At 35.5% G+C, this 72,089-nt stretch overlaps 3 protein-coding genes across 4 annotated transcripts in view; 2 read left to right on the top strand and 1 right to left on the bottom strand.

Annotated features, from left to right (window-relative positions):
* Positions 1–5,740, top strand: part of LOC127175466 (hyaluronan-binding protein 2) — an 8,220-nt gene extending 2,480 nt beyond the window's left edge. For both annotated transcript variants that reach the window (XM_051126545.1, XM_051126544.1), the window contains exons 7-15: positions 45–213; positions 486–580; positions 798–914; positions 1,233–1,298; positions 3,062–3,350; positions 3,518–3,660; positions 4,641–4,775; positions 4,860–5,005; positions 5,085–5,740. In XM_051126545.1, the coding sequence (XP_050982502.1) occupies positions 45–213; positions 486–580; positions 798–914; positions 1,233–1,298; positions 3,062–3,350; positions 3,518–3,660; positions 4,641–4,775; positions 4,860–5,005; positions 5,085–5,249 (1,325 nt within the window). In that variant the 3' untranslated portion in view covers positions 5,250–5,740. The remainder of the gene's footprint in view (positions 1–44; positions 214–485; positions 581–797; positions 915–1,232; positions 1,299–3,061; positions 3,351–3,517; positions 3,661–4,640; positions 4,776–4,859; positions 5,006–5,084) is intronic.
* LOC127175467 (E3 ubiquitin-protein ligase TRIM39) lies at positions 5,510–12,203 on the bottom strand. The gene is made up of 6 exons (XM_051126546.1): positions 12,087–12,203; positions 11,906–12,000; positions 11,238–11,462; positions 10,992–11,011; positions 7,229–7,371; positions 5,510–6,603 (listed from the first exon to the last, which is right to left on the bottom strand). Exons 2-6 carry the CDS (start codon positions 11,996–11,998, stop codon positions 6,044–6,046), a joined length of 1,041 nt encoding a protein of 346 aa, XP_050982503.1. The 5' UTR covers positions 11,999–12,000; positions 12,087–12,203; the 3' UTR covers positions 5,510–6,043.
* Positions 12,204–42,163: 29,960 nt separating this feature from the next.
* fam204a (family with sequence similarity 204 member A) lies at positions 42,164–61,874 on the top strand. Its single transcript, XM_051125162.1, has 7 exons — positions 42,164–42,599; positions 42,800–42,890; positions 43,171–43,213; positions 44,189–44,291; positions 47,668–47,757; positions 61,159–61,268; positions 61,644–61,874. Exons 1-7 carry the CDS (start codon positions 42,363–42,365, stop codon positions 61,693–61,695), a joined length of 726 nt encoding a protein of 241 aa, XP_050981119.1. The 5' UTR covers positions 42,164–42,362; the 3' UTR covers positions 61,696–61,874.
* Positions 61,875–72,089: the final 10,215 nt, after the last annotated feature.

The following is a 72,089-nucleotide window of genomic DNA, read 5'->3' as shown; positions in this document are numbered from 1 at the left end:
ACAACATGAATATGAATCATACTGTGCTGTGACTGTATCTTTAGACCCTAATGACTGCTATGAGGGAGATGAGGGACAGTCGTACAGAGGGAAGGTGTCTGAGACAGATGATGGGGATGAGTGTCTCGACTGGAACTCTGAGATTGTTCTGGATAAACGAATTTTTCCGTCAGGGGCATCTACTGAAGGCCTGGGACCGCATAACTTCTGCAGGTTAAAAACATGTGGGGACTAAAAGCCTGAGACCTACATATTTATTTACTGACCTGGATTCATGTGAAAACATCTTAAAATCCTGCAATTTTAATTTACAAGTTTACGTTTTATTTTGACAGATTTTTATTCCCAGATTATCTGGTCTCAGACTTTCGGACTGCACTGTATTTGCACACATGCACAAAAACACACTTACACAGCTGGACTTGAGCAGCAGTGAACTTGTAATCACAGTAACCCTCAACTCAACTGCAAATCTTTCTTTACAGAAATCCTGATGGAGATAAGAAGCCATGGTGCTTTATAAAGAAAAACAAGAGACTTCGATGGGATTATTGTAATGTCAGAAAATGTCCCACACCTGGTAAGGCTGATGATAAAGACACAGTGTGGTTTATAATCTGATACTTTTCCATCATTACCTCTCTAACTCAACAACACAAACACAGCAGCCTTTAGATTTGAATTAATGAATCGAGAAACATCTATAAACCCTGTCTGACCCAGTAAATGTATTAAATTACATGATCCTAACATTGCTAAACCGGCCAGTTTACTCACATGCTGCACTTTTTCCACAGCAACAACTACCATAAAAATAGTGCCCTCTGCTGCAGTTTTTCCCACCACAACTGTAGTTACACAATATTTTATACCAAAAGTAACTACTCTTCAACCAACTGTACCATCTAAGACAAGTAAGACTTTCTTATCATTACCCACATGCCATGTTTGGTAAAACTGATGGCATTGCAGAAGCATACTTTATAATCCAGCTGTATTCAGCTGTAACGGTCACTGATATTAATGACCATTCTATACGCAGTTCTTTTGAATTTAATTTACTGAGAGATATTCCACGACTACTCACACAGTTTAACAACATTAGGATTTTGTCACTGTTTGTATCACTTCATTTGTCTATGTACGAGAACTATGTTTCCAGTTTTGCCACATATTCAGCTCTTACTCGCTTGCTGCGCTTTTTTCCACTGCAACAACTATCAACTGCACAGCTGCAGATACAGACAGTATTCCACCAGGTGCAACTACTCTACAATCAACCGTACCAGTTACGACAGGTAAGACTTCCACATCATTATGCCATGTCTGGTAAAACTGATGACAACACACCAGCATAGTTTATAATCCAGTTGTGTTCTACTGAAAGTTTAAACCAAAAGCTGTAACTTTAACAACAGTCACTGATATTAATGTTGAACTTTCGACTCACCATCACAGGATGCCAAAACGTTTGGGGTGGAGTTGCTTTTACTAAAACGACTATAACTCTTAAATGTAAAGAAATATTTTCACCAAACTCAGAAAACGTGCTGTATGTAAGACCCTCTTTCTGAGGTCACCATAAAAAGCGTGGAGTTTGGCACAACCACAGGGGGAAAAAATTGAAAAACGGCTATAACTATGCACCCGTTAGTCCGACTGACTAAAGGGCATTCATGTATCTCAAAAAACATGGTTGCCATTGGCCAATGAATTTTGAGCACCTATTGCACAAAGTTAACAGAGGCAGATCATAACTAAACTCAGGGGTATGTTTGACTCATGGCCCTATAGGTCTGTAAAAATTTTGAATGAAATTAGCCACTAGATGGCGATAAAGAGTTTTACGTCTCTGTAATCGCGTGGCGTTTCACACATCCACAAAATATTCATATCATTTGTGACCCTGGACCACAAAACCAGTCTTAAGTCGCTGGGGTATATTTGTAGCAATAGCCAAAAATACATGGTATGGGTCAAAATTATTGATTTTTGTTTTAATGCCAAAAATCATTAAGACATTAAGTAAAGATCATGTTCCATGAAGATATTTGGTAAAATTCCTACTTTAAATATATCAAAACTTAATTTTCGACTAGTAATATGCATTGCTAAGAACTTCTTTTGACAACTTTAAAGGTGATCTTCTCAATATTTTGATTTTTTTGCACCCTCAAATTCCAGATTTTCAAATTGCTGTATCTCGGCCAAATATTGGTCTATTATAGCAAACCATACATCAGTGGAAAGCTTATTTATTCAGCTTTCAGATGATTTATAAATCTCAATTTGGACAAATTGACCCTTACGACTGGTTTTGTGGTCCAGGGTCACATTTGATAGATCAACTTTGTCTCAAGAACCACTGCTGTCAATCAGATTGTTTATTAACTATTCTGGATTATGAAAAAGAAAACTCCTAAAACCTATTCCTAGGTTTTTCAACCTCAATAAAACTACTGCAGTACAGTTCTCTGGATTCTCTTGGTAATGTGTTACCCTCAACACTGGTGACAAGTGACTCTCTTTATGAGTGAATCATTGAATCATTCATTCAGCCAATTCGTTCAAAACACTAATATAAGGTGCAGTTGCTTTAGAGACATTTTGGTGAAATGTGGCCCACAAAGCCGCTGCTGTGTGTTGCTCAGAGACTTGTGAATGTTGGTTCTTGGTAGTGAAGCAAAAATAGACAAAGTAAAGGTTGGAATACACAACTTTTACAATATGAACACATTTTAAAACACAAGTAATTATACACTTGATGACTTTGTGATAAGTTACAGAGAAAATTGAACATTATATACTAAATCACAGTGGATTCCACACTGATAGATCTCAAGTTTTATCTGAACACAACAGACTGAAAACTGCAAGACAAGTGAAAACATGTGCTCTAAAATCAGCTCAAAAAACTCAGGCATGTTTGATATCTTCTGACTGGACAGATTCATATTCTGCAAATCAGAGCAAAAGTCATGTAGTGTATTCCAGCCTTCATTGCCAATATCTTGTCTATAATTTAAGTTACATAAGTTCTTGTTTATTGGACACCTACCAGATGGCAAGGTAACCCCGGAGAGCACCAGTTCAGCCAAATTAACCACTACTCCTGTCCCACCAACCACATTACCAAAGGACACTACTTCATCAAGTTTTCTTACCTGTGGTAAACCTGAGCCAAAAAAACAACTAAACCGGATTTACGGGGGTCTTAAAGCAATTCCTGGAGCCCATCCATGGCAAGTATCAGTACAGGTTAGGCCAAAAGGATCCATACAAGACTACAGACACATCTGTGGAGGCACGCTTATCAAGCCTTGCTGGGTGCTAACTGCCGGCCACTGTATGTAAGTAAAAACTCAATCCATGATCATTGTTAACCACTTCACTGCATTTAACTTAATGAATTTAAGAGCTTTTGATATTAAATATGACTTCTATCTATCTGCATTATTTCACACTTAAACTAAAATTAACCATAGCTCGTTTTTATTTTCTTTTGTTGTGTGTACAGTGGTAAAAATCAGGATTACAGAGTTATTTTGGGAGGACTAAATCTGATACATAAGGAAAAAACAGACCAGACTGTGTTGGTGGAGAATATCATCCTCCATGAGAAGTTCAACGAAACCCCTGACGTCGTCTACAATGATATTGGTGAGTAATGTAGACATTCATTCACAAACATGTTTTTAGTAATATTTTTTTTTTTATAGATTTTAATAAATGTTATAGATTTTAGTTTAACATTTTTTGTTTGTTTGGATTTTCTAGTTCTTTCTGTTCTGTAACTCATCAGGCTTTTATTTTGAAGGTTGTGTTACCTTTTCTTAGCTGTGGCCAAAATTGCCACCATCACCTTATAGTATTGTGCACTATTTTGAGTGTCAGCCATTTTTAGTGGAAATTAGAGTCAAACCAAAAATTATTCAGACACCAGATATAATTTTTTATTTTAGTTCATTTGAGTGAGGATAGCAAAATAAAGTAAATTGTGACATATTATATCCAAAAATTCTTCATACAGTGGACTACCAGTAAAATTAATAAAAATGTTGCCTAAAATTTGATTTAACACTTTGACCTGACCATGTTATGTTACATACCTTTCTATCAAAGCTATCTCATATTATCAAGATGAATTTGTTCTGACGCAGTTTAACTCTTAAGCTCTTGTCATATTTTATGACCTTTTTCTAAACTATAGCGAAAAAAAAAAAACTGTGATAATGTGAGAAATGTTGAAGGTGTCTGAATAAATTTTGGTTTGACTGTATGTAGTATACTCATTCAATCCCATAATACACTGCAATAGTGTACAACTGGATATTACAGAATACCCATAATATATTGTGGGAGTCTCATACAAAGGAAACAATTTATATAAGAGCTCTGCTGTAAGAGTCTTTATTTAGGCAAAATTTTCAGTAAAACACAAGACAGGCATAACCTCTGGATAAAATCAGAAAAAGATCAAAAAGCACATGTGACAAGGACAAGGGAACAAGAAGTTTAAAATAAAAGCCTGACAAGAATAAGAATATCAAAAGAAAAATGTTAATATGGTTCACATTATTGTTGAGATTCATGAGATTCCATTCAAGTCTTTCTATTTTTTATTTTTTCTTGTGGTGCAGCTCTATTAAAACTGAAAGCTACTAATGGCGAATGTGCTAAGGAATCTCAGTTTGTGAAGGCTGCCTGCTTGCCCAAAGAACCTTTTGCAGATGGAACAGAATGCAGCATTTCTGGATGGGGAGTCACTGAGACGTGTATGTTTCCATATGTCTATTTCTGAGTTTGTGTTGAGGGTTCATCAAGCACTGAATCTGTTCTCGTTTCCTTCCTGTCTGTAGCAGAGTATGGCTCTGTGCATTTGCTTGATGCACAAGTTTTGCTGATTTCTCAGGAGGCATGTTCCAGCAATAAAGTATATGCGGCTTTGGTGGATGACAACATGTTCTGTGCTGGCTATCTCAAAGGAGGAGTGGACTCCTGTCAGGTGGGTCATTGTTTTAACAGTGTAATCCCTATACTGCTGTAACAATAATGATATTAAGATTGAATTCTCTTTCTGACAGGGTGACTCTGGTGGGCCTTTAACCTGTGAGAGAGATCAAAAACACTATATCTATGGTATAGTGAGCTGGGGAGACAGCTGTGGCGAGAAGAACAAGCCTGGTGTCTATACCAGAGTCCTTAAATATTTGGACTGGATCAATGAAAAAACTGGTGGGCCACAGTAGCATATCCATGAAAGATTAGCCACCAGCCATGCTTTGTACTCATTCGCTTTGTAGAGTCTGAGATAATTCTTCTGATGAATTAATCATATCTTGTGTTCATTGGGATAAATATTTCATTTTATTTTAATTTTAAAATACACAAATATCTTCTGGTTTCATTTTTAGTTCAAAATAAATGCTGTTAATTTGAATTCTGAAAAGAAATGCATCTCAGTTTCCACAGAATATTAAGCAGCACAATTGTTTTTAACACTGACATTAATAAGAAATGTCAACTGAGCACCAAAGCATCATATTAGAATGATTTCTATAGGATCATGTGACCCTGAAGACTGTAGTATTGATGCTGAAAAATCGCAGGAATAAAATACACTAAATAAATGTAACACATTTAAAATAATAAAATAGAAAACTGTTCATTTGAATTGTAATAACATTTCACAATATTTTTGTTTTACTGTATTTTTGTCAAATAAATGCACCCTTGGTGAGCATAAGAGTGTTCTTTCAAAAAATTCTAGCTGACCCCAAACTCTGAAATCTATTATTTCACCATTTTCAAGTGCTGATTCTTCTACCTGATGATGAATGAAATCACATTTGTTGAAGGTTTGTGGTGCAGTTCAACTGTTGCTCTGCAAAAAGTTAAATATTGTTCTTAATATTTCATTTGTACTATTGGAAATACAAACTAACAAGTCTAATTGACACAAAGTCAGAGTGAAATTAAACAAACCTGTGTTAGGGAGGTCTACTTTATCTTCTAATATGCATTTTGGTATGAGGTATGTGTTTTAAAGATGATAGGATCGACAGATTTTAACAGGCTTTGAGTTTGTTCCCTGAAGATCATGACCTGGACAAAGAGCCAGGTGTAGAGAGTCGGTAAATGTCCCAGCACAGAATGAGTACAGTGGTGTCATGCTATCCACCCCTAAAAATGTTACCAGACCTCCAGGAAAGCTGCAGAAGATTCCTATCCGTTGGAAGCAGCTGGAAATTGGCAAAGAATGAGCAGTACCTCCATGCCAGGCATTGTAGTCTCCATCAAAGTACTCCAGACACCAAGACTCAGCATGCCGGCCCAACCAACAATCCTCCTTTTGGCCTCTTCTTGAGATGGATGGGTAGGTAAGACCCAGTTCCCAGTAGATCTTCCCACTAACATCTACCTCCCAGTAATGGTGACCAGAATCCCAGCACTGGACGCTTAAGACATTAAGGGTGGTGTCAAAGCGTCCCTCATGCTCAGGAACATCCTGCCATTCATCTGTGAAAGTGGCACAGTCCCCTTCAGATGAAATAATCAGCTTGGGATGGGCAGTGGAAGCGTCCAGGACCACTTCTGAGGAATCTGTGAATCGAAGACGGGTTCAAAACTAGAAATATCTAAATTAGACAACCTGGTCTCATGACGAAAACATACCTGTGGGAACTTTTTCTCTAGACGTGAAATACATAGTGTACATTTTGTGACATATTCAATGTGAAATGTCCACTGAGTGGCGTAAAAGAGTGTTATGGTACATAAGGTATGTTTCTGCACTACACCTAAACTTACCCGATAGTATGACCAAAAACGAATCTGACCTAAAAACGTAATTGCAAGCATGCTGTTTTAGCTTGTTTTTCGATCTTTTTAGCTCTTTCATCATGAGTCATGTTTTTCACGGGATTCATACCCAAGCATTCCTCATCCTAAGTCCAATTCCATGCTGGCAAAGTGTTTTCATTATGAGATCAGGTAGCACTAAGAACTAATTTTTCCATTCCTCTGTGCTACTTTTCTATTGTTTTTCTTCCTTGTGTTATTTTACTGCAAGCGTGTTGCGTTTTTTCAAATGCCTTCTGTGTGAATGTCCCTTTAAGGATTAATCTGTAGATCTGTAATCTGTAGTGAGCTAAAACGTAACATTCATTTGGTGCAAATTGTTCATGCAAAAGATCACCAATTTAATGTGCTATTGAAAGTTACTCACAGCTCTTCAGCAGCCTCTTAGCAATGGGGATCTGGGAGCGGATAAACAGTAGTAAATTGTTGGTGAGGCCCAGTAGCTGATCTGATTTGGCTTCATCAAGTTTTATGAGACCTGGGTCTGTCGCTGTTAGCAGTTCCAGCACCCTGCCAACAAAGGGCATATCAGCACCACAGATAACACCTGTCCTCTACTCTATATAAAAGCTTGAGAGTTATATTGAGTTGGGTTAGCAAATAGAGAATTATCGTTATCATGGACTTTTAGTTTGTTTTTACTAGTTTCCTGTCTTTCTTTGTTCAGTTTTCCACTCTTTAGTTGTCATTGGGTGCATCTCAATCAGCTCCCTAGTTCAGTAGTCAGGGTACTGATCAGGAAGTCAGACATTTTAAGGGCTCTTTCAATCATGAATTCCTTCCAGTGCACTGGAACGTTCGCTCTCTGAAAAATCCCACAATGCACCATAAAAACTTAAGTGCACAATATGCTCTCTTAGCAGAAGTTATGTCACATTTCTGAAGTGCAAAACATTAACTACACAAGCCAGCATATTTAAATAAAATGACACAACAATGAGAAGTGCCTGTGTTCATGTTTTAGCATTGCAGAGACCTGGGCTGTGTTTTCCAAAAGCATCGTAAGCCTAAGTTGATCGTCGCTTCATTGGTGACAATGGGTCTATAATGTACTTAGGCTTACGATGCTTTTGGGAAGGAGGAGGAGGAGGAGTTCCTTGACATCTTCCACTTTGCCACCTGTGATGATGTCTGTTGAATGGAGGGATTTCGGTGTGAGTTGGATGAAGACCTCCGCTTCGTTCATTGTGCAAAAGAAACTTGGAGCTGTGAATGAACGGATCCTTGTTCACTGTGGGCGAAGCGGAGGAGTACAGTAGCCTCGTCCAGCCACACCTCACAGACATCGCACAGCCAGACCCAGAGTGCAGCCCGCTAACACCCCTCACCATTGAGACGACAACACCACAGCCCCCCAGAGATGTAGGGCTTCTGCCCACTGCAAGTACAGAGCCTGTGGCGACAGTGCCCACAAATGCTCCAGCGCTGAAGCCCCAATCTGAGTCTAACCAGGAGTGTAAGCTGACAACAGCCATCCCAGAAGGAATTTTGGTAGAGATTGATTCTGGTGAGGACTGGCTTATTGATTAGGACACGGAAATCCTGCCTCACACCCTGAACTATGTGCACTTACTTCATTATCGATGGTTTTAGCCCAGCACATACACTGAATCTTCGCCCTGTAGGAATGTGAATTGTTATCAACCTCCCTCTCCCACCTCCACTATTAATCTCAGCCAGTCCTACAGCCCTGCCTCAGCTGGATGCCTGCTGTCTTTTGTCTTCTCCTGTGACGCCTTGCAGCGTCATGAAGCCTCAGGTTATGCAGCTACTAGCCTTGCCTGAGTAAGAGGATCTTTCGGCTCCTCCTCCAGCCTTTAACCCGCCTCGGCTCCTCCCAAACTTGGCTCCACCAGAGACCCTCGGCGTTTTGGCTCCACGGGGTTCTTTCATCCTACCAGGTCGCTTATCCCATTGACTCGTCACCCTGCCTGCACCATGGACCTGCGAGCCTTCCTGCGAAGTTTCAGCGGGCTCCGCCTTGGTCCTTGGTCACATTGGCTCTGCCTCAGTCCTCGGGTGCTCTAGTTCAACCTTGGACAATCTTCTCCAGTGCCAGCAGTGTCCATCAACTCCACTGTTGGCTGTTGTCCTAACTGCACTCTGGGTCTGTACCAAGTGGCCACTCATCATCCCATGAATATTTTCCCCATTTGTTCTCTGCCTGTCTGCTTGCCTGCCACCACCAGCCCTTCACCTACTCCTCAACCCCCTCCAAAGCTCCCACAAGATGCAAGATCATAACCAAATGCTTAGTTTTGTTTTCATGAACTTTTAGTTTGTTTATATTTCATATTTAGACACTGCAATATAGGCAGTAATCTACTGACTAAATTCTGAGTGGTATCAAAACATTCCTGTGCATGTAAACTCACTATAAAATGAAAACAATCTTTAATTTGAAGGGAACACTGGTATACACTTGTATGGCTTATTATAACAAATGATGTCTCCTACAGAAATGTGTAGTAGAAAACCCATAAAAGATTTACGTTATTTTAAAAATCCACATTGTTTTATACATATTTTGGACTATGGGGGGGGGCACCATTATTTTGATGAGGTAAAATGGTTGCACTAAGCTACTGGCGCTACCTTCTGCTATTTTTACCACAGCACAACTCAGAAAACACAACTCAGAAAATAAAACAGTGATACAATAACCACAGCTACTGAAAGAGTTTACAGGTGGCAATGGATATAAGTGTAGGCACTGAGAATCTGCACTGAGAAACTCCTTCAGTGGTTGCAGCGATATGACAAGTGTCAGCATGTTTAACTCCTGCCAGGATGGCATCTAGCATTTCTTGTTTCTGCCATATGTACTAAAAGCTTCAAAGGCATTAGGGCTAAAGTGTAGAGAACAAAGACGTGGCTCTTTAGGAATTTAATTAGTTTAATTTGTCCACAGGCATCTTCCCATTCTTTTCTTCTCTTTTTATCACTAGGAAAGCAGTGAAGACTTACATTGCTTCTTTTGTTGCCTTTTAGATGAAAATTACACACAATGCTGCACAATGTGCCATCGTATCAGTATTTTATTTTCCGAATTGTGTTGCACTGAAAATAGCAACAGGTAGCACCAGTAGCTCACATGCTCATTTTCCACCAGCAAGCACCGGGTGCAAGTTCAGAGCTGACGAGCCTTCTAAGAACCAGTTTGCTTTTCCACGGGCTAGAGAGCCACCACAGAGCCAGTTCTTACGTCACTGAATACGTCTCATCTTTTCCGGCAACGGCAACCAAAGACAAACACACCACACTTTCCTGAGATGCATCAGCGCTGTGCAGACCGATCGGTGCACGACACCAAAGCACCGTGAGAGTGGCTGGAAAGCAGACAATTCTTTAAAGGAGAAGTCCACTTCCAAAGCAAAGATTCACATATAATGTACTCACCCCCTTGTCATCCAAGATGTTCATGTCTTTCTTTCTTCAGTCGTAAAGAAATTATGTTTTTTGAGGAAAACATTTCTGCATTTTTCTCCATATAATGGACTGGTATGGTGCCCCGATTTTGAACTTCCAAAATGCAGTTTAAATGCAGCTTCAAACGATCCCAAATGCGCTTGTAAACGATCCCAGCCAAGAAAGAAGGGTGTTATCTAGCGAAACGATCAGTTACGTTCATTAAAAAAATACAATTTAAATACTTTTAAATCTCAAATGCTTTTAAATCTCAGAAGAACCGATTTGAAACTAGGCTCTGGCTCTGAACCAGCACTCGAACTGCCTTGGTGGAAAAGGGGTAACAGAGTGCAACTAAACATCATCAAAATAATGGCGCCGCCCATAGTCCAAAACATGTAAAACAATGAATTATTTAAATAACATAAGTCTTTCATGGGTTTTCTACTACACATTTCAGTAAGAGACATCATTTATGTCATATTAAGCTACCCAGAGTTCCCTTTTTAAATGTTTGTTCCAGTAAGCTAAACAGTGTTCATAGCAGAACAGTAAATAAACCTAAACATGTTTGACTGAGATGGATGCTAACAAACATGATCTTTACAACAATAATGCCTTTGCAGTTGAGTCATTCAGATTTCATTGTGTCAGTAAAAGCATAGCATGCCTGTCATGGTGACAAAACAATATCTCCTAAATGCGGTTCTAAATATACATACCTGTCCTCACACATCGTGACCTATAAGAGAGAGGCAGAAATACATAGGCTAGTGAGAATGTATTATGTTGCAGGGATGGTATGGCTTCACTATGCATTGTTGGTCATTTGAATAGCTGTTAGGGATATATTTTCATATAATGATAGTGCATACACTCCATGGTAGATATTTAAAGTAAATATTTAAGTAAAACCAATGGAAACAATGGAAACCAATGGAAACCAACTGTTCTGATAAAAAGCTCACCCTGTCACCAGGCTGTATTTCACTGTCCGTCATCCCTTCATTCAGCTGAACTTCAATGTCTCTGAGGAGGACGCAGTTTGACTCAATGAGGTTGTCCAGTGCTTGAACCGCAGCCATCTCCTCCATCTCCAGTAGGGACAGAGTGATCCTACAGTCCTCCTCCAGAACTCTCCGCATCTCCTCATACTTCTTCACTATACTTTCTCTCATTGAAGAAGACTTTGACTGAGGAAGATAAGGAAATGATTAAACTCAATTGGGTAATCCATTAACATATAGATTATTTGCATTTCATTTTTCTAAACTCAAATAACGCAAACTTTCTTAAGTCAGTTTTTATTGCTTTGAAAAGTCTCTTATGGACTCTAAGGCTTATTTAATTAAAAATACAGTAGAAATATTGCAAAAAGGTTTATGTTTTCAAATATTTTAAATGACATAGTTACTTTAAATTGTTAAGCCGTTTGCACTCAGAAAGTGCTAATAAATTTTACAAATAATTACACAAAAAACAATAGACACAATTAAATTTAAAATTCTGAAGTAGAAAAACTACTTCAGCAGTTTTTTCGTATAAAACATACTCCAATAATCTTAAATATATTTTATAGCATACATAATATTGTAAAGTGTTTTTGTGGTATATTTAATTTACGTGCTAGACTCACCTTGATTTCATTTTGCTTGCCATTCAGTTTCTTAATTCTGCATTTGATCACTTCTCTTTGTCTCATGAGACGATCCTGGTTATTTTTTTGCATGTCTTGAGAAAACGACAAAAAACATGCATGAGAATTCATGCAAATTTTGACATTTTCAGGCTTAAAAATAAGAGAGAACAAAACTTACCTGACACTGAGCTTTCATGTCACCCTGCTGGACTGAGCTGTTAGACTGAGAGACGGCCCTTATGTTGCTTTCACAAATCCTTAGGGGGTAATTTGCAACTCTGTAGATAGATGTTCCAGCAAGCGAGATTTTAAGGAGCTCATGCTTCACTAATAGTGAAAGCAGATCACATGGGTGGGTCACAGTGGCACGATCCTGCTAGAGATAAATGGCATTCACCTTGACTTGTCGCTGTGACGCATCTGTCACTGCAGTGCTGCTTGCCACCTGTGACTGGACACTCGCATACCGCTTCCTCTCCAGGCCATTTTTAGAGGTGGTATTTAAAGAAGTGGATAGTGAGACATTGTCCCATGTGGATTCATAACAAACAGACTCTGTAATGCAGCCTGAGTATACTTTCTACTATGTGGCTATTAATGTTACTCACAGTGAAACAAAGTACAAGTGGATTCTGGGAAATGCAGGAATGAGAAGGTCAGTTACAGCCTTTACGCAGGAGCAAGAAGGAGGTCCTGCATCTCAGAACAGTCACAATGGAATGGAAGAGAATGGAATTAGAGAACAGAAGAATAAAAAAAGTTAAAGTGAACACAAATAGGAAAAATCTTCATTTTCAACTCAAGCTCACAGATGAATCCACCAGATGGCAGCAGAGCATGCACATGGCTGGACATTTTGGGAGAAGCAGATGATTTGCTACTAGTTTCCAAGATTTATGACAGAAAACAGTACTGATGATGATCATGCTAAGTTAGATAGTTTGCATTTAATTTTCAGATGTATCATTAGTTTGTACAATAATTACTAATAATTAATTGTGTGCAAATACATTTAGATTAACTATAAAAAATAAATAAAGTAAATAAAAAGTTTGTGCAATAGTTTGCATTGTTGCATAGTATCATTAGTTTAAACAAAAGTATACTGCACAAATAAATTTGTAAAAATTGAATAAATAAACAATTTTAAATAAATAAAATATGGCTGGAAATTTTAGTAAATTAAAATACATTTAATTACTAAATATATTTTATATTTAATAATTTGTAATAGTATAAGTAGTATCAGTCTGTACTATATTATATTGTACAAATACATTTAGACTAACTGTAAAAAATAAAGTAAATAAAACGTTTGTGCAATAGTTTTCATTGTTTCGTTAATAGTATCATTAGTTTAAGGAGAAAATTAAATAATTATATAGTTTGTAAAATAGTTTTCATTCATTTTTCAATTGTATCATTAGTTTATACAATAATATTTTGTACAAATACATTTAGATTAATTGTAAAAAAATAATGCAATAGTTTGCATTGTTGCATAGTATCATTACTTTAAACAAAAGTACTGGACAAATACATTTTTAAAAATTGAATAAATAATTTAAAATAAATATAGTAAATGTAAATGCATTTCATTTCTAACTATATTTAAAACATAAGAAAATAAATAATTTGTAATAATATAAGTAGTATCAGTTTGTACTATATTGTACAAATACATTTAGACTAACTAAAATAAAAAAAGTAAATAAAATAAATAAAAAGTTTGTGCAATATTTGCATTGTTTTGTTAATAGTAGTTTAAGTAGATAAGTAAATAATTAAATAGTTTGTAAAATACTTTGCATTCATGCTTCAATTTGTACAACAATATTTTGTACAAATACATTTAGATTAAATGTAAAACAATAAATAAACAAGTAAATAAAAAGTTTGTTCAAAAGTTTGCATTGTTTCATTAATAGTATCATTAGTTTATATAAAAGTATTCTGTACAAATACATTTAGACTAAATGTAAATGTAAAAAAAAACAAGTAAATAAAAAGTTTGTGTAATACATTTTTTAAAAATAGACTAAACAAATAATTTAAAATTAAATATAAGATACTGGTTGGAAATTTTAGTAAATGTAAATACATTTAATATCTAAATGAAGAAAATAAATTCAATTTCTAAACGTATTTTCTACATTTTGGATAATATTGCACTTTTGCACCATTTTTATAAACATTATTAACATAATGTGAGCCTAGGTCATGTCTCATTTTATAATAGTGCTCTATAGATTTTATCCACTGCACAGGTTTTCATTTATCTAAAAGTGTGTGGACAGGCATTTAACAACAGCATTGGCAGTCTAAAAACACATAATATTGTATAAAAACACAAGCGCAAATAAAGTATGATCTCACTTGTCTCCTTTGATCTTCCTTTGTCCTTGCCTTGCTCCCTGTGTAACAATAAAGCACAGTCAGCTTTACGTGTGCTCTAATAAACGCAGGCCCGAGCACATTACTGGACTCAAAGGTGGATTGGGAAGACCACTGTGATCCATAATCCACCTTTCATCAGAATTTCCTGTGGAAATAAAGTCCCTTAATTTCTCCAATCTCCACCATTAGACAGCAAAACCTTGACCCCACCGTTACCTCCCCTCTGGTCCTTCTTTAAACCACTGTCTATTAGGCAGCTCAAATTAAATCCCTGCTGTTGGACTTTAATAAGAGAATATTTGCTCCTGTATTTTAACCTTGTTATCCAATATCCTGTTCCATATTCCTCAGAGTGTATGCTATGGGGCTGCTTTAATACAGAAAGGGTGGTTGACTTGCGGCCCACATGACGAAAGCAGACCTTTAAAAACCTTTCATTTTATAGATTTAAACCACAAATGGGTCATTAATTAGGTAATAAAAACAACTGTGATTTCTGTATAGTCAGTGATACATATTCAAACCATCATCAGCCAAATCATCGCCTTTTTGAGTAACAGCTATTCAATTATTTCGAAAAGAAAACTATTCTATTTTTTAACAAACTGAGCATTTAAAAAGGCAGTCTTGGTACAAGGACATGAAATGTTATACAGTGTTTGTTTCTTTATCTGTAAACTGTACCTGTGAACATCAACACAGATGAGTGTGCTGCACTTGACACCTGTTTATGTTTGGCAGAGGACAGTTCATTAAATATGTACAGAGTGTGTAGTTGTGCTGGGTGAGGTTAAGTGCTTTGTAAACCTCTTACGATTGTATCAATAAAGAAAAGGTCCTTGCCGACTGTAACCACATACTGGTGTCACATCCACATTTGAAGCCTGGCTGAAATGGGTGGGCAACTACTAAAACGGCATAGCTATCAAGTTTAGAACAATTAGACTGTAAAGTCAAAACAAGAGATTGAAAAATGTAGCCTATGTCTTTGTTTTTATTAACAAAACGCGTTTTAGCAGCGTTTTCAAACAGTCAAAATCCGACGGTTAGATCGCCAAAACGTAAGTGTATTTTAGATTTTACTTCATTTTAGATTTGCTTACCAAATATAGCACAACGTTTTTAAGATTTTTTAACATACAGGCTACCTGTTAGCCAAACCTCAAACATTACTAAGAGAAAAACTATACCCTCTATAAGTCATGATTTAGTAATTGTCAGGTGTGTTAACTTTTTGTCTTTTTAGACATGAAATACAACATTAATAGTTGAGATTTATTGTGGTCGACGCCGTTGTTGAGTAACAGAGCTCAACCTGGCAACACATGAGAAGCGCTGTGCTAATCTTGGATAGGAAACTCTTTCCGTGTTAAATGATTTACGTTTTATTATCCAGCAGCCCTTCCTGTTTAGTTTAGGCAGCAACATAAATAACAGAACAAAGGATGCACATACAGGCCTGAATGAAAACAGGGCCAGCCGGGCACTGTATGCAGCCGCACTCGTCTTACAGCCTCTCGCTTATGTTACCGTCTCACTTACTGTACTTCCCCAGAGCCGGGAAAAGCTATCCGCTGTATCTGCATCTCTAATGGCTGCTGCCTTTTGGGGAGTTTTCAAGCAGAAGGAACCGGCAGACAAGCAGCAATCGCTTAGCTAAATGCAGAGAGCAATCTTGAAACAGAAAACTGGAGCAGGGCTAGGGGGTTGCTGGATGGGCTGAAATGTTATTTGGATGATACCCGTGCATTAAAGCAAGGGGAAGCTGTGTTGAGTTTCTCATTGAGAGGCAGCAGCAGGGCTCACTGCGATAAGGAAATAAGGCTAATGTTACCTGATCTGGTATAATGTGAACCAATTACTACTCCATTGCACTTCATTACAGAACAGTAATAGGGCCAGGGTGAGCCACGCTATATGAGCAGCCGGGGGAAAATTGAGTGGTCATTGATAATATGATAAAAAGTGACAGAGAGAGAGGCCTCTCAAACAAATTATTGAAATTTACAGTCAGTGGAAGAAACAGAATAACCTCATTTAGGCAGCCGTGGGCCAGCACTTGTCCAAAGTAGCACACTCGACACAAAGGACTGCTTATGGAGAGAAATCTAAAACGATCAAAGAATAGTTTTAGGCCCTGAACTCTACAGACCTGCTCGGGACGGCGAAATTTTTCGGGCCGCCTTACTTCCTAAGTTCTAATACAGAAGGAATTTGGTGTTCTGTGTGACACTTTGTTTATAAGGGTTTCAAGCTGTCATCTTTCTACCTATCTATCTACAGTTGAGGTCAAAAGTTTACATGCACCTTGCAGAATCAGCAGAATGTTAATTATTTTATCAAAATAAGAGGGATCATACAAAATGCATGTTATTTTTTATTTAGTACTGACTTGAATAAGATATTTCACATAAAAGAGGTTTACATCTAGTCCACATGAGAAAATAATAGTTAAATTCATAAAAATGACCCAATTCAAAAGTTTACAAACACTTGATTCTTAACACTGTGTTGTCACCTGAACGATCCACAGCTGTTTTATTGTTTTTTGTTTGTTTGTTTAGTGATAGTTGTTCATGTGTGCCTTATTTGTCATGAACAGTTACTGCCCACTGTTCTTTAAAAAAATATCTCTGTTTTTTCAGGATTTTTGTGTATTTGAACCCTTTCCAACAATGAATGTATGATTTTGAGATCCGTCTTTTCACACTAAGGGGCAAATGAGGGACTCATATGCAACTATATTCACTGATGCTCCAGAAGGAAAAAAATGCATTTAGGGGGAAAACTTTTGAATTAGATGATCAGGGAAAATTTTACTTATTCTGTTTTCTGGGAAACATATGAGTATCTTCTATAGCTTCTGAAGGGTAGTAGTGAATTAAAAATATATAATATTTAGGCAAAATAAGAAAAATTACACATTTTCATTTTGTTCAAAAGTTTACACCCCCAGCTCTTAATGCATCGCTTTTCCTGTAATAGTTGCATATGAGTCCCTCAGTTGTCCTCAATGTGAAAAGATGGATCTCAAAATCACACAGTCATTGTTGGAAAGGGTTCAAATATACGGAAAACCAAAGAATCTATCTATCGTGAACGTACACATGATCATATTACCACTACAAAATGCTATTTTATATCTGCAGATTTCTTTTATCAGAATTTTTATTCACACAACCTTAAAAAAAGAAAGAAGGAAAGGAATAAATCAAACCAATCACTGTCTAAGCACATTTTCAATCATTCACGGTAATCAGATTGTGTTTACCTGAACGGGACCGTTTTAAAGTATTATTAAAAACTTAAATGGAGTTTAGGCTCGGAAAAAAATGCTCATATGAAATGGTGTGCAAACAGTGTTGAAAGATTTCAATCGTTATTTGGACAGGCGTCCCACTGGTGAAAGGAAAATTAGCATTGAGACTGTCTTCTGTTGATAAGAGTCTTTGTCGACAGGAATACCAAGAGGTGTGAGTGACATTCTGCCTTTGGCTTTACAAACACACTCAAGTGCTTGGTAAATGTAGGAGGAGCACATGATAGAGCAACGATTAGATTCCCGCACAGTGTCAAATATGGCACAGTTTTATTTTATATAAAATAAAAGATTGTTTCAGTTAGTCGAAATCATTCCCTATCAAAATAAAGAGAAAAAAGTAAGCCTATTAATTTATCCAAAGTTCTCCATCTCACCCTAAACATGCATTACAAGGTACCTCTCCTTGTAATATTAATAATACACCAAAGTAGTAAAAAGATTACTGCAGTGCACATAATTTAAGAAGCATTAAAGGTCCAGTTAAACTAATCACCAGGATCTAAATAGGCAATATGTTGAATACACGCTTCATTGATCAAAACAGTTGTGAAACAACTTATCGGAAGCCCAATCTTAAACCACTATTTAAAGATCATTTTGCTTTCATCTACTGTCTGTGTTCTGCTGAAAAAGCTCGAACATGATAAGCATTCAATTTGGAATAGCAGCTTTGGCTCTACAGTAATCGCAAAGTGGATATTAATCAGTCCTATTTATCTATAGAAAAGTGTGTGTGGGTCTGGCGCAAGGTAATTGTTTCATCCTGAATAGTAAGTTGGTATGGCGGTCTCATTTTCATACCTAAATGCCCCTTTCAGGCCAGACTGAATCCCAGAAATGAACACTGTTAGCACTGCCAATCTTACTCGGCAGAAATATGCAGCGGTAATTTGTGTCCGTGATGGTATGTGGAGTTAGAATATTAGCTGTGAAAGCTGAGATTGCAAACTTTTAACAACTTGTTTAAAATGCTACACTAACAGTGAGATTATAGGGTGGTGGCGGCTCAGCGGTTAAAGATCTGCTCTAATAATCCGAAGGTCACAGGGTCAAACCCAAGGTTGATTCACGGACTAGAGAGCTACTGCTATCATTTATATCATAAAGTGTAGAGTTTGCTAGAAAATGTTTGGCTAAATAAGAACTAGGACTAAAAATTCCTTTCATGTTACACTCATCAAAATAAATTTGCTTAAAATTTCAACTAATGGGTCAAATGTGTCAAAGAAATCCATTGCCGTTTTAATTGGTAATTTGCAATTATACTAAAGGCTCTTTATTAAAGCCCTTTCAAATAGTTCAGAGGCAATTCCATGCTTGCATTGTGGGCACTGTTGACAAAAATACTGCGAATGTCCAGGAGCAATTTTATTATTTCAAAATTTGCATGTGTTTATTTGCGTATTATGTTGGCTTTATATTGGAACAAGAGCTTTACAAAAGAAATGAAACATTTCCTGGGGTCATTTGCATGTTTTATATAAGTATACCAGCGCATTTACTAAACGTTACAGCTTTTTAAAATATAATAGTGTATTTTCATGTCCAGAATTTCAATTGATTTGTCACCAATAAAAATATTGTACCAATAATAATATTTTAACAAATAATACACAAAATGAGACTTTTTTCACATGTATAAATGTTAAATTTAGACAAACGAAGATCATATTTACTTTACCTACTTTGACATCCTCACTTAAAATATAGGTGCGCCTAGAAGTTCAGCAATTTATACTTACAAATGTGCGCTGCTGACAATGACTCTGCGGATTTGTTGAAAATAATAGACTCATTTGAGGTTCTAGATCTCTCTCCATGTTCTCGGGCCTTACTTGAAGTCCTGTGTGCAGTACAACTGCTCAACATCCCTAACAAACACAGTCTTTGTATGGAGACTAACATGACACCCAATGTGGAGGAGGTAAGCTTCCTAAAGTTAAACGCATCACTTAGCTCATTTTAAAAGGCTTTGAACAGACAGACATTAACCTGAAATATATGCGGGCCTCTTCCTCCAGCTTAATCCAGTATTTAATTAGAGCGGGTCAAGAGCTGGGGTCGCGTGCCTGGCTGATCGCTGCTTAAAACTTGTCCGCCGCACAAAGAGAGTACTGATAGAAAGCAACCACGGGAATGACTGCAGATCTCCGTCTAACCCTATCACAGGTTATTCTTACAGAAAGTGAACAGTGAGAGCAGAACACACAGCGAGATATGCTGCTCTAATGTTGTAAACAGCATTAGATGAGTGGATAGATTAGGGAAATTACAAAAAGTCGAGGCACTGAAGAATTAGGCTTGTTTAACAAGTCGACATGGTGTACCTTAGCACCTTTAAATGATGAACTGCTTTTAATGTTATAACTTTAATTGATATTTTGACTGTGCATCCAGTTGAGGAAGTAAGAATTAGCTAATGACTGCATATTAGTCAATTAATATTCTCTACATTTTAACAATATTATACATTGTGTGCAACACACAGTCATGTTATTGTGTAATTATGCTTTGTAAAATCAAATTCAGTGACATTAACAATTTGTGCTTCTGTCCTACAACCACTAGAGGACAGAAGTTGACTGCAAAATTCCACATATTTTCTGTACTTGAGAATATTCCTGGAACAGTCTGCTTACCACCAAGTCAAGGAACATGACTAGATTTACAGTAAAATAAGTTAGGTTTAAATGCTATTGCAAATCCTAATTGAAATAATTTCATATTTCTAATTTAGACAAATGGTTCAAATTATTTTTAAATAAATCAGACATTAATTATCCAGGTTGCTGAGATATATCAGCTTTCTGCCAGAACAAACATATTTAATTGATGATTTGTCCAGTGACAATACAACTGTAATTTTATATGTTATTTTCTCTTTGTGATGATTGATTGTGACCAAGTGAGCAGTATTTTATATTGACTAGTAAGCATTTTCCAGTGGTTCACATAATAAGTATCACAAACTCCACATTTAATGGAATATCACAATTCTGTGAAAAAACTGAGAAACATAGTCATTGCCTTAATAATTATTACAATAATAATTACTCAATAATTATTCCTGTAGGGTAACAGAAATTGCTATTGAGGTAGTTTTCAAATTAATCTTAGCTTTAAAAAAATCTAATAATTTCAAAACTTGCAGTGCAAATGCAAAGTAATCAATAATTATAAATAGGCCTGTCAAACGATTTAATCACATACAAAATATAAAATATGTTTGAGTTTGCCTAATATGTGTGTGTGTACTTTGTGTAGTTATTATGTATATATATATATATATAAATACAAACACATTTGTGTATATATTTAAGAAATATTTATGTATGTGTAGTTATTATAATTTTCATATAATTTATATTATATAAAAATCAAAATATATTGTAAATAAATAACATATTTCTCTAAAATATATACATTAATTAGTGTGTATTTATATATACATAATACACAATACACAGAACATTAATTATAATATTATTAGGTTTGTAATCTTGATCTTGTTGCTGTAAAATGTAAAATGGAAAAGAAGATTTGTCACAATTTACATAGCAGACATTTTCCCCCCGTTATTTCATGTTTTCATATTGAAGAAAATAAAATCTGAAATTAGAATCTCACTAATCAACTGCAACAAAAAGGAAAATATGATTTCACTGATGAGACCATTGTGTCTCTCTTTCTGTTTTGAGTTTGCGAACATTGTCTTCGATTCATTTTCCAGGGCTTCAAAAGACACATCATTCCTGTGCTGACAGGCACCTGGATAGAATGATTCAGACTTGACACCATTCCCAAACTGGTCATCCCGAGCGGAAGCGGATCTCAAAAGTTTGGTCTCGGAGCGTGTCTGAGAGGGACGGGAGTGCGCGGCAGAGACAGGGACAGGTCTGTTCCACTCCCAGCTCTTAACAAGCATAGTAATACATCAGTCAAAAGCAATAATTTTACAATTAATGAAATTCCAATTTGCCTTCAGAGCATTTCGCGTTGACATTTTCCACATTGCAACAGCGCTTTGATAAAGTTTTTAAAATGCAAAAATGCATGGCAGAGGCTAAAGACCAGCCTGGGTGTCAATGTGCCTGCCAGAGGACTATGGTACTTAATTTTTATCACCACTCGCCCAGGGCAAAGAAAGCCTGAATGTTAACATTGGCACCATTTTCATTATCGCCATATGATTATGGATTTTACTGTGTTTAGCTGATAATACAACCAGGAGCTCACCTTAAAAGAATTTGCTGGGAGCCTCCATTTCCACCCAAATGAAATTTTCATTTGACAAACAAGTACAATTAGGCTGCTCCTCTTGTTCAGTGTCAGTCTGTTTTCTGATTGAACTTAGACCAATTTGCCGACGCTAAATGAGTTTGAATAATTTACATTCTGAATGTCTCGGGGACATTAGCTTTTGGAGTGCTAAGTGGCAGCATGCTTTTTGAAGTTGCTGATGATTAGATGTCATCCTCCCTCTACCTGCACATTTTGCAGCCTACTTCAAAGTTAAGGAGTGAAAAACCTATATACCTTGAAGTACAATGACAAGTTAAAAGTGATTTTTTTTCCCCCTCTCTTTTTTGGGCCAATTCTGTTAGGCGGAGAGAAAATTACTTTAATATGTGTGTAATGCACTTCGTTAGCTTTAATGCACTTTGCCTCTCTCCGAGGGGGCCCTTTTCTTATTACAAACATTTCATATTTGGTTCAATAAGAGGATTTGTTTCTGCCAAATTCGTATAGCTAATAAAACACAATCGGTTAATTGAACTAAAACATTTACTAATTGGGATTTAAGAAATTAAACGCCAAGCAGGTGCGTCATTTGCAAGAAACTCACAAAGGGATTGTTTTAACAGATATGATAAATTTCTCCTCAAGCGCTAATTTCACACGTACTGAAAGCTGGATAAACAATCCGAGCCTTGTTTATTACATACATTACGGAAAATGACTCGCCTTCCGACGTTGTTTATTCTACGCTCCGACACACGGACATGTTCGTACGCACGTTTAGCTCTGTTATTGGTATGGCTTCCTAATTATGCACATTAACTTATCATTAGCTCGGGAATCCTTAATATTAGCCTCGCCGTATAGAAAACAAAACAGCTACGAGCCAAGATAGCATTCACGCATTCCCTCGGTTCCCCCCGGATCGGGCAGAGGTCTCTCCGACTCAATGACATCCAGTTGTTGTGTAAGTCTGCCAAGTCAGTTTATGGTTTCCCGTCCACTAGATCCAGTTTCCCTGTACAAATGTGCCTATTGTGCAGGCCTCTTGGCAGAGCAGACATACTTACTTTAATATTTGCGGGGCAGGATAACCTGCTGATACCGAGGAGGTCAGCTTGCCTCTCTATTTGCCTCCCTCTCTAGATTATAACTAGTTTCCATGACTGCGAGCAAACTGAGCCTGGCTTTATCACCGTCTCTGACCGAATCAGTCCGCGCTAACTGTCATTCCTGAACAATGAGCGTACACAGAGTTTGGGTCGAATCCTGCATGTTTAAATAAGCGGTTTTGAGAGACGAGTTGCGCAAGACGACGACTTCACTCACCGCCGGTACGTTCGGAAATCGTTCTGATTAAAAGTCGTAATTAGACAAAGTGTGCGGCATTGTTGTTAGTGTCATTATAACCCTCTTCTGTTTGACATCTGTTTAGGATTCAATCCTGCAGGCAAATTCTCCAGACGACCCGAGCCTCGCTGAGCCATGAAAGACTGTTTTTAGGCCCACACAATAATGTAAATATATTAGGGGAGAAATTGTGCTGCAGATTACCTTCTATCAATGGCAACTAAGCCTCAGCTCAGAACAGGGAGATGAGGAACTGTTGAAAAGCAGGTCACTATGGGTAGAGGAATAATGCAACATTATTTGTTTTCTCTCTCTCTCTTTTCTCTCGTTCTCCCTGCTGGATTTGGAATTGACCTCAAATTTGAGTAACAGCTTTTTCGGAGTAATCCATTCATACTTGAGAATCCGAACACCAACGCAGAGCGAGTGCGAAAGAGAGAGGGAAGGGAAAAAAAAGAGAAGGGATCGCAAATAAAGGAGGGGGTGGGATAGATGAAAGGCGCAAGGATTTTTACAATGTGATTAGGAAGTAATGGGCTTGAAATAATGCTCCCGCAGCTTATGGGAGCAGTGCAGAAAAAATGGGGAATTTCCATTAAGGCTTTTCCCTTATTGAAGGTCAATGGCTCGACTTCGTTTTCCGATATCAAAATCATTACGGAATGAGCCGCGCTTGCCTGCCGCTGAAATGGATGAGGGCCTGATTTGGTGCCCACCACCTTTGTCAACAATGAGTCCTCTGTCCTCGTCTGCGATAACTTACTACGCATGCACACACACTGACTCCAGGAGTCCTCCGAAGGCCCAGGTGGAACCGCTTCACCCCGTAATGGCTCTGTGGAATGCCGAGTAGTGACCCCTATTGGTTTCCCTTCCATGTGAGAGGCACGCGTACGTTAAAGCCTCCTCGCCTTGCCGCTGATGCAGGGAGAGCAATCAGTAGGGCATTACTCCCAGCTTGCCTTAATGAGCGCCGAGTACAGAGGGTTTAGGTTTACACAAGGTTATTAAAGAAACTTAACAAGGGCGCACTGAGACAAATCAAGCCCCATGTGCTAATACAGTCCTCTTCTGTCCCGAGAAGGGGACTTTGGTTCGATCGGACAGAAGCGTTGCTGTCGATTTGTAAATCAGCTCTGCTGAATGTAGCTAGAATGAAACTCTTTATGACAACAAGAGTTATCCTTGAAGTTTGCAAACAAACAGTCAATGTCGTGGAAAACATCCAGTTATCCTTGACAAATAAGTTTAATGCAACTGTATGCCACTTGTTATGTCTAGTAAAACTCAAACCCCCAAATTTTTTGTTTTAGATACATGGTTTATTATAAAACCCTTGCATGATATATTATAAAACACTGAAACCTTTACAACTTGTCTGCATTAAACATGAAAATGCTACTAAAACTCTGTGTAAAACATTGCATTTTAAAATTATACTCTATATTATATACATAAAATATCACTAATTAAAACAAGCTAGAAAACTCTAAAAAATCCATTGAATTTGAACCATTGAAAACTTTAAAATTAAAGGAGGAGTAGAAAATAAAATAGAAACAGAAACTACGAATTCAGAATTTTAATAACCTCTCCAAAACTGATCCAGAAGTTAAGATTACAGGAAAAATAAAATGCTAAATGGACAAAAGTAAAAGTGATATGTGACCCTGGGCCACAAAACCAGTCATAAGTAGCAATAGCCAACAATACACTGTATTGGTCAAAATTTTAAATCATTAGGATGTTAAGTAAAGATCATGTTCCATGAAGATATTTTGTTGATTTAAGTATTTCAACTTCATTTTTGATTAGTAATATGCATTGCTAAGAACTTCATTTGGAACTTTAACTTTTTTTCAATATTTTGATTTTTTTGCACCCTCAGATTCCAGATTTTCAAATATTTGATTCCAGATTCCAGATTTTCCAAATATTGTCCTATCCTCACAAAACATACATCAATGGAAAGCTTATTTATTCAGCTTTCAGGTGATGTATAAATCTCAATTTTAAAAAAAATTTACCCTTATGACTGGTCCAGGGTCACATATATATTTGTGCATAGTTAGAAGTGTAATAAAATAGCCTTATCAGCTTTTAAAACAGAGGTGCTTCTAATGTTTTGTTGTCCAACAGTATTTTCTAAATTCATTGTCGCTTTATAGAAGAAGCTAGTTAAATTAGATAGGTTGCATGACATGTCCTCATTCTTTTACCTGAAAGAAAATGCAAGACTACATTAAACACAGGTTTACTTGTAGCAAGCTTTGTGCCGGCACCAATGTATTCTAAACTGAATTACTGACTGCCAAGAGCATGAAACCAATAAAATTCAATTTTGCCTCATAAATAATTTTGGTATTGTGTTGGATCAACACTTGATGTCCAAAGTAAAATCTGGTTCCTGAGGCAAAACCGTTTGAAAACCAGTGCTTTATGCCATTGTTTATTCACTTTTATTTGAATCGACCACTCCTTTCCAGAATACTTGAACGTTGTTTGAAAAAAAAAATCATTATTGCAGTTTTCTTACAGGCTTACAGGTGTTGCTTTCATATACTGTGGAACTGCGAGGAATAAAGTTCAATTCATTTATAAAGCTGAGCGGTGTGCGTTTCATGTTCAAACCCCTTAAGTAGCTTGAGAGACCAATACAAAGAGCTGTAGGCCTCTCATTCAACGGTCCGGGTTCTTGGCTGTAATTGAAGAAAAGAACAAATCCTGAAAGAGAAAAATGGTGCCATGAGAAAAATAAGGTGCTCGCGTGGAGTGACGGAAAACAAACAACAGCTCTAAGCAGGCTATTATTTATTCAGTCACCAGAGAAATCAAAGCCAGTAACTGCTGTTACAATTGTTTACTTTGCTTTCCTCCGCTTCTGTCAAAGCATTTTGCCTTGATGATGCTTTGCATATGTTCTATGTGATCTTCGCCGTTATGCAATGCGGGACTCGTGGGGTAGCGTGATTTGAGTGATGAACAATGAGAAGCTGTTTACATGCCGATCGTGAATCAGCATCTCTGGAGTTTTGGAATCATAATGGCATTTCCTTTAATCTGGATATATGCCACACATGCTAATTAGACTAATTTCCAGCGGGTACATTATCACAAACATTAGAGTATGTATGGCACAATATCAAATTATACCGTCCCTTAGCATACTGTTTATAATTAAGCTGTATTCTAAAAATGTAGGTTATATCTTTACGCCTACAATTGAATCATAGCCATGCTGATATAGAGAACAGTTTAATAAACAAGAAATGAATAAAGTACCTTACAGTCACTGCATCCAAATATGCTTGCTTATTTCTGTACTAGGTGAAAAAGAGTATGTCTGAATTCATAGTATTGATAAAACAGATGGAGACTTTAACATCCCATAAGCCACATGACACTTACAATATGGTGGATGTACATGGAGAGTTCATTACTACTCAAACAGTATGGCTGCGTTCACACTGCAGGCAAATGTGGCCCAAATCTGATTTTTTTGCTCACATGTGAATCAGATCTGTTTTTCACATGACAGTGTGAACAGCACAAACCATGTGTATTCTGATCTTTTCAATTCCCATTTGTGCCACTTCCAAATGTGGTACTAAATCTAATACAAGTCAGATGTTTTGCAATGCGACCGCATGTTTGAACAGTTATACTGAAATTCATGCGACATTTATGTCAACATTCATGATGACTGGGAGTCAGTTAAAAGATTTTACATACCCAGTTATCAAGACAGTGGAAGTGCAATGTGTCAGAACTCGTAAGTATTACAGTGACAACTCTATATACAAGCAAAACATGAGCTTTCAGTACTCTTCACATCCTTGTCATTATTTTTCATATTGTCTGCGCATAATTTTGCTAGCTACTGCAGCAGATCACACAATAAACAAAAATGCGTAATTGCTTAATTTATGTCCTCAGTGTTTATTTCCATATGACAATGCACTGCGCAAATGTTGCCAAGTCCACAGTTTTCCTGCAACTGCTGTCGCAGGTTGTTTCTCAACTCTGTGGATTAAAGTGACCCCACTAGCACGATATTTACCCCGGCAGAACACGGCTGGGCTACACTGTAAAAAATAAAAAACACAATTTGTTGAGTCATCTTAAAATAATTTGTTACCCCGCTGCCTTAAAATTTTAAGTTCAGTCAACTAAAATAAGTTTAGTCAACTTGAAATGTTAAGTTGTACTAAGTTACAACTTAGATATTTGTGTTTGCTAAACTTAACAGATGGTAAGTAACCCAGCTGCCTTAAAATTTTAAGTTGATTCAACTTAAATATCTAAATTGTCACGTAGTATAATTTAACATTTCAGGTTAAATAAACTGTTTTTGAGTTGACTGAACTTAAAATTTTAAGACAGCCAGGTTACAAATTATTTTAAGCTGACTCAACAAATTGTTTTTTACAGTGTAGTTTTGGACTAGTTTTGTTGTCCAACAGTATTTTCCAAATTCATTGTCACTTTGTAGAAGAAGCTAGTTAAATTAAGTAGGCCTCATTCTTTTAAACTGAGAGAAAATACAACACTACATTAAACACAGGTTTGCTCAACAACAATGTATTCTAAATTGAATTTTTTTTTTTTTTTTGCATATGCAGATCAGGTCAGAACCATGACCTCTTTATGACTGGAAATCCGAAATTAGCCACATTTAAACAACAATGTAAACAGCTATACAAAAAAAACCCCTGGATCTGAACAAAATTGGAGTTGAGTACTAAAAGTCTTTGCAAACTGAGTCTGAAATTCTCGTCCGAAATTTTAGCACGTTAAAACATAAATATGACAAAAATATGATAAATATGCCAATCACGTTTACACACTGCCTCCGGAACTTTCGTCTGTCAGTTTCAGTTTCATTCAGATCAGTTTCAATTTTCAGTGTTTTCGCATCCACATAGAACACCACTCAGCCAATCAAATTTGAGAACTGGAATAAAGTCTTGTACAATAATGTATATGACAACAAAAACATTGAATCATCACTCCCATGCCCAAAATACATTAGTGAATACGTCTTTGATCAATTCAAGTGTGTTATAGACACACTGAATGAACACAAATAGCTCAGTGTTGGATTATATATATTTATAAGATATTGTTCTAGTACACTTTAGGGAATATAAGGGAATGACTAGGATTGCTTTACGAAAAAACGCCTACACTTGGTGACACCAGTGCACCACCTAGTGAGTTTTAAATCTCATTTCTTACAAAGCTCCACCACTCCTATGATATTCTTCTTTGTTTCCCATTGAAATGAATAGTTCAGAATGGGAAAGCATGCAAATCCTGCATTTGAGTGCAAAATTTGTGATTTGTGGCTATGTAAATAGCACATTTCCAATATTATCCATGTTCACATTCAATCTGGATCACTACACATACTATACAAATCTGAAATATCTGCTGTCCACACCCATCAGAATTTGCAGTCACAACTAGGTATTACAAGTGTCACTGTTGAAAACAGGCTGGTGGAGTTTTAAGGCACTTATTTGCAACTACAATGCAGCCACACAATATGACACTGGATCCCCTTAAAGACCACTTAAGAAGTACAAAACTCTTCCTGAATCAGTAATGTTTGCTGTCAGAACCACAAAGCCCTGCAGTTTTCAAAGTTTAAAAACTAATTAAAGCCGCTCAGATTCTACATGCATTGTGTTCCCCGTTGACAGAGATCTCTGGAAGATCAAGAGTGCCTAAATCTCTCCCAAACCACTCAACAAACAAAAGCTGAGTAATAAATCCTAAATCTGATTTTGGTATCTGCAGTAGGCAGCCCATGTATCCCCAACACAGACAGAGACTCATTGTGCTGGGTGTGTGCATGTCTCTCTCGTTCTCTCTCTGCAGAGTACTAGGATCTAAATCTAAGAAACCAAGAATCCACTTGGACGGCCCTCATCTCTGATACTTCCATAAGCATGTTAAAACAAAGAAATGGTTTGATTTTTATCAGCACTGGACTGTTTTGACACGTTTTCCATCTGAAGGGCAATAACTTATTCAAAATACACAATAATGCAGCCCAAATATAAGATTATCCAACATATTTGCCCTTAATACCAAACAAAGTGGGCAATATATGACAGTTGCATTGTGATATATTATTTCATGTGACTAAGGAGCCAAAGAACTGACATTCATACTGTACATCATGTCCCTCGTATATAGCAAAAAAAAAAGGATATTGATTAGATAAGGCGTCTGGTACTTTACAACGATATCTGTTTATGCACCAAACTCATTGTATACAGCCATAAAGGTTCTCCTTTCATAGAACGCACACTATAAAATAGTCTCCCCTGTATTGTGAGAGAGAGATGGGCAGAACGAGAGAGAGAGCAAGAGGAGGGGGAGGAAAGGGGAAGCGTTGGAGGCAGAGGGACTCAAACAAACGGTGGAGAGTGGCAAGTTTGCATTGCCCATACCAACAAGGCCCTATCTCATTAACACACCGCTGAAATAAAAGGGGGCTTTTCTGGCTCACAGCTATAAAAAAAATTATCATAGTGATGATGTTCCTCAGCCGTCAACAGAGCTGCGATAACGTTGTTTGATGATGACTTTCCCATGAATGTTAAGCAGCTGCCGCAGTGGAGGAAAGCAGCTTATCAGAGCCTAATGCCCATCTCTAATTCCTGCCCTTCTTGAACTAGCCATTTTCTAACAGCGTTAACTGTCAAATTTACATCCCGTCTTAATGCCACTAAAGAGTACGAAGGATGAAGAGTAAATGACAGCAGTGTAATGAGCAAGGCATCCCTCTTTCCTTCCTTCCCTCTCTCTCTTTCTCTCTGTCTGTCTCTCTCTATCTTTAGGCATGAGATTTTCTAGAATTTGAGAGTCCTTTTTTCTCTCCACCTGAGCTAAGAGCTCAAAATGATGCCCTTATGCTGCAATAAAAGAAATAATTGTGTTATGACCAGAAATGAATTAGAAATTACGGATTTTATTACATAGGAAGCTTCCATAATAGGAATTAAAAATCACTGTAAGTGATTTCAGATTTTTGTACTTAATTAATTTAACATTTTAGTTGGGTAATTTTCCAGTTAGATGCACATTCATAGCACTGCAAGCAAAGCTATATTTTCTAATTCACAAGCAATATTATGATATTTGAGCATCTAAGGCCATGTTCTTAGAGTCCCCTGTTTGCAAACTTAAAAATCTAATGTCTAATGCAATTGAAAGACTATATATATATATATTCACTATACACTTTTATGGACAATTCTACAGAGTTGGTCCAAAGTCAGAGTTGGAAACATCTGAGAAAAATTGTATGTATGCAAATTGTATAATATCCAAGGTACACATTTCTTGTAATTATGCAGTTAATTACTCAGTTCTCATATTGTATTTTCAAAAAGTTTTTGAATATTTGTCCTCTTCCCAAATTTGTCACTACCAAAACACAGTAATAATAATTTAATTAGAAGGGTTATATTGACCTATTCAAATTTTGCTTACATCTACATTGTAAATATATATATTGTTGCTGTTTTAGTGCACTTTTCAGAGGTAAATCAATAACAATTACATTTTTAACAATATTTCAAGTGTACTTTATGAGATTTGTTGTATTTTGAATCCAAATTTTCTTTGTAGAAGGCAAAAACTTGATCATACTGATTTCAAACTTAAGGATTCGTTAGTTTGAATATACATTGAACCAAAAACTATCATAACATTTTAGTTGACAATTCAGTATACTTCATTTTTGAAAAAACATCCCATGTTTCAGTAGTAACTGCACATATTTGGTAGTTACAGTAATGCTTTGGTTGCAACAACATCAAATTACAAAATTTTAACTTAACAGATAGTATGTTTTAAATTTAAAACATACTATCTGTACTGTACTAAAATTTTGTTTATTTCCCATAATATGAGGATTATGTGTTCCCTTTTGTCACTACCGAAACATTGATGATATTTTTCGGTCGTGACTGTTTCGGTAGTGACAATTTTATGGGATAATACTGAAAAAACCTCCAAAGATGTCACTACCGAAATGCCACTAAATGTTTCGGTAATGACAGTTTTAGATACTTTGAAGTTCTAAACAGTGGCACAAATATAAAAACGAAATTATAAAAAGCACATATAAAATTAATATTTTATATATATTTTATAACATATAAAAACTAATATTTGCTGAATAAAAGTGTTCAGTAGTGATGTTCCCTAAAGTTAAACAGATTTTCAGACTTTTGAACACATTCACCTCAAAATGTTGGGTCCTATCTACTCACCATGAAGCTATGAGAGAAAGGGACACAGAAATATTTCCTGATCACAAATTTAGGGGTGTAGTTAAAATCAGTCTCAGCCAATGAACTAAAAAAATACAGTGTTTCGGTAGTGACATGAAAAATGCCGGAACATCCTCATTTACAAAGAAAATATAAGATAAATATTTTTTCTTTTATTTGATCTTTTAATCACTTTTTTAAATAATCAAAAAGATACTTTTAAGAACAACAATGGAAAGAAAATACTAAAGTTATTTCAATATCATTTCCATAAGTTGAAATTTAGGCATTATGGTTTGGGACTGCCACCTCCCAAGTGAAAGTACCCAATAAATTATGATTTTAAATACATTAAGCTTACTAATATTTTATATATTATTGTGGGTTTCAATAGATCATAGAAGGATCTTAGTAAACATCAAAGATTTGAATACTTAAATGCTTTTTAAATGTGTTTTTTGGTTGTGGGACAGCAGTTTCTGTAGCAATTCTGTAGAAAGGGCCCATATACTTTAAATTTTTAATTACATTGACCTTTCTAATCAAGATTTATCTTAACTTGTCAGCCATCTTGGGATTAAATTTTTTTCTGAGCTGGTTGCAGTGCATCATGGAATTACCTTCTCTGTCAAAGACACATATGATTCTGCCTTAGAATTTGGTCAAAACGAGGTACATTGGAAGATAGCATAATTAAGAAACATTGTGCACACTGGAAGTGTGTATATGAGGCCTTAAAATGCATTTCTGTAAGCTCATTAGGTTTTAGAATAGAGCAAATAGGCCTATTTGAGACTAAAAAGACTAGATATTATCATACGGGTAAGGAGATACTGGTGGTGTTTAAGGGGGTAAATACTTTACTAATTGCATAATTTCCAGTGTATTGCTCTTATTATTCCATCCGTTGGTATTTTAGAGGTGTGTTCAGGCTTCTCATGGTGAGGCACGATGTGAACCCAACACTAAGCTAATGCAAATGAGACTCGTTGAAAGTTTTCCAAGGTCTGCATATAATTTAAGATGGCATTTAAGCTTCTTACCCTCGATCTTATCTCTTAAATTAATTCATCAGGTAATATTTCCCATTATTCAAAGGCATTATTTTATGTCAAAGAAAGTAATGGCATGATTACAGAGCCATGCACACAAATTAGCAATGGAACGTGAAGGTTTTCTCTCAGAAAACGATAGTTAGAGCAGCCGGAAATTAATGGAAAGAGAAAATCTTTAAAAGGTATTGAAAGTGAAATTTGACACAATATATCTGGTCCAGAAGGCCAATTCAATTTGTGATTCTTTTTTATCTTTAATGATATATATTCTCTTCTGTTCAGATTTTGATTCTCGACTGATGAAGAAAGGGGCTACGATTAACTATTCAAGTTTGGAGGCAAAATTGTGCTGGGAAAAAAAAAAGCAGAGAATGAGAGTTACCTGCTATCTCCCGCTTCATAATCAGGCATGTAAGTGAAGTTATGAATATAAGGTGTGTTTCATCTGGGCAGCCCCTCACGGGTGGGATGGACGATTCACTCTGATTAAATCTGCGCTCATCTGATTGGAGCGTGTAAGAGATTCTAACTGGGCTACATTTCACACTAATCTATAAGCCAGTGAAGCTGTCCAAAAGGCAAGGAAGTGTGATTAAAATAAAGAAACAGACAACAGATAAATGTGTTGGAAGTCCTGCACTAAAAAAGGGAATAAATTATTCAATTTAAATGTACGATTTTATCTGGGAATGGTCTGGTTGTGCAACTTTGCGCTTAAACTAATTACAGATGAATGGTGGCAAACTCAGCTAGCTCTGAAAACCATGACTTTGGCACAGCATGCATTTGAAATGCATCGCATTCATAAAATGTACTGCACTGATTTCACTTTACTGTACTTTTTTAAATAGACACCCCTATATTTGAGCTGTGGAGTCAGAGATGTTTGACATTTTTGCATGAGCAGTTATGACAAAAATCTGTGTGCATGTTGAAGATATATAAAATAAAAATACTTAAATGTGCACTTGCTAAAGTTTAGCGAATGTTCCATATCTGAATGTTCTTAGAACATTCAAAACATCCAGTTTTTTAATGTTTTAAAAGTGTTTTTTTTTTTCATGATTATGTGAATGTTAGATAAAACGTTTTAGATAAAAGGTTCTTTGTATAAATTTGACTTTTACATAATTCTTTGGTGCTAACGTTTTGAGAATGTTATTTAAAAAATGGTAATTCTGAATGAACATTCTATTAATGTTGTTTATGCAAAAAACAAAAGTTCTACAAGTTCTACACTCTAAAAAATGCTGGGTTAAAAACAACCCAACTTGGGTTATTTGGCAATCCAGCACTGGGTAAATATTGGAAATAACATATGCTGGGTTATTTTGACCCAGCAGGTTGGGTTAAATGTGTTTATTTTATTTAAGTCAACTATTGTTTAAAAATGATTGTATTGTCGGCTTAAAATGGCCTGGAACTTATAAAAAACACACACACAGAATTACTAGAGGCAACAGCAAAAATCATAATATGAACATTTATTATTAAGCAAGAACACATGGACAAAATACAAGACAAATTGAATTTATTTGGGTAAATACAGCATAGTTTACAATATTACATACATTTAAACATGTTTGACAAGCATTTTAGACATAAAAATGTAGCATTTTAATTTTAACGTAATTTTAACGTATTTAACTGTTTTCTGTAAACCTTTATCGTTTTTTTTTTCCAAAATAGCGCTAATTCTCATGCCGGTGTGTCGCCTAAATCTGAGCCGGTGAAGGGCTGCTGTTTGCCGGTATAACTGCGAACTTCAGATCGCAGCCTCGCGTTTCACTGTGACTGACTCTAAAACCTACCCATAAACAAACAGTACTGACATTAGAGAACATATTTTAACATCAAATTAAATTAAACTCAGTACTTTAACGAATAAAATCTATGTAAAATTATATTATATGCAAGGCAAAAGTCATTTTCCATCCTGCGAAACAACCGCTGCTGGCGCAGCTGACTGACATCTCGTCCTCATGCTGTGTTGCATAAAATAATATAATTTACAGCAAAGACTTGATCAAATGTATACAAACCTTTTTTCGCTGAAAAAGTGCACCAGATTGGTGAAGGTGAGAACCGGACTCAAAAAGCCTGCGCTCTTACTGTAACTCAGCAACTGGGTTGTTTCGTCAGAGACAGGCTCAACCCAGCGATTGGGTAGAAAAAAAATAAATAAAACAGCTTTAAAAATGACCCAGCAGCTTAGTTACAAAAAAAACTATCCTGGACCTGGGTAAAAATATTAAAAATAACCCAATAAAATGACCCAACAAGTTGAACCCAACATTTGGGTTAAAAAAATAACCCAGCATTTTTTAGAGTGCAAGAACCTTCCCTGTTGGATATAAACATTTTTAAGTAAACATATTTTCACAGCGTGCAACACTTTGAGGGTGGGTTCGATTTTTGACGTGTACACTGGTTTTCAGAAATTACCTTAGGGCAGTGTGGATTTGACACTGGAGAACTGATGAATCTCATCTGCTTAATGTGTTTATGCTGGCTTAGCCCATAAACCTTGTTTCTGTTCAGTGGAGTGTTTCAAATTTACCTCTCTCTCTCTTTCTTACTCTGTCTTTGTCTCTCACCCCATCTCTCAGTCATCTTTTAAGAATTGTTTGCACAACTCTCTGATGAATACTCCAGTTGTTTCTTTATCTTTAGTATATACAAATACCAAAGCTTGCACACTCCAAGAGTTAGCAAAACATGAATATTAATCACCATGATTCCTTGATTTGAACCTTCTTTCCTCATAGTAAGAAATCACCTTGAGTAATGAACCTACCTCTAAAAAAGGAAGTAAAGTCCTACATAAAGTTATTAATCCTGTTATACTATCCACCTTATCTTTCAAAGTAAGCCGTTTTGTGTGAATGTGAAAGACTTCCGGTTCATTAGCTGCTGTAGAAAAATAGTGAGAATAACAAAGTACAGTAAAACTGTTTGAACTGCAAACCACTGTGTTCATAATTAAGATAATATATTAAAATCATATGGTAAGTTTGCAATATTAAGCAGCAAAACAAGCTGTTTTTATACTGCTAAAAATAGCTGAAAACGGACAAATGGCCACGCCCACTCCTATGGGAAAAATAAGGTGGATAGGATAAGACAACTGCTATAAAAAAAATCTATTTTCTGTTTTTATTTTATAGCTACCTATGCAAGGTTGTAGATTAATGAAATATAAAGTTTACAAATATGCCAACCAAACATCTACTTAAACCTCCTGTAGTGCCTGTAAGTATTATCTTGCCAATCAAATTAGTTTGTTTTAGCTCTAACCGTCTAATCCCAGTAACACTGGCATCCTCTTCAAACTCCTTATATGAATTAAAATGTCACGCAAGCGAATCATTACAGCTTAATGGTTCAAATACAGCTCACTATTACTGCCATAATAAGTAGTTCGAGGTGACAGGTGAAACTAGAAAATAAAATAAATGAGAATGGCATGATGGAATTAGCCAGTGCGGATATGTACCATTAAAATGTATGACGCACCAGGAGATGTCTGCCGCTGCACAATTACACATTAGGAGCTCTGTCATATTTAGTGCAGAATTTAAACAATGTATAACCACTCAGCATTCTGAGAAGATTTGGGGTAGAAAACGATGTGCGTACCGTAAAGATCCACTAGGCCTAGTTACCTTGTTTATAGTAGAGATACAGTGTCAGAATACAGAAGTTTATTTTTCACAAACAGTTAATGGTGAGATTAGTGAGAGCTGTCAGCTGGCCGATATCAACAATGAGGTATCCACCTTTTTCTTCAACGTGGAAGTAAGCATATATCCACTATAGGGCAATAACGAGAAGAATAACAACATGCAGTACATGATAAAACTGTTTGCAATATCAAGCAGCAAAACGAGCTGTTTTGTACAGCTAAAAATATCTGGACAGGGATGAGACTTGAAGCCTGACCCATAAAAATTTACAAATGGCCACACCTGTTCTTACATGAAAAGGGGGAAATGGCGACTAAAATTTAATACCTTCCTCTGCACTGGTACATGCGTACAGTGTATGCCTGAAGTGGAGAGTCACAGCTACTTTGTAGCCAGTTTGAAAGTTCTGTGCCACTGCCAGTATGTGCAAAAATGGAAAAAGAGAAAGTTGAAATGCAGCTTTAATGACTGGCGGACTGTACATTATTTCATTCATTACATGGCAACTTTCCAAATAAATATGTGTAGGCTATATGATATATTAATTTGAGTTTAAATTATTTTAGAATCTTACTCACATATGCAGACTTAAACAGGCTACCAGATGTCCAATTCTTCAGTGAATCATTTTTCTTTTGAGCCGATTCTCAGGCTTTATTGTGATTAACCTGTGTTTGTGGAAATATATGGATGCAAGATGATATGATTGGCCAATTAGAATCAAGTATTCCAGAGAGCTGTGCATACCAGCCATTCTACAGAACTGGTCCAAAGTCAGAGTTAGAAACATCTTGAAAAAAATGTCTTTTTTCAAAAAAATTGTGTGTATGCCAGAAACATTCAAGGTTTCTAGAAATTGTACCATTGATTCTCATATTGTGTTTTCATAAAGTTTTGGAATATTTGTCCTCTTTCCAAATGTGTCACTACCGGAACACAGTAATATTAATGTAATTATAAGGGTTATATTGACCTATTAAGATTTTGCTTACATCAACATTGTAAATATATATTTTTTGCTATTTTATTAAACTTTTTTAAGTGGTAAATCAATAACAATTACATTTTTAACAATATTTCAAGTGTAATATATCGAATTTTTCTTTGTAAAAGGCAAAAAGTTGATCATACTGATTTCAAAGTTAAGGATTTATTAATTTGAATATATATTGAATCATAACATCTTAGATGATAATTAAGTATAGTGCATTTTTGACAATTTTAAATACTTTTGAGCCTAGCTCAAATATGTTAATCAGCACATGGTTAGCTAGCACGGTTCTGAACAGTTGTACACTTATAAAAACTGAATGTTATGGAATAACTCCCAAAAAAGTGTTCTTATTTGCAGAAAAAAGTGTTCGGTAGTGACGTTCCTTAAAGTTACACACAGACTTTTGAACACATTTACCTCAAAATGATGGGACCTATCTAAACATACCTTGTAGCTATGAGAGTGGAGGACACTTTGTAATATTTCCTGGTCATAAATGTAGTGGTGTAGTTAAAATCAGCCTCAGCCAATGGACTAAAACATACACAGTTTCAATAGTGACATGAAAATTCGTGACATTTTTTTTTTACGTAAAGTTTCCTAATTTACAAAGAAAATCTAAAATGTGACCCTGGACAACAAAACCAGTCATAAGAAGCATGAGTATATTTGTAGCAGTAGCTACAGTATGAGTCAAAATGATCAATTTTTCTTTTATGCCAAAAATCATTAAGATCATGTTCCATAAAGATGTTTTGTAAATTTCAAAACATATATCAAAACTTAATTTTGATTAGTAATATGCATGGCTAAGAACTTCATTTGGATAAATTTAAAAGTGATTTTCTCAATATTTTGATGTTTTTGCACCCTCAGATTTCAGATATTCAAATAGCTATATCTCGACCAAATATTGTCCTTTATTGCCCTATATATGTACAAAACATACATCAATGGAAAACGTATTTATTCCGCTTTTTAGATGATGTATAAATCTCAGTTTTATATATATATATAAAAAAACCCTTGTGACTGGTTTTGTGGTCCAGGGTCACAAATGATTTATTCCTTTTTTTTTTGGAACTTTTTTAAAAAATCAAAAAGACATTTTTAAAAATAAAAAAAAAGGGGAAAAAAAAAATATATCTCAATATCATTTTCAAATTTAGGAGTTATGGAGACAGCCACCTCCTGACTGAAAGCACCCAATAAATTATGATTTTAAATATATTAAGCTTACTAGCATTTTAAATATTATTGCGCGTTTCAATAGATAATAGAGGGATCCTAGTAAACATCTAAGATTTGAATACTTAAATGCTTTTAAATGTGTTTTTTGGTTGTGGGACAGCAATTTGCACCAATTCTGTAGAATGGCCCATATACAATCACGCTGCATTTGCATTCTTAAGAGAAACATAAGGAGCACCTTGTTACACATAACGCTAAATTACTAAATATATTGTGTATTGTACTATAATTCAATACAGCGCTCTATACTATCTTTCAATCCTTTAAATACATAAATTCTGTATCACATGTAGGCTATATTGCTATTTTAAATGTCTACCTACGTTCAGCTATTATAAGGTTTGTGTTTTTCTATATTACCTCCATTCAACAGTAGCTAAGTCTTGACATTAAAAACAAAACCACTTTGTGCTTTCGCTTTCTGGCAGAATTTAAAAGAGAAAATGTGTTAAAATCATCATTAAAGGCGTCATTCTGGACGATGGACACAATGTGACATTCTGTCTGCGTAAATATGGTTTAATAAATGAATTAACTCCATAAATAATGGCTGTAATGACATTTTAGGGGACAATAAGTCTGAGCATTGTCAGGAAATAGTTGATGTATGAGTTTCATGCCTCAGCAGTTCCTCAAAATGAATCGGCACAGGAAGATAGCTAGGGCCTTGCAACTAGCCCATTTCCCAGAATTATCTACTTGTTGTCAATTTGCACAGTGGAATTACACATGCAAATTGCACTGCCTGCACAAACACCACTTGGAGATGATAAAAACAAATTAACAAAGGCTATAGAAGAAGGATTTATTTCACTGGCTCACCCAGGTCAAGCAATACATGTATTTGACGATTGTGTGTACCCAATTTTGGTGTAATTATATCTGCAAATTATTCTTTGTAATCTTATTATTTTTTTTCCTTCAACCTTCTTCTTAAACTCATAATTAGCTTCCCTCGCTTCTCTCTCAAAAACAATTCAGCTGGCTGCCCTGTCAGGCTAACAGTGAATAATCTCATCTGGGTGTCACCCTCCTCTTCCTCCTCCCTCGTGCTGCGGCGCTGGCCGCTTTTTACACGGTACACACGGAGGCTAAAAGTCAAGGGTCATTAAATACGAGAGCGCACCATCGGGCCAAATGCACAGGAAAACAGGCATATAGCCAGTCCAGAAGTCAAGCTATATATAATCGCCTCTTAACATGGTTTCTCATATTCGGAGCTAAATGAGGAATCCCTGGACCTCCGTGTTGGCTAGTATTAGATATCTCATTTACTTTGTACACACTCAGCTAATCTGCTCTAATGAATTCTGCCACCCCAAGCCAGATCCAGATGACTTAAAATTATTACTCTTTCCTCAGACATGCGCTTCCTCATTTGAGGTTCAACTTGGCTGGCTTGGGAAAAAAAAAAAAAATACAGCCTGTCACAGTAAGATACTAATAATTAAGGCTTTGAGATGATTAGTTTATCTCACCACACTTACCACCTCTTTTCCGCTTTAACCAAAACTAATAAGGGTTTCCAAGTTTTAAACAACAAACTCTAAATAAATAATAAATGACAGAAATAATGATCAGGAGCCCAAACAAAAGTGCCAGTGTAGGGAGAACAAAATGTCTTGTAATAACGTAAAAAAACAGGAATAAACATAATTCTGACACTAGTAAATCAGTGATATATGACACTACCAAATTACCTTTAAAAGTTCTAGCTGCCTTTGACATTGAGTTGTCACATAATTAAATTGGTATTAACTGTGAGGCGGGTGGTATCAGTTTGCAATGGTGAGGATGTGGGCTACGTAGAGTGAAGTTTAATATATCTTGCTGACTTAAGCCCCATCATATCATATTTACATAAAGTTCTTGATTTTGAATGAACTGATGTTTTTAAGGACATACAGTAATGAAAAATACAACTCTATAAAGCCTACAGTATGATATCTGATACATGAATTTTTTAGGTCCCTAATTATCAAAATGATGAAACTTCGCAGGACATCTGATTGATAGTTCACCCCTAGGTCATGGCATGTGTCTTTTTGCTTTGAAATCTTTATTTATTTTTAAAAATGCAAGAATGACTTAAATATTGTTAGTAATATTTCAGGATGAACTGGACTGGACTGACGCAACAGGGGTTTACTTAATTATCCATACATCATTTTATTTTTGGGAAAAATAATGTTAAAAGGTATCTAATATAGTATAAAAGAGTCTTTTTTTTAAGTTAATTTTTCCATCTCTTACTCGTCATTGTATTGCTTTATATGTTTTGCCCAACGCAATTAAAACTGGACAGCTTTCATTATAAAACTAAATATGTAAATTTAAATATATATGCATATATATATAAAATATATTTATGTAAGTAGTCTGCTATACTGTTCTATATATATACATATATACATATACACACACATATACAGGGATAAAAGGTCAATAAATACTCATGCAAGAAGGTCATGCTTAACATAAACTCAACTAAAGGGGCAGTGAGCGCAAATGAGGGGCATTTCATATTCACTACAGGTTACAGAACATACATGTAGAGGCAAAGATAGAGAGTGTGGAAGGGACAAATGAGAGAGAGAGCGAGGGAGAGCAAATGAGAACAAGCAGGAGAGATAAATTGCTGGGCACATTCAAAACTAGTGGCACCCCCGCTGGAGGCATAACAAGCAGAAATTATACTGATGAAAATTTCTGACATTATGACAATACAAATGAGCTTGTTGCCTCAGAATCTGTGCACACTAAATAAATCATTTAAGTAAATAGGTGGTTTTGCAATTAGGCACAAAGCCCACCCCTATTTAGCAACAAAACAGAAAACTGATGTTATTTGATATAAATAAGCAATTTAAGCATCAGTGTTTTCGTCTGCCAATGCCACAGGCTAAACAAGATTAGCATGCTAATCATTTGAATGATAATGTGGTGATGCCCTCAGCTGTCTGAATAAATTGGGAGACATTGCTCATATAAGAACATTCTTATCACTCTGGAAAACATGAGCAATTGTGTTTTAGTTTGCCATTTGTAAAAAAAAAAAAAAAAAAGTGAAAAGAAAATATATATATATTTTTCATAACTGACCTGGCATACAACTATGTTTGAATAAGTTACTTATTCCTAACTTAAAATGTGCTGTTACTGCATAAAAAAGTAGATCTATAGTATTTTTATTTGTTTTATTGTTGGTTGAAGTATTAAATTCAGAACAGTAGATACTTATTTCACAAATAATAAAATGTGTGGGTGTTTGTTAGGTTGTAAGCAGTTTATCACCAGAAATAATAAACCTCCCAAAGTTTTTAAGGAATAAATGTTAAACATAGACTTGATATACTTGACTTGATATTTTCTTGACATACTGTAAACACTAGACTTGATATTATATTGTACTTGATAAAATATATAATCTTCACATTTGATTTTCATATCATAATTTGGGAAAAGACCGTGGTTAAAAAGCAAATTTATACAGAGCTGGAAAAATTTAGCAATAATATTAACAGTGAACTGTCATTCATCATTACACAGAACAGCAGCCGCCACTATTTTGTAAAGGGGAGGACCCACTTTCATAATAAGATTAAAGTGACCAATCAGCGTTTTTGTTACAGTTATCGCTCCTCCGCGGTTCCAATCACGAAGCTCTATGTTCAAAATGCGGAAATAAAGAAGGCAACAGTAAGCGTCATGTAGTTGTTGGTGTAGTTCTCCGATTTATTATGATATCGTTAAATCCTCCGTCGCATTTAATAATATATTTGCTTTAAACATAATCACCGCCGTTTTGTGGCAGAGAATAATGCGGATGTCTACAAAGGGCGCGTTTTTGATAATTCGCCAGATTTAATATGTACAGTGGACTTCTGCCGCCGGGTCTCAGTGAGGCTGACCTGAGCTCTGATGATGCTGATGAAGAAGTAACGTTAACAGCAGAAAACAGACAAGGCGAACAGCTCTCACGTCAGTCAGACACAGAGCCACATTCAGCTTGTGTACAGGTTGAATGTCATAATACAAAAACCGGTTTGCACAATGATGCATTTGGGGATGATTGTCTTCCTGGAGTTTCCTTGGATAAGTGGCAAGTACGTGGATCTACTGTAGTTATACATGCATGCATGCAGTATTGTCAGAGAGTGCATATCATGTAGTGATCAAATTATGTATTTTTGATTTAATTGGGCAGTAGAAAGTAAAGCAATTTGCATTTGGTACATTCAGAATTGATTTTTTAATGATTATGTTAGTATCACTGTTTAAAAGCACTGTTTTGGTATTGTTGCAGAAGTTCAAAGAACTCCAGAGAACAAAAGAAGATCAGAGAATAAGAGAACCACAAACGGAAAAGCGGAAAAGAAAAAGACGCCACAAGAAAGGTCATTACAACAAGTTTTCTTCTCATTATCTACCAGTGCTCATCTCCTACAGTATTCTATTTATTCATCCAGCTGTGTTGATTTGTTTTAAAGAAATTTCTAATGCAATCACAGTGCTAGGCAATTTGTGTAGGTCGTTAGGGTTAAACATGGGTGTCCAGTAGGATTTACTACAGTAGACCTGATATAATCCACAGACGTCGTTGTCTTTCTCATATGCCGTAATGCTTGAGCATACTTTTATTACGTGCAATCTGTTAACATATTTTGTTTTTTCCAGCTCAAACAGGTGGGACACAGAAGTGTGACATTGAGCAGGAAAGGTATGATGGACAATTATAGTTTGCTCCAAGACAATGATGATTTCCATAATAGATCATTCATCAAAATCAGTACATTAGTCAGCAGGTCATGAGAGACTATGAGAGATGTTGTGTAAACAACTCAAAGCTGAAACACATGTTTTTAGGCTTTGACTGAATTACTTTTCAATATGTACTGAACACTTCATATTAATCATTCATCTCTCCTCACATTTTAGTGATTTTAAATTCAAATATACTTCTGAAATGATTTTTTTGTTCATTGACTAATGTCAGAAATATTGCCTCCTATCTGAAGTAAACGGGGTTGTGATGCGATTTAAATTCACAATCACATATTCCAAAAAAACAACTGTAGGCTGGAATATACTTCACAATTTTGCAGATTTTTTTTCACAATTACAGATTGGAGTTGACAGATTTAGCTGAATCACGTAGCGTATAATAGGCGTATGATGGGCACAGATAACACATTTTTTATCGCTGGACTTTGATTCTATCCCATCGGAGAATATCAAACATCAAACTGATTTTAGAGCACATATTGTTTTCATATGTCGTGAATCTCCAAGCAACAAGGCTCATGTTTCTGCATGAGTTTATTGTGTTTGGAACTACTTGAAAAGTCTGGTAGTGTGTGGTCCATAGTTGTTTAGTGAATGGAGTTCAGTTTTTTTCTAACCCTTTACAAAATCGACAGCGGTTTGATGCTTAGTTTTTAAATCATTGCTGCCTTGAGGGAAAGGAGGGGAACAAACATGTCTCATCTTAGTACAGAATTCTTCATATTTGAAACCTCGTGCCTATTTCACTAAACACGCATATATTAGTCTCTCTAATCCACCAGTTATAGCAAAAAGAGATGTGTGCATAAATAATTGAATCTCACAAAGTATACATGCTAGTCCTGGAGTGAATAATGGTAATAAGAATAATAATAAACAGCAAGACTTGTCATTCTGTGTCTTTGCCCAGGGAGCCCAAAGAGAAACAGGAGGGGCACTGGAAAGAGCTCACGCAGTATTTTGGCATCAATGATAGACTCAAGCCGCCTCCTTGTAACAGACCTCCTCTCATGGTAACAATGATTTCCGCCATCTTCCTCTAGCACTCTGTGGGTGTCCTAATTCCACTCTGATGCTGAAAGCATTTTTATCCCACTGCCTCTCTCTGTTCTGTGCCTACTGTATGTGTAACTCGTAATTGTTTCCTCTATCAAACGTGAAAGACAGAGCGAGGAGGCGTCTTTTCTTCCACATGACACTGAGCATAACAGAATAGATCATATTATATTTAATGATGAGATTACCTTAATCTTGACATGAGGATGTAGCTGCACTGTCTGTTCTGGTTGGTGTTTAATATTTCTTATATGAGGTGGATTTCTCCATTGAAAGCCACAGCACAATGGAGTCAAGAGCTCTCTGTAATGCTGTAATTCAGTGATAGGGAGGGGAACGCTTGCAAATCAAATAAACTGGACAGCTTCTGTAACAAATGTGACATGAAGATTTTTCCCACTCAGATGCTGAAAGGGCATCACATGTTGTGAAACAGCATAAACAATATACTGAACAGCATATGCCTTTATTTGTTCTCTGTAAGTGGACCTTTTTTTAGTTTTACCCACTTTTGAATCCAGCACAGTGAAGTTGGGATTCAATATGAGTTTCACATTTTGTTAAAAATGTTGCTGTAGAATCACTGTTTGTTTCATAGCACTTCCATATTTGATATTTTACAGATGTTTAACTGATGTTAATGGGTGTTTGTTCTTTTAGGGGCAACTTTGACTACTTGAAATCTTGAAAAACTTTTCCAAACTGTTTAAACATTTATCCCATGTTTGGAATTGGAATAAAGATTTGATCATGGGTTTGATTATTGATATGTGTGGGTTAGGACATTTTACAATTTTTATTATTATTTTTTTTTTTTTTTTATATTTGTGATCCTGTACCACAAAATCAGTTAGCACGGGTATGTTTGTAGCAATACGTTATACATTGTATGGGTCAAAATGATCAATTTTTCTTTTATGCCAAAAATCTTTAGGATATTAAGTAAAGATCATGTTTAATGTAGATGTACATGTATACATGTGTAAATGTATCAAAACCTAATTTATGATTAGTAATATGCATTGCTAAGAATTTAATTTGGACAAATTTAAAGGTGATTTTCTTAATATTTAGATTTTTATTGTTATTTTTTGCATCCTCAGATTCCAGATTTTCAAAAAGTTGTATGTTGGCCAAATATTGTCCTATCCTAACAAACCATACATCAATGCTTATTTCATCAAAGCTTATTTCAGCTTATTGAGCTTTCAGATCATGTATAAATCTCAATTTCACAAAATTGATCCTTATGACTGATTTTGTGGTCCAGGGTCACATTTGAGAATTTGTAACACTTGGTAACACTTTACAGTAAGGTGTCATTTGTTAACATTAGGTGATTAATTAATTAACATAAACGAACAATGAACAATACATTTATTACACTTTTTATTAAGCTTTTTTAATGTCAGTTAATAAAATACGGTTGTTCATTGTTCACTGATGTTAATAAACACAACTTGTAATTTTAATAATGCATTAGTAAATGATGAAATTAACATTAACTAAGATTAATAAATGCTGTAGAAGTATTTTGTTATTAGTTAACTAATGTAGTTAATGTTAACTAATGAACCTTATTGTAAAGTGTTGTAAAATTCTCAAATATCTAAAATGAAATGTGGAAAAATGTTATTACTCTCACATCAATATTCAAAATCAATGAATTTCTAAATCAAAACAAACATCATAATCACAACAAACCTACTGTTAAGTCATAATTAAAAAAACAACAACAAAAAAAAACAGTTCTGATATTCAAACACATGAACTGAAAATATGATTTAAAAAAAGTTCTAAATGTTTTTTGTAATATTGTTTGATCTTCATTTATTTTTACAAAAATAAATAAATTAGAGATCCATATTTTTTGATCTTCATTTATTTTTACAAAAATAAATGAATAAATTAGAGAGCCATTAAATCATTAAGAAGCAGTTATAATGCATTCTGTTAAAGAATTAAGGAAAAGTGCCCTTTGTGTAGGAAGCAGTGTTGCTTACCTTTCTTTCTCTGCATGAAATCAATATTTGTGGGAAAAAAAAAAAAAAAATTACAATTTTATCGGCGGTGAGTTGGTCACTATAGCTGTTAGCAGCAATAGATGTTTGTCTGTGGTGCCTGCACAGGTTTGCTTAGATATTGTACAGCTCAGTTTCATTTAAAGCAGTCTTCTTACAGTATATGAATTCAGTCTGTTCCTTGTGAGATGAGAGCAGAATATGTGAGAGAATATGGAATGATTTAAGAAAGCTGACTTTGTACATTGGCTCATAATTTAATTTCGTCATGCAGGAATTTCCTGATTAAATTTTCTATAAATAAGTCTCTTTAAGTGCAAAGCTTTGTAAACAGAACTAATTCATTTGTAACTTCAAGCCAATTTTGCACTAATGCATATTACTTATCATTCTGCAGCATTAACTCAAAACAGTTTTTGCCGTTATTTTAATTTGTAAATTGTCATGTAAGCAGAATGTTGGCAAATGTAATTTGTTTTAAGTAGGAAAACGCTGCTAATTCAATTGTCCATATCGTTTCACGTCGAGCTCAAATAATTTTGCATTAGCAAGTTAAAATATTGGGCTATTGAGTTAAAATATTGTTTTGATTATATATATCCAGTTGTCCTGCTAAATTAGACAGCTCTGCTTCCCCATTTTTCCTCACTTTCAAAGGCTATATCTATTTTGGATTAAACATTATTAAAGGGCTGAGCATATGGTGTGAAAATACATTTTAATAGAGTTGTGTGTGAAGCTGATTGGAACAGTCCTCTGAAATGTTTACCTAAGCAGAATGAATATTATATGAACCGTTCTGAAATCACAGTATGGAATATACATTAGCTCAGGAATAAATTACTTTCTTCGGTGTAATTCCATGTATGGATTGTTGGTATTTCACAGCTTTTTTTTGGATCAAAAGAGCAACAAGCACATCTAGAAATGCTGAAATTTGTAGAAAATGAGAATGTTGTGTCTTTGTTTTGGGATTTGTGTTATGAAGATCCATAGTAGCAGACAGAGAGCCCTGCTCCACCAGTCCTGCTGCTTTGATGGAAATATCTAATTAAAGACCAACATTTATGTTTGGTAACCTCCTGTGGCTAGACAGATTTTTTTGCCTAATATTTAATCAACCAACGATTTTCATTTATGAGAGGAAATCTACATATTTGTTGTAATGGCAATCATATTAAAAAGAATGCCCGAGGGAGTTTTTAAGTTACTCTTTGATTTTTTTTTTTTTTTTTTTTTTTTTTTTTTTTTTTCATCCTTCTCTTTCTATTTGAAAATCACTTCATTTTATTTCCCTCCTTCTCATCTTCAGTCAGGCCTGGAAAAGAGCATAGAGAGTTCCATCGCTGAAGGGGACTATGGGAAGGCGGAAGAACTGAGTGACAGACTTGCTACTCGAGAGGTATGTTGCCCAGATAAGCCATCTCGGGGGGCGCTTCAACTGTGACAAATTGAGCTAATGGGTCTGCGGCCATTTTGCCTGCAAAGACACAGAAGCTACAAACACACACACGCACACACATCATTCGACTTGGGCAGAAAGTCTTGCAACCCTTTTACACTAAAGTTAATGGAAAGCCCTCCCCCAGTTTGAAGTACGGCAGTGTCTATAGAACTTTCGGTTCTGCCTTTTAATGAAGGCTACAATGCTTTCAACCCGAGCGCTAAAACATTTTCAAGGTGCCAGTTTTACACCTTTGAAGTGAGCTCGTACCTAAATACAGTGCCTGCAGTTTTAAAAAGACACGTTTTAGGAGTGTACGCAGGATCAAGCGCTTCCAAGCTAATTTGGCAGAAAATGTAACATTCGCACAGCTGTAATTGCAGTTAAAAAGACATTCAACTTTTCTGAAGTTGGGGCAATCATAGCGGGCAATATTTTTAAGCCTCGCAACTTTGATTCAATGGAATCTGAAATGCATTCCGCTAAATTCCGGCCTAAGCTTTGATTTCAGCATTACTGCATGGAATTGATGTTCACTGTCAACCTTAAACAGTTTAGTACAGAAAAGGTTTGGGAATGTGCTTCCAGTTCACTTACCTACATATTCGGTAAGCTTTTTTATAGAAAACAATTCTTTTGCGAATATGATTTAGATTTCTTATGTCACTCCGCCCCAAACCAAGTGTTTTTCATTACAGATGTGGTCCGGCAACAGAACAATTCTAAAAAAAAATTTTTTTTTTTATTGTATTGTGTTGTTGGGTCAGTCCTAGTCTTCGGTGCCTTTTGGACGTCATAACACTTGAATGAATGAAACACATTATTTTAAAATCAATTATTCTGTAGATATATGTAAAACATGTGAAAAATCATTTTGGTCAACCTTAGGTATATAAATTTAATTATGTGCCAAATTCAATCAAAAATGTCCACCATGTTAGGGACTAATGAATAACAGTTTGAAAGATTTATGATTTAAATGTATGGACATTCTTTAAGAGATATACAGCTAATTACAATACTAATTTTGTTTGTGGTGAAAACAATATGGAAAATGTAATAACGTTTAAATACACTACTACTTCAACTTAAACATCAATTGTTGTCACTATCACTATGCACACTAAATGTGTCCACCCTGTTAGGTTTTCTGACTTAACAGGGTGGACTGGACACTAACATTTTGACCTAAAATCTTCCACTACACTTAGTCTGAGCTAAAAATGCTAACACAGAAGGCCTGTCAAATAAAGAATTGAGTGTTTTTTTTTAATGCTACTTTTACAAATAAGTATTTCTGTTTAATTTTTTCATATTCCTATTAACAGGTTGGACACGTTGACATTAACCACATCAGACTGGAAAGATAAAATAAGTAAAAACAGACAATTAACAAAGAGGTTTTCCCTCGAAGGAAATGTCAGCCATTCGATATATCCTAATGTAATTTCCTTTTTCCAACTTTCATTTAAAGGGCTAGTAGTTGAATATAACAGGGTGGACAATATTTTAAAGGAACAAGGTAAAAAAAAAAAAAAAACTTAATTAAATTTTTTTTTTTATGAATTTAATACTTGGAAAGTACATATACGTTAGAGAAAACTATTACTGAAATAGCAAACAATATGAAAAAATTAGGGCTATCGGGTTAATGCGTTCTCTTAGTTAATTAGTTATGGAAAAAATAACGCGATTAAAATATTTGAACATAGTTAACGTGCTGACCCCACTCCCAGACCTATACATCATCTTATATTTCATATAGTTGACTGTTGACAAATATATTACAGGGCAACAACTGCATAAATGCAGTTATGCCTTTATGTTTTGTTTTGTCTCATAGTGATATATATCACATATCACACAATATCACATGGGCAATAGGCCTATGACGTGCGCGCTTTTGTCCCAATCTATCACAAGCTAAAATAATATTTTTTTTTTACAACAGTTCAGTAAATAAGAAGTTGGTATTGTGTTGTATTATAAACACAAAAATGTGTTTTTGCTCAGTTTTGCAGAGAATGTATTACGTTTGAAGCCATAGCAGAATTGTTGTGCATCTCCAAGCAGCACAGCGGTGTTTAGTTTCTGAATGAATCCGCGTTTTGAACGAAAACATGTGAATCAATGATTCAAAGGCCGATTCATACCTGCTGGCAGATTTAGTTTCTTATTTAGAGTATCATTTCATTAAAATAAAATAATAGTCATAGTAAAAATACAAACACAAAAGGGATAGTTCACTTAAAAAAGTGTCATCATTTACTCACCCTCATGTCGTTTCAAACCTTTCTTTTGTGGAACATAAAAAAAAGTATTTTGAAGACTATTGCTATTCTTGTTTTGGTTATCATGACTTTCATTATATGAACAAAAAACTTGCGATGTTTCTCAAATGATCTTCTTTTATGTTCCATAGTATACATTAGGCCGTTGCAGCCAGAATGTTTATATGTAGTAAATTTTATGTTGAATCAAATGTGGGTATTTTCACAGTCAAATTTATTGACTGACAGCCCTAGAAAAAATCTAAAAAAAAAAAAAACAAAAAAAATCAAATCACTCATTAAGTGTTTTATTCAACATCAAAATGGCAGACACAGGCTTGGGGACATAGAAAAAATGTGATATTTGGTGGTTTAAAATACTGTAAAATGTTTAGAATTATGAAAAAAAAAATATATATGTTTAAAGTTCAAAAGGTGTTATCTACGTCAAAGACAACTTTAAATTTGATGGTGAAAAGGCGATAATATTGTGATCTTTACCGTGGATACACAAAAGGCACAGAATCCCAGAAATTACCCTGTTAGGATATATATAGCAGGTGTCAGTCTGCAAACAAACAATGAACAAGCTTTATTTCATCGTGCAGTTATCTTATGATATATTGCATAAAGCGCTAATTAATCTTCTTTTATTAACTTTATATTTAGATTAATTAAATGGTTTGTAGGACTCATTCTGTAAATCCCTTTTTGTGATTTGCTATTCCTGTTTTAAAATGTGTCTTCAGTTTGTACAATAATTAATTTTCTATTAAGATTAATTTTATAGTTTATTGTGGATAAAACAGTCTCAGGTCATGCTTCGATAAAGCTCTCCCATCCATCTAATTGGGTGGAGCAGCGTTAATCGTGTTAACCTCAAATATTACTTTCCTACGTAATCAATTACAGCTTCTGTTTCTCTTGGTGTAAATGCGAAAATGACACCATTTACTCCGCACTAATGAAATCATATTGTGATGCTGTTGATTGTTGATCTGAATCAGTTGAAAGCAAGGTGATAATCATGCTCCTAACAAGCGTAGCGCCATGGGAACAAGCATTAAATAGCTCGGTAATGCCAACAACAGGCCCTTGGTTTAGGCAATTTTCTTTTGAGAGTCTTTACGCGGTAATCCATACAGATGCCACTTACGCTTATCTCTGGAGTATCTTTGTGGTTTTATCTGTTTCTTTCCCAGGTAGACGGAGACGTAATAACAGTTTCTTTGGAAACCATTCTCGGAGACATTTCATCATTACATGGGCTTCATTGTGATGCCACACGGCTAAATCAGCCCTCGCCTTTGTTCTTTTGTTTGCTTGAGAATGGCAGATTTAAGCATTCCTTCACAGAGAGTTTATCTAGACTTCAAAAGCAAGTAAAGCATTTCAGAGATGCCATCATGCTGTCTAAATGCTTGCAAATGACAGAACTGAAATGTTTAAGGTTGGTGCCTCTTATCAAATAACACTGCTATAGTAATTATAGCAGGCTGCGTTATTAGTTTGGCATGGCTTGCAGGTAAAAACACAAATACAAACTGCATGGCTTTCGTCTTTGATTGACTTACCAGGACCATGTTGTCACAGAAAGCTTCTTATAGCATCAGTGGATTTGAGCAGACTTAGCAGTCTCGAATCTCTCGCTCAGCCAGACAGCTGAAGTCTGCCTCTGACAGAACACTGGCAGTCGCTACGCAGTAATGCCACTGTTAGCTGCTTTATTTGTTCGTTGCTAAAGACTGTAAATTACAGTTTTCACCAGGTAATGTGCATTTGTCATCTGCTGGACATGTCCCTAATGCTCTATAGATTGATTCAGCGTCTCTCAGGGAGATTTCGGTATTGAAGATTTTCTGGGAATATCCCAAGATGAGATGATACTTGCATGTTCTGTTTATCCAAAGTTTTAGGGTAACATCATTGTGGGTTGTGCAATGACAGAAGAGATTGCACACATGGAAGATCATTTCTGAAATGTGAAGGCTTTCAGATTTAGGTACATGAGTTGCACCGTTTGTTATTATAGCCATACATTATGGCTGAATGTATGTGCGACTGTAGCTACCTACAGTCAAACGTTTACACTTTGCAGAATCTGCAAAATGTTAATTATTTTACAAAAATAAGAGGGATCATACTTTTTCATAATTTAGTACTGACCTGAATAAGATATTTCACATCAAAGACGTTTACATATTGTCCACAAAAGAAAATAATTATAAAAATAACCTTCTTCAAAAGTTTACGTACGCTTGATTCTTAATAATGTGTTGCTGTCTAATTGATCCACAGCTTGTGTTTTTTTGTGTAGTGATAGTTGTTCATGAGTCCCTTGTTTGTCCTGAACAGTTAAACTTCCTGCTGTACTTCAGAAAAATCATTCTGGTCCAATATATTCTTTGGTTTTTTAGCATTTTTGTGTATTTGAACCCTTTCCATCAATGACTTATGATTGTTGCAACTTATATGCAACTCTTACAGAAGGTTTAAATGCTTACTAATGCTCTAGAAGGGAAAACAATGCATTAAAAGCCAGGGATGAAAACTTTTGGACAGAATGGAGATATGTGCATTTTTCTTATTTTGCCTAAATATAATCTTTTTTTTTTTCATTTAGTACTGCCCTTCAGAAGCTACAAAAGATACTTGCATGTTCTTCAGAAAACAAAATAAATTAAATTTATCCTGATTTTCAAATTCAGAAGTTTTCACCCCCGGCTCTTAATGCATTGGGTTTCCTTTGGGAGCATCAGTGAGCGTTTGAACCTTCTTTAATAGTTGCATATGAGTCCCTCAGTTGCCCTCAGTGTGAAAAGATGGATCTCAAAATCATACAGTCATTTTTGGACACAAAAATGCTAAAAAAAAACACAAAGAATCTGTTGGATCTGAAGGGCTTTTCTAAAGAACAGCGGGCAGTTTAACTGTTCAGGACAAACAATGGACTCATGAACAACTTTCACTAAACAAAAAAAACACAGCTGTGGTTCATTCAGGTAACAATACGGTATTAAAAATCTAGCTTTTGTAAACTATTATTTTCTCCTGTGCACTATATGTAAATATCTTTTATGTGAAAAATCTTATACAGGTTAGTATTAAATAAAAAATAACATGCATTTTGTATGATGCTTATTATTTTGGTAAAATTTTGCAGATTCTGCAAGGTGTATGTAAACTTTTGGCTTCAACTGTAAGTATATTAATATTTTAAAAAGAAGATTTTTAATTTTGATGAATAGAAAGTTCAAAAGAACTGTTTGTTTTACTGTTTGTTTTACGCAGACTTTTTGAATATTGAAAGTATATCTTTAATGTCACTTTTGATTAATTTAAAGGGTCCTTGTTGAATAAAAGTATTATTATTATTATTATTATTATTAAAAAAATGATTCAGTAGTTGTTTTTTTTTTTTTTTTTTACCACTTTTGTTTAGAGGAGAGTAATGCAAGGACAGGAGGGTGGAATATTGCAAACCAAATCTGAATCCATATGTGCTAACTATTAGGCCACAGCTCTTTTATTTTGTGCTTTGATCTCTTTTTTTTGACTAAATTGATGTAATCAAAACGCAACCTTCTATCATGCAACATTTCCTGTGAATGAAACACAAACTCTAGATAAACAGAGAAATTGGTTGCCCCGTTTCACGGGTCCTTGGGGGCAATTTGGATATTAGTGAAGCATTTTATGCCCTAATTTCTAATCCGGCTAGTATTCATTATCACAGCGCTCCGTGCGGCCACAGAGCACTCTGCCCAGGATAAATGTTGTTGCAGACACAGCTGTTTAAAATAATGCAATGAACAACTAAAGAGTCAATAATCCCAACTGTGGCAAGCCTCAATTTCAAGGTTCTAATAATATTTGTCTACTGATATATGAAATATCATACATTCTGTAATATGTTTACATGCTAATACAGCGTTAAATTAAAGTGTTAAGAATCCAATGACATAGTGATACACTAAAGGTCTTGTGATATTTTTTTAAGCCCCTTTAATTTGATTTTTTTGGTCATAACCCATTTATCTTTAAGGATAAATCTTTTTCCCTTTTCTCTCAACTCAACAAAGTTTTTATTTTTTATATATAAAAATCTCCTGTTTGGAAACATTTAAATGTAGAGGAATTATTGGTTACTTCCTTGTGTAGCTTTTTTTTAATCATATGATAATATTTTCCCCTGTTTTCTTTAATCTGCCAATTAAAGCAAATTTGTTAAAACCCTCTTTCAAGTTATCCTAAAAAAGTGTGCGATATGTGGGCTTTCATCTTTGTCTGGGTGTTTAAACACAAATGTGGATAGTAAAGGTTCCTTTGAGATTTTCCTTTCATAAAAGAGTATTCAAATATTCTGTAGAAGGTTTAACTCTTCCTTTTGTTTTTGATTCACAAAGTGTTTTACACATTTGCGTAAAAGGTAAAAGCTTTTTAACTGATCAGAATTAAATACAGCATTATCAAATTCTTCCCTGCATATCCTCACAAAAAAAGATACAGGTACCAGTTTAAAATGCTTGAGCTAACTGACCTTCAAAGCTACGAACATTTTGACTTTGTGAAAATACAGTTGTCTTGTGCTGTTTTGCCTTATATACGTTCCCAAAGGGCATAAGTGCTTGAGTTTAAAGTCTTTAATGGACATTTACAATATTGTTTTTTAATAGATGCACATTTGTTCAGATCTCTGTGTTCTGTTAGTGAACATTTATTAAATGTATTGGCTTTACATTAAATGCACTTTTAGCTTTAGGGACAACAAAAAGGCTAGTACAAGAGAAACAGTGCAATAACTGCTTAAGATAAGTGCAATTTCATGTCAAAGATTATGCCAGAGCTTTGATTTGAAAATATTGTTTTTCAGATTCATGTTTTATTCAGATGTTTTGATTTTGAACAGCTTTTGCCTGTAGAGAATGCATTACTTGCGCCAACTTATTTTTAAGGAGTTCCGTTTAGCCTTCTAAGCGCATTTAATAACAAGAGCTGCAGTCTGAGTCTCAGTGGTAAAGACGAACTGAGCAAGACTAAACAAAGGACTGTCACACTTTATTATTTCCTACAGTTTTTCTCTGCCCTGATCACAAATATTAGCTCCGCATTACCACTTCAAAACGCAGACTTTCTGGTCTCGAGCGGTGGGGGGTACTGCGTCCATTTCAAGTTCTCCAGGAGTCAGACAATATGAAAATGATTAAAAGACAGACGCAGTCTGAAAAGGAGTTTTTGGAGGGGGCGAGAAAAGATAAAGTCGGGAGTTTGTGAACACGGGCACATACGTTTATTATTCGACTTGGATGCTTACTTTTCTTTTGCGTCACAGCCAAGATTATACATTAGAAGTGGCCTTAGTACACCTATTAAATGTGTTGCTTTGCCGTTTCCTTTATCAGCAGCCTTCATCTCTGACCAATCAGCTGGGGTTTTGTTCTAATATGCTTTTGAAATACAGCATGTCTCTAACAATGAACATACAGATCTCTAATGACAAGGTTCTCTGAAAGTTTGCCTTTGTGTGTTCTTTACTGGGGTGTCATACTGTTTGACGTGCCATTATTGTAGTTAGGTCAAACTTATTGCTAGAAACCAATCCAATTAAAATGCAGTAGTTTGACGGCTTTTGTACAGGCTTGCAAAGGCTTGTTGCATTAAACGTAATGTATGTGTATTTATTTATTTTCACCTAATAATGAATCATTTTTTGCTCTTTCAGAGCATTACGATTTATATTTTTAGCCCTTTTTCTTCATCTGTAACACGCAGACTGGCTCTTCCTCCTGTGTGGGCCCCTCTGGCAACTAGAAAACTGCTAAGCAAAAACTGTCCTCTTTGTTCCATTTTCTTTCAGCATTAGCAATTTATCACAGAATGAACTTTTATTATATCTGTAGATGAGTCACATTAAATTTTTGCCCATTAATTTTGAAATGGGTTTTGAAATGGGTCCTAAGCTTTTATCAAATGCTGGGGAATCTCATTTGGATTATTGTATTTCATTAATTACTTGATAGACAAAGCATACTTTTCAATGTAGATTTTTTTGTGCTGTTTAATTAATTAGCATGTTTTCTCTTTTAATTAAAGCCATTTTTTTCGAATTAAAGCCCACAGCAAAACACATATATAATTTGTTTGTAATTAGCCCTTAATTGGTGGTAGTGGAAGCTTAGCACCCTCGTTTCCTTTTTTTTTCTCCTGATTGCCATTTTATTGCCAGTCAGTCATTAATTAAACTGTTTTTCTAATTAGCTTATAAAACTGTTGATGGCACATTATTGTAAGTGTGAGTTCAAAGCTTGCTAATAAGCCTTGCCTGCTCAGAAGAGGGAAGATAATGAAATGCGCACAAAGCCAGCGAACTTTCAGACTTTTTTCCACTCCCTTGTTCCCTGAAGATGACAGTCTTATGTATCTGGAATCAGATTATTGGGGCTGGAACATAGAGAAGCGCATTATACCGAGAGCTTTTCCAGCTAGATCCCCCTCAGAGAGGCTGCTTCTCTCTATGTCTTGTAATGCTGTTTGTCAAGTTGGTGGCAAGATTACAGGAACTCCTTGTCTTATTTCCCCCACCACCCCCTTGAGACTGATAAGCTATGTTAACTGGATCTTTCACTGTATACAAGGATATCAAGTGTAGGACTCTCAATATGTCACTTTTGTTGAGAGGATTTCGTCTCCTCTGCTTTAGTGTAGATGACACAGGGTATTGTCACGGGAGCGTGGCCTGTTTCGTTTCATTCAGGCAATGCGGCGGTTTTCTTGAGATTTCCCTTGGCGTTGTTTTAGGGCAAGCCATGATTATTACTTGTATATCTGTTGAAACTAAACCAGTTTAGCATGGCAGAACAGCATACAGTAATGATATTGAGGTATTTGTTATATTACTACAAAAAAAATGTCATTAGTTCTCACTGTGCACCAAACATGTGGCCTTGGAGCACAAATACCAGCACGGGTGTATTTGTAGCAATAGCCAAAAATACATTGTATGGGTCAAAATGATCAATATTTCTTTTATGCCATAAATCATTAGGATATTAAGTAAGGATCATGTTACATAAAGATATTTTGTAAATATCCTACTGTAAATATATCAAAACTTAATTTTTGATTAGTAATATGCATTGCTAAGAATTTCATTTGGACCACTTTAAAGGCGTTTTTCTCAGTATTTAGATTTTTTTGCAACATTATGTTCCAGAATTTTAAAGTTAGTTGTATCTTGGCCAAATATTGGCCTGTCCTAACACACCATACATCACATGGTTTTGTGGTCCTATGTAATTCTGTTAATATTCCATAAGTTAAAAGGGCAAGATGGGGTTTTTGTAGAAATTAGTTGTCTGTGCAGTAGAAACATGATTGATTGATTCATTTTTGGTAAATCGGTACTACACAACTAGGGAAAACTGAGAAAAACTGTTAAACTACAATTAATCAATTGGTCATTTCATATGAATTTTGTGGAGGGAAATTTAAATGTTAGCTAGTAGCATTTAGTAAGTACTTGAAGTACAAACCACACATAAACAGTCTTAACTTATTTTGCGGAGTGAATGTTTTGTGTAACAACTCTTGTATAAGCCAGTATACAACTGTAGGAGTTTTAATTGTTTGCAACCTTGCTTTTTCGGTATGTGGGTGTGAATGAGACAGCCTGGGTTATGAATGCAAGCTCCAGAATTTTTTTAAAACCTATTTTAAACAGCTGCAAGGAAATCATTGGACTTTTTTTCCCCACTAAACATATGTATTTATTTATTTGGTAACACTTTATAATAAGGTGTGATTCGTGATTAGTTCATGCAGTAACTAACATGAACAAGCAATTAACAATACATTACACTATTTATTAATCTTAGCCAATGATAGTTAATAAAAATATGATTGTTCATTGTTTGTTCATGTTAGTGAACATGTCAAGTATTGTTCATTCGTAGTTCATGTTTACTAATGTTAACTAATGAATCTTATTGTAAAGTGTTATCATTTATTTATTTATATTAAAGCTGTTTTTTTCCCAAATTAAATAGTATCAATATATTTCAGAGCTTTGTCTGCTTGGAGTTTGCAAGCCGTTGTTATATAGATTGCAACCGTTGATTTCATATATGTGACCCTGGACCACAAAACCAGTCATAAGAGGCACAGATATATTTGTAGCAATAGCCAACAATACATTGTGTGGGTCAAAATTTTCGTTTTTTCTTTTATGCCAAAAATCATCAGGATATTAAGTGAAGACGATGTTCCATTAAAATATTTTGTACATTTCCTTCCATAGATATATCAAAATTGCATTTTTGATTAGTAATACGCATTGCTAAGTAAGAACTTAACTTGGACAACTTTAAAGGCGATTTTCTCAATTTTTTTTTTTTTTTTCTCCTTCAGATTCCAGGTCTTTAAATAGTTGTATCTCAGCCAAATATTGTTCTGTCCAATTATTCAGCTTTCAGATGATGTATGAATCTCAATTTTAAAAAAACTGACCCTTATGAGTGGTTTTGTGGTCCAGGGTCACATATTTGTGGAAGGCTCAAAAATGTTAAAACTATAAGGAATGAACAGCACTTTAAAATCAGGCAACTGACTAGCGTTTTAAATTTATTTGATTTTTTTTTTTTTGGTCTACTTTACAGCATCTGTTGTGTCAGTCGATGATCTACTATACATAGCAAAGTGGGTTCTACACCCCTGTTGACTTAACCCACCTAGTGGCCCCACGCTGCAGTTACAGGGCTGTGCAGAATGAATTCATCCCTCACAGACCTTTCAAAGGTCACGTCATTAATGGCGCTAAATAAACCCAGCACTAAATAAGGCTTTGCCTTGGACTGGCGTAAATGGCACACAATACCTTTAAAGAGGAGAGAAGAGAGGTAAATGACAATGGAAATGCACTGAATGTAATTCCTACGGAAATATGGAAAGGTTTAGTGTGACTACCTAGAACAAAGAGCACAAGCGCTTTTTGTTGTGTACGTTACCCCCACCCCCCCAGCCCACTTTTTTTTTTCCTTTTTTGGATTGTGATTTTCATTCCTTTTTTTCCTGCCCTGCATTTTTCCTCTGTGCCCGCATTTGATGTGAAAGGATTTGGCACTAAGTCACAAGAGAGGGAAAAGGAGGGGGGGGATAAGGATGAAAAAGGAGGGAAAATCATGAAAAGTGGATCAAAAAAGTAAATGAAAAATAATGTCATATTACGGAAAATATGAGAGGCTAATTTGTGCCGACTTTTTGCTAATTTTGTTCTTGCCACAGAAAGAAGTGCTGTCACCTGCTCTGCGCTACACTGATGACAGTGCCAGTGATCCATGAAATAAGCTGCCGCCGGCTTTGTTCTGATAAGAATGAACAAATCTGCACAATGTACTGCGCTCCGAATCTCATTTTCATACTTGCATGCAGGCTAAAAGAAATAAGCTGTTTGCAAGGCTTGATTAATCAGACATTTGAGAGCTTTTTTTTTTTTTTTTGTCTCTTTGATCTGCTCTGTCTCCTAGGTAACTTGCTTGACATTAACGTTGAGCTCTGGTAAAGACAATCGTGGATAGTAGACTGGACTGATTAAAAAAAAAAAAAAAATTAAGAGCTTTAATGCTTTGAATATAATGTGTGTGAAAATTGGGGAGTCCTGGCTGGAAGAAGCGAAGGGGGGCTTTATTTTGGTGGTGCGTGTGGATAATCCTTGTGTCGAAAAGGCAGATAAATCTCAAGATTTAAACCTCCCGACATAAAACATTTTGTTGTTTCGAAATGCTGATTTTTGTCCATATGTTTGCGATCCGCGCACGCTTTTCTGCTCTTAGCCTTAGCGCCTATTCCGCTTAAACGCGCCTCTCCGAAAACACCCCGGTGTGAATTATCTGCGAGCGGATCTGCGCTAAACACGGGCATGATCGCCCATTATAACTTCCCTCTCTGCGCTGTCTTGCTAGAAAACATGATTTATGGCTCTTAAAACCTCGAAAAAAATGGCAAGGATTTAAAAAAACTGTCATAGTGTGTTAGCTTCAGGTTATGCAGACGCCTTTACAAATCTTCCAAGTGCCTGTATAGATGAATGCCTCGAGGGCCCAGCCGGAACCCCGCTCTCTCAGCCTGCTAAAGGCCTTATCTTAAATCCAAGCAAAGTACCATTAATCTTTTTGAAAGACCTTTATGGCTTTTAATGTATCCCAAATTAGAACATTTTACACCCTTGGTTCCTGAAATATGGCGATAAAAAGCCTTTAGAGTTTAATTTCTCCTTCCTGCTCGCTCTGACCTGCCTAATCCCAGCATGCATTAGGAGATATTTTAGTTTCAGTCTTTCTAATAAAGTTTATCCCACTTAATTATAATTGAAACATTTTTTTCCACTCTCTTGCTCTCTCCAGGTTTTTCCGAGCCCACAAATGGTGGCACATTTCCTCATTACCAACTGAGTTTTTTTTGTGTGTTCCCTCTGATTGTGTTCTTTCACTGTTCTAAAGAATTACCCTCATATCCCCTCCCGAAAAGAAGAAAAAAATACAGAGGAGGCTAGAGAAAAGCAGTGGGTTTGCGATTTGTCCAAGTGTTTATCAAAGTTTCTTGCGGTCCAATAATAAACCCATCCCAGGAGTGATGGAAGAGGCCCGGACTCTCCTTTTGTTTCCTGAGCCCTCTGTGTCACTCTGGCTATTGGAATTAATCTAGCCACACCACACACATTTCCCCTCACTGATACCGCTGACATGCGCCTCTCGCCCTCCTCCATTCATTTCGCCGTCCTAAGTGCGTGCACTGCAATTTTCAGAATTAAAGGTCCTCTTTAGATGAACAGATTAAGTGTATGAGATAATAACATTAATTATGCACATCCATGCCGAGTGCCGGAACAGAGGGTTGGGTGTCCTACTTCTATCTATGAACCGCAAATTATTTTTTTTATTTTCCAAACTTGTGCACGTGTGTGTCCGTCCGTGCTGAAGTGAACCGGAGGCGTTCTTAGAGAACCACCTTGACGCACTGGCAGTGCTGGTGAGCTTTGCCAGGCAGACTGATTTTCTCCAGCTAATGGAGCTTGTCTCTGTCTCCTTCTCAATAGCTGGCCGTGAAAATCGCACAAGCCGCCGATTGCCGTGACTTCGCCCGCACCAAACAGGAAGCCGAGGCTTCCCGGGCAGCCCGAAAAAGGAGGAAGCAAATCGCTTGGGGGTTTGTTGTCTGCTTTTTTTTTTCTTCTTCTGGTGCTGATACCCTGCAGTTTCATTAAGTCACTCTGCATTTCACACTTTAAATGTCCCCTCTTTCCTGGACATGCTGCTGTGTGTTAACTCATGTGTATTCACTAGAGCTTTCTAATGAGTATGCGGATGCTGCTTATCTTTTTGGTCAGTCAGTCCCTTTAGAGGGTCTCTGAATGCCCATTGGGAGCTTATAGCCACTTTTCAGATTCAGTTTTGCATTTACTGCAATTATATGCAACCAAACTAATCTGTATTAATGCTTTTATCTAATTTTCCTTTAAAATTCCTGATTGTTTAAACTGAAATTTGTCACATTCAATGCATTTTTGTTTTGTAATTTTAGGTTTGAAGCAAAGAAACGATGGGAAACCAAAAGCAATATGGGATTCATGTGACGTTCATTGCAGTTGAAATGTTTCTAAAAAGATGAGTAAAGATTTGGCATGTTGATAATTGTTTATAGAGGTAATCTTTTTTTTGTCACTGAATATTTAATTTCTTTCTGAATCAGTTTTGTGGTCATTCATTCAGATTTGTGGGTCATATTTAAATAAATTCCATAAGCACACCATTATTGCTCGTTATTGTATGTATTTTTGTTTCTTTTCTCATAATTAAATCTGGCGCGTACAGCCGCGCGCACCATTTATTTACTGCCGTAAGTGGGTTAATCAGGAGCCGCTTTTTTTCTCCACGGAGGTATGGAGCGAGGGAAGAGAAAGGAGAGATTAGGGGCCTAATGCAATGTACAGGATAATATGCAATAGGATTTGCCTGGGCAAAATGAAATTTGTCGGCTGTAAGGAGGTTTGAGCAGTCATAAACGAGGAGTTTAGTCGGGTTCGAGTGTAAGATGACTGTGTGTGAGGGAGAAAGAGAACGAGATGGAGAACGATGGTGTGTATGACACTGGACTCAACCCATGATGCATCTTTGAGAGGATTCCTGTGGAAAGTGCATATTTTTATAAACCTGTCGGATAGATAAGATCCAGTTGACTGCACTTTCCAAATATGCTATGTATTATGTTCTGCGTATACTCTGTTGATATAATTATTTTAAAGGAATAGTTGACCAAAAAAATCCTAAATCTGTCATTACTTTTAGTTCTAAATCTGTATGATTTTTTTTTTCCTCCGAGGAACTCAAAAGAAGAAGCTTAAAAAAATGTTCATGCTGCTCATTTCTATAAAATGGACATGAATTGGCACCAGGGGCTGTCAGGCTCTAAAAATGCACAACAAAATACCACTGAAACAGAAGTAATTCATATCCATATTTTCCAAGACTTTTAAGGATATGTATTAATTTTGTGTGAGGACAGACTAAAATTTAAGTTATTAATAGGGATGCACAATATTTTCAGACCGATATCCGAATCAACCGATAATGGCTTTAAATGTAAATATCGGCATGGTCCGATATGCAAATTATGCTGATATGTCTTGCAGATAAGAGGAATAACTCACATGTGCAGGTTGTGCTAGCGATTAGATCACATCAGCAGTGTTGCTCATTCTTGAAGCAAAGTTTTGCCTGAATGATGATTAGATTCTCTGTTTTGGATTGCTGCATTTAATCTGAGAATGCACATACAGAATGACCCATTGGCAAAACAGTAATAGCATGTCCAGTGTCAGCAGCAACAGCCTCCCCAGGTCCTAATGCCCGTTCGGTAAGTTTTTTTAATTCCGTAGGGGGCGCTGTTGGCCCACTTCTAATAAAAGTAATGTAAAATACACAAATACTATTTAGACTGTTTCTGATTAAATAAAGCAGTAATTGATGTCATAAAATCATGAGTATGTTTTGATTTAAAGGTCAGAAGGTATAGCTTACATGAATAAAAAAAAAATCACAGTGACACATAACTTGAAAATGAAATAATTTTATACATACTGATTGATTTATGTGTAATTAGTTACAATTTTTTTTAAACAAATTATGAGCTCTAAAAGATTTTCTGAATTATTACAATCTTAAAATAATATTTTGAGGTTACCACTGTGTTTTTCTGGAAAAATATGTATAGTTTATTTATAGTTATTTATAAAGATTCAATGTACAATCATTGTAAAAAAGCTTCATTATTCCTTATTTAATTCTAACAAATAAGTTCTTGTTAAAAACTAACCAAAATTAAAAAAAATATTCCTTATAATTTCCACAGAGGAGGAATTTTGGGTTTCCAAACAAAAGGAAATATATCGCTATTAGTATCGGCTATTGATGAGTTGAAAAATATCGGCATATCTGATGCACGAATATCGTGCATGTCCTGGTTATGAATTTGCAAAAATCTCACCTTTCGTTTTCCTTGTGTTGAAAATAACACAAAATAAAACGCACGATGAGGGTAAGTAAATAATACAATTTTTAGGTGTATTATTTTTTTATTGTTATTTTTTAGCAGGATGATTCTTTATGTCTAGCATCTTCCTTTTTAAACATCCCTCCCACCTCCACGGCTCTGTCTCGTGAGGTCATTAGCGGGAATGTGGAAACTCGCTCCCTTGATTTATGCTCTATTGGCCTGAGGTGGAGACATCTGTAATTTTAGGGCATTGACATACCCACCCTGACAACAGCCAACTGACAACTGTAGCACAAACTTGTCAGTGCTGCCTTAAGGCGAGGGGTGTGGTTTCAGCCCTGCCAGTTACCACGGAGACGCCTCGCTGAAAGTAAATCACCGCTCTGTTGTAAATGCCTTCTTTAATATATCAGTCAAATTGTGGTTTTTAGATCACTAGTATATAAAGTTTTACGCTGTGACAAGACTAAAGACAAAAGAACCAATTATAATCAGTGATTCTGTTCACATCGGATGTGGCGCGACATCATGTGACACAACAAATCCCTGATAGTGAACTGATGTCTGCTTCTGTTTCTGACATACTCCAAGTGCCTTCTGACATGAAAGACATGTGGATTGATATTTAAAGACTATGAAGACTGAAATTCTCCAAGAAAAATCTGAATCTGAATTTCTGTTGTTTCAAAGTATGTACTGCTGAGTATGTATCAATACGACACCTCTGCAAGTGTGTTATTTCTGATTTGATATTATTTTGGATGTATATCAGGTACATTACATGCCCAAATTTCTCAAAGAAAAAAAATCTCTCAACTAATGCTGTAAAATATACATGAGTCAGCTGGTACTACATTACTATAATATTGAAGGTTAAAATTAACTGATTTGTATACAAACACTTAAATTACACTCTATTAAGTAGTTATAAAATTACAATTTCAATTGCATAATATATTTTCTATATTTCAATTGCATAATATATTTTCTATATTTCTCCAGTTTGTTTTTTGAAATATAAACATTTAAATGGTGACTGTCATTAAAAACTTGGCGGATTTATTCAAACATAAATTAAACACTGAAGAACAGTAAAAAAATTGTAATGAATATGTTATGGTGTAATATGTTATGGTACCATAATATGTATGGTGCATTTCATGCTGAAACAAAATGGCATTTATTGTTTGAATACCGGAATAAAATGGACAGAATTTGAAATCTGAGACTAAGTTTCATATCAGAAGTAATAAAGCACAAAGCTTATTGCTATTTATTGGATAGGAGTTGCGCTACAATGTTCTGTTCATGAATTTTTTTGATTCTAATGAACATAAAAGACCCGAAACCTTTTAATGGTACTGTATGCATATTCAGATGCAGTGGTTAGTCTTCAGTGTATGAACATATCAATTACATCTGTTATTTTTCAATTTAAAATTTGGATTCTGCAATCAGATGCGCTGTAAAGCATTACAGTATTTTTGATTAAACTTGCCTTTGATTTATGCGTATTTCATAACTCATGCTTCCAGATGTGTCACAACCATCTCAGGATGTGTTTAGAACACGTCCAAAGCTAAACCACATCTCATCAGTCTACCATTAGTCATCTTGGTCTTTTTGTCTTTAAGGAGGGCACATGTCATCACCTGTGAGGTGCTAATTACACTCATCTTGCAGAAGTCTTCACACTGAATGTCTCATCTGCTGAAAGATGACATCTTTTCACCATTCCAGAATTCCAGGACTTATGTCACTGGAGTAAAATTCACACACATTTAAAATGCAAAGGCTTGTGCAAAATATTTTTATTGTTGCATTGCGCAATAGCCTGAAGAATGTTTCCAGCAGTGTTGTGAGGTTTGCCAAAGACGTTTATAATTATTAGGTGTAAGCACACTGTCAGTCATTTTTCGTCTTGAAGTAGTAAGTGATGTTTAATGCAAATATAAATTACTGACCCTGTACAGTTTTCATACAGAATTTGAGAACTTTTTGTTGCAGCAGTGTAGCTCATTTATATATATATATATATATATATATATATATATACATACATACCTACATACATATATATATATATATATATATATATATATATATATATATATATATATATATATATATATATATACACTACTTTAAAAGTTATTTTAAATTTTAATAATATTCTCAGTATTATTGCTTATTGCTTTTACTGTATTTTAATCAAATAAATACAGCCTTGGTGAGCATAACAGACCATTTTAAAAAACATTGAAAAGTCTTACAGGTAATAATCTTTGAACAGCATTGTGTTTATGTATGTAACTATGAAAATTGTATTCATTATCAGATATGAGTGAAAATAATGATAACTTGTCCCGTAAGTGAGTCAGATGTTGATTGAGTAACCACTGGATTCAGTTCAGCAATGGATTTGCCAAAATAATTCAAAGTGAAACTTGTCTTTTTTGAATCATAAAAGAAGGCTCATAGAATAATATGTTTTGGTAATCACGCTACATTGGTTGCACTGTGTGTTTTTGATTCAACAAAAGAGAACCAAAAAAACGCCTTGAAAACTGGGGTAACTACCCCGTTTTCCAACAATTTGGGAATCACAAAATAACCCTAGTAAAAAAAAAAGTAATAGATTTAAAATACATTTATTTTATACTAAGTATAGTTTAAGTCTATATTTACTGACATATCACTCAAGACATACTGAAATAAGAAATTTGTAATTAAACTTTGTTTGGAGTACTACTTGTGCACAATGCACATGTCTTAATATTAGGCCTAAAATATGTTTTAGTGTCACTATTGATGATCTTTAAATAATATCGGTCTTTAAATGCAAAATATTTCAAGTGTACCTAAAGTATACTTGCAGTAGTTCCACTTTAGCACACTAAAGTATATCTTTAGTTTGACTTCAGCACTACTTCCACACAGTTAAAGTGCATTAAGTGCAAAATTAGTTGTTCCAATTTAATTTAAAATATACCAGTTTAGTATACTGAAAGTACAATTGCAGGGTATTTTATTAAGTACATAATAGTATACTTAGCATGAAAGAAATCTATTCTAAATACATCTTAGTATATTTATTTTTCACTAGGGAAGTAATTAGTACAATATCACTATTGTTTTTCAAAAAAGTTACATTCTAAACCATCTATATCATTAGAATTGGAATTTTGGAAATCTTTTATAATATTCTGAATTGTATGCTCAGAAACTGTTAAATGAAATGCAGGTTTTACTGAATAAGCAAAATTAATTTCTTTTTATCTTAAACTTTGAACAAAGTAATTGTTAAATATATCTGCAATTTCATCAGGTTTATCAATTACTCTTCATTTAAAATCTAATTCTAAACATTTATTACATGACTTAGAGTATTTCTTTATAAACTGATAAGTAGTTTGCCATATCTTTCTACTATTACCTTTAGCCTAATTTAAAATATTAATAAAGAAATTTGCCTTAGCCTGCTGTAATGTCTTAACTACCTTGTTTCTTAAATTGTTAAACAGAAGTCGTTCCTGTAACAAGCCCGATTTATAGCTTTTTTTAAAGCAATATCATGCTTTTTCAAAAGCATACATACCTGTTCATTAATCCATAATAAATTATTCTTTCTATGCCTATTTCCAACTAATTTTGTGTATTTATTCCTTATGTTTTTTATCTCCTCTATAAAATTTCTATGTGCAGTTTCCAGATTTTCATTAGATAAAAGTGATGACCAATCAGTCTGACCAAGCTCTTCTTTAAATGCATTCATATAATTTTATGGTATTTTAGTATTACGATAAACAAACCTATTTATATTTAACTTACTTGAAATGTGTTAAATTGTGATCTGATAATCCATTTAGGAAATTAAAAGTCTGACTGTGAACACTCATTCAAAAGAAAAAAGTAAAACTCTTTTTAAAGGGATACCCCCAAAAAATTCTGTCATTAACTACTTACCTTCATGTCGTTCCAAACCTTCGTTTATCTTCGGAGCACAAATTAAGATATTTTTGATAAAATCCAAGAGCTTTCTGTCCTTCTATAGACAGCAGTGTAACTAAAATGTTTCCAGGCCCACACACATGCGTTGTGGTACTTTCAATAATAGCAGCAGATGGTGACACGGGGGAGAAGAACTGTTGAATAAAATCACTGTTTTTGTTTTCATTGTGCACTAAAAGTATTCTCGTAGCTTCGGAAAATTGGTTGAACCACTGATGTCACAGACTATTTTATTGATGTCGTAACATTTCAGTTGCATTGCTGTCTATGGAAGGTCAGAAAGCTCTCGGATTTCATCAAAAATATCTCAATTTGCATTCTGAAGATGAACGAAGGACTTATGGGTTTGGAATGACACAAGGGTGAATAATTAAAGACAGAAGTTTAATTTTTGCGTGAACTATCCCTTTAATGTTGCTTTTTATCTTTTGTTTTCCTTAAATCTATGTATCTAGCCTTTTCTTTAGGTTTCTTTCACTTGAATCTTCTTTTTTTGTCTACAACAATGGAAGTAGAATTTATTAAGCATTGTACGTTCAGTGTTCTTATGGTACAGTACCTCACATCCGTTCGCTCATTTAAAACCAATGCCGAAAACATGGCACGTGAAATTATTTGTTCCAGTAAAATCCAAGCAATGATTTGTGTGAGCAGAACCTGCACCACACTCCTCAGCCTTTTGAAAATAACCTGTACATCATTTACAGTAATCCCATGTCCTCCAGGAGTCCGGAAGGAACATGCATCTGCTGAGAAGCTAGTCTCGAACGGCATACATAAACCATTTCACCATGAGGCAATGTTCAAGAGACCGGCTTTCAGAGAACATGAGCGTCCTTCCGCTTAGAGGGGTTGCTTGACGGCTCGGTTCCCTATCAAAAGCATCTCAGTCTATTAATCTCTTTGAACGTGGCACAAAGCCTTGAGCTGTGTGTTTGTAGCATTTAAAGCAGGACAATCCGCTTTTCGACATCTTCGTGTAGCTTTGCGGCTTGTGCAGCACTTCTTTACTGCAGGCCAGGCTTGCACCTTGACCCATGTTGATTTGTTGTGAAGCGCAGAGGAAAACTCTCGATGCACATGTTGAAACACTTAAGGGGGGAAAACGGTTATTGTTAGGAACAGAATACATAAGAAATTGGTGACACGAATCCTATTAGATGCTTCAACGTGGCTACGGTGTGTTAAAATCCACATTCGGACATAGTAATCTCATCTCTCTTCACTAGAAACCTGCCTCACTTGAGGACACAAACATGTAAACAGAAATACAACAAGTGGAACCTTAAGGACAAAAATCACAGTCGAGATTCCCTAGATAAGCCGTTTAGCATGTCGAACACTGTGATTAACACCAGAAGAATAAAACTTAGCTTCGAACCAATTAAACGTTTTGTCGTGTCGGTGCGCGACCACTGCCAGCATTCATTTCACAGTAAGACAGGAAAAGAGGAGCTGTCTGCGAGGATGTTGATATTTTCCTCCGCTGATTTAACGACCCGCTTAATTCCACTGTATCCGCGGCCCTCGCAGATGTTTTGCAGTTTTAATTAGTGTAATCATCGCTCTTGAGAGAGGCCAGGAGGTCACTCAGCGGGCCTTGTTTGTCAAGATGCTCAGAATAATAACACAAAAGACGTGTCATTTATTCTGTCGTTGCGTTCATTAAATAATTATATGTGTCAAGACAAAAGATTCTTAATCAGTCAGGAGAAGAAAAAATAGGCTCATTATAGAGTCAAATGAACCTCCATGCTCAAGAAAATGAGGTGGACTGTTTATGTTACTGTAGTGCCAGTATTTCAAAAGCGTTAGATGGATATTTTCTGAAATTAGATGGCAATTTTGGATGATGAGGTTAGAAACGTAGTTGAGATAAAGAGTTTAGTGTCTGTGTTTTATGTCATGGAATTGAATGGGTATATTTGTAAAGTATGTTTTGAAAATTTGCATTGCATCAGGCTATAAATGAGAACATTTACAGTTGATGCAAAATCTACTAAATGTATAGTATTTTGCCAAAATAAGAGGGATCATACAAAATGCACGTTTTTTTTTTTAGTGCTGACCCGAATAACATATTTCACATAAAAGACGTTTACATATAGCCAACAAGAGAAAAATTATATTTGAATTTATAAAATGACCCCGTTCAAAAGTTTTTATACACTTGATTCTTAATACTGCGTTGTTACCTGAATGTTTTTTTTTTTGTTTTTGTTTTTTTGTGAGTCCCTTGTTTGTCCTGAACAGTTTTATCGCCCGCTGTTCTTTAGAAAAATCCTTTAGGTCCCCCTTTAGGTTTTTTTTTTTGTGTATTTTGAATTTGAATTTGAAGATCTGGGTAAATTTAACTTATTTTGTCTTCTGGGAAACATGTAAGTATCTTCTGTAGCTTCTGAAGGGCAGTACTACATGAAAAAAAAAGATATTTAGGCAAAATAAGAAAAATGTACACATCTGCATTCTTTTCAAAAGTTTACACCCCCTGCTCTTAATGCGTTGTGTTTCCTTCTGGCGCATCAGTGAGTGTCTGTAATAGTCCCATATGAGTCCCTCAGTTGTCCTCAGTGTGAAAAGATGGATCTCAAAATCATACAGTCTTTGTTGGAAAGCGTTCAAATACACGAAAATGCTGAAAAACCAAAGAGTTTGTAGGATTTTTCTGAAGAACAGCATGCAGTTTAACTGTTCAGGACAAACAAGGGACTCACAAAAAAACAAAAACAAAAAAAAAACATCATTCAGGTAACAACACAGTATAAAGAATCAAGTGTATATAAACTTTTGAACAGGGTCATTTTATAAATTGTGAAAAAATGACATGCAATTTATATGATCCCTTTTATTTTGGTAAAATAAGTAACATTTTGCAGATTCTGCAAGGTGTATGTAAACTTTCAATTTCAACTGTATGTCACTCCAGTGTCCTTTAGCGAAACTCACTTTCAGTTTGTCATTTGTTTTATATGTACAATAAACTACAATGGCAGTAGAGGCCAAATTATGAACATTTGTTACTTCAGATAGTAAATAAATAGTAATAAATTCCCACAGCAGTTTGTGAAAATGAGATGTTATTATATTTGAAAGTTTTTGTTAGCCATTTAGATTACTTTATGCTCTGGTAACGAGGACAAGTAGACAATATACATTGGTCTGATTTTTTAAAAAAAGTACAAATGCAATTTCTTTATAATTAAAACTAAGCTGTACTTTGTCTCAATATTGATATGGCAACATGTGAAAATTGTATTTTACTTTGAAAGCACTTCTTATTATCATCTAAAAATAACTCTTGAAACAAACTGGAAATGAACTTCCAATTAAAATTATGGTATCTTTAAATGAAATAAATGTTCCCTAGAACAAATATGCTGAATGCGCAGACATAATGCTCTCTCGTCATTAAAAAATAATGACATATTGCGTGTTATCTGAGTTAATTATTAATGAATCTTCATGAATATTACACAGTTCTTTTTAGTGAAATGAGTCAATGCACACAAATGCAATATAATCTGAAACTAGAGCAAAAGCACTGCATTTCAGTATCTTTTGAAACACTAGCTGACCCGTAATTTAAAGAAGTAAATTTGGAAAGCTGCAGAAAATTTAACTTCAAGGCTTTTCGCATCAATTTCGATCACAAGAACTTATTGTGACCCTGTGAGAACGGCCATGGAGTCGCTGGATGGTCAATCCGCTGCAGTTCCTGCCTGTGTAAACACACCTGCAGTGAATGATTCACCTTCACCCTCAGGGCTCTGACACCACTGACCGAACTAGAGAAATGCCCCTGTCTTACAAATGGACACTAAGCGCTCGCAAAAGCCTTCAGGGGATCTGCCCAAATCATCTTAAGTGACGTAATTACCATTAGCTTGATTTGTCTTTGTGGCTGGGTACAGCGAAGCGAACGCTGCTGTCGAAGCCGAATGAAACCTTTAGCCCTTTTCATTGGAGATTCAGTGTCTGTTCCTTTCCCAAGCTAATAATTACAAAAGTTAGCTTGATTAGAAATAACCCATTAACGGGCCACGTTGTCCTAGCAACTTGAGACATGTTTTGGCAGGGCCGCATAGCGAAATAGCCTTTGATGATGAAAAAGATGCCATCAGACAGGTTTAAAGCGAGCCGAGAGAAACAAAGGAAAGGAAAAAAATACTTGGCGAAACGAATTCGGACAGGCCGGTGTATCAGCGAGTTCTAACGAATGTCTGAAAATTGCACTTGGCAGCAAGCGAAACAATTTAACGTGCATGTATTATAATCAACTGGGTCATTAAATTTGTTGGAGTAGCTGTAAGTCTGCGGCGTTGCGTTGTGTAGGCGCGCTCTCCTCCGAGTTATGGCAGCGTCAGTGTTTTCGTGTCGAGGGCTGAGCTTACTTTCAGCGTAGACCTGATGAGTGCTGAACCAATTTGTCTCGGAACCCTTAGGAACTTTGCACAACTCTCTAAA

This window comes from Labeo rohita, chromosome 13 (assembly GCF_022985175.1).
Source record: "Labeo rohita strain BAU-BD-2019 chromosome 13, IGBB_LRoh.1.0, whole genome shotgun sequence".
Lineage (NCBI taxonomy): Eukaryota > Metazoa > Chordata > Actinopteri > Cypriniformes > Cyprinidae > Labeo > Labeo rohita.
The sequence above is the reverse complement of the archived record's forward strand: the minus strand, read 5'-3'. Positions and strand labels throughout refer to the sequence as shown.

Excerpts from the sequence above, each read along its gene's own strand:
- LOC127175467 (XM_051126546.1), bottom strand. The coding sequence starts at position 11,998 with ATGCAAAAAAATAACCAGGATCGTCTCATGAGACAAAGAGAAGTGATC. Across the intron at positions 11,463-11,905 it reads GCAAGCAAAATGAAATCAAG|TCAAAGTCTTCTTCAATGAG; the intron begins GTGAGTCTAGCA and ends TATCTTCCTCAG. Across the intron at positions 11,012-11,237 it reads AAATACAGCCTGGTGACAGG|GTCACGATGTGTGAGGACAG; the intron begins GTGAGCTTTTTA and ends TCTCTCTTATAG.
- fam204a (XM_051125162.1), top strand. The coding sequence starts at position 42,363 with ATGTACAGTGGACTTCTGCCGCCGGGTCTCAGTGAGGCTGACCTGAGC. Across the intron at positions 42,891-43,170 it reads AAAAAGACGCCACAAGAAAG|CTCAAACAGGTGGGACACAG; the intron begins GTCATTACAACA and ends TGTTTTTTCCAG. Across the intron at positions 44,292-47,667 it reads GTAACAGACCTCCTCTCATG|TCAGGCCTGGAAAAGAGCAT; the intron begins GTAACAATGATT and ends TCTCATCTTCAG.